Source organism: Pollicipes pollicipes, unplaced genomic scaffold (assembly GCF_011947565.3).
Source record: "Pollicipes pollicipes isolate AB1234 unplaced genomic scaffold, Ppol_2.1 Scaffold_7261;HRSCAF=8764_pilon_pilon_pilon, whole genome shotgun sequence".
In the NCBI taxonomy this organism is placed as follows: Eukaryota; Metazoa; Arthropoda; class Thecostraca; order Pollicipedomorpha; family Pollicipedidae; genus Pollicipes; species Pollicipes pollicipes.
This window is the reverse complement of record NW_023597054.1, coordinates 22,215,672-22,277,166: the sequence shown is the minus strand read 5'-3', so window position 1 is coordinate 22,277,166 and position 61,495 is coordinate 22,215,672. Positions and strand designations below refer to the sequence as shown.

Below are 61,495 nucleotides of genomic sequence, written 5' to 3'. Positions count from 1 at the left end.
AGGGCCATGGACATGCTCAAGTTCATCGCTCAAGGGCCAAGTCCGTGACTCAACGGGGCCTATGCTATGCCGATGCAGCACATCGACCCACGGCCATCGGCATCGGCTGAACTGAGGTTATCTCATTAGAAAGCACGTATCTCCGTAAACGGTCATTGTTTTCGTGCGCGTGGGAGCGCAGTATCAATGAATCGACCGCACGCCTACGTCGTGTTATCAGAGCAGATCTATTTATGTCAACAAAGATCAAGCGGGACATTAGAGCTGTCCCCAGCTTGGCGAAGGGAGCTCTGTCCTGCGCCTTGCACGGATGACACCATTTACAATACAGAGTGCACTGCACTCCAATCCAGCGCATTCCAGTTGGCAGCTGTGCCGATCATAGAGCAAACCACCCGGCCCCCTCACGTAGTGTTCTCCTGGGCAGGCGGGGTCACTCGGGACGGGAGTGCGGCGCACACGGCTGGTCAGCTCCGGCTCCCCCTCTCACCGGTGCGGCCGGGCGGGATGGGGGTGCGGCGCACACGGCTGGTCAGCTCTGGCTCCTCTTCCTACCGGTGCGACAGGGCGGGACGGGAGTGCGGCGCGTGGCTGGTCAGCCCCGGCTCCCCCTCCTACCGGTGCGGCCGGGCGGGACGGGACTGCGGCGCGTGGCTGGTCAGCCCCGGCTCCCCCTCCCACGGGTGCGGTCGGGCGGGATGGGGGTGGGGTGCACACGGCTGGTCAGCTCCGAACCCCCCTCCCACCGGTGCGGCTGGGTGGGACGGAGGTGCGGTGCAAACGGCTGGTTAGCTCCGGTTCCCCCTCTTACCGGTGCGGCTGGGCGGGACGGGGGTGCGGGGCGCGGCTGGTCAGGCCCGGCTCCCCTACCACCGGTGCGACCGGGCGGGACGGGAGTGCGGCGCGTGGCTGGTCAGCCCCGGCTCCCCCTCCCACCGGTGCGGCCGGGCGGGACGGGAGTGCGGCGCACACGGCTGGTCAGCTCCGGCTCCCCCTCTCACCGGTGTGGCCGGGCGGGACGGGAGTGCGGCGCACACGGCTGGTTAGCTCCGGTTCCCCCTCTCACCGGTGCGGCCGGGCGGGACGGGAGTCCAGCGCACACGGCTGGTTAGCTCCGGTTCTCCCTCTCACCGGTGCGGCCGGGCGGGACGGGAGTCCAGCGCACACGGCTGGTCAGCTCCGGTTCCCCCTTTCACCGGTGCGGCCGAGCGGAACGGGGGTGCGGCGCGTGGCTGGTCAGCTCCGGCTCCCCCTCTCACCGGTGTGGCCGGGCGGGACGGGAGTGCGGCGCACACGGCTGGTTAGCTCCGGCTCCCCCTCTCACCGGTGCGGCCGAGCGGGACGGGGGTGCGACGCGCGCGGCTGGGCCGCTGGGGTAGCACAGCTTCTCCCGGAGCGGGTGGCGAGCGCTGCCGGTCAGCTCCAGACCCGTGGCCAGCGCGCCGGCCGTCAGCCAGCAGAGCAGCACCACGCCCAGCGCCAGGCCGCCCGAGTGGTGCGTTAGGTAGTGCCAGTTCCACCGCTCCTTCCACAGGCGGTCCACGCTGCGGCGCACACAGCACCACTCGTCAGTTACACGTTTGCAGCCACAGACACAGCCCGCTCACTGTCAGGAATTGGGAGCATACCGGGCGGGCGGGTCAGCGGCTGTAGGATTTGAAAAGATGCACTTCACGTCAGCAGACAAGTGCACGTATAATTTGGTGTTAAACTGTGCGTGCATTCTGATGTCGACTGTGGTAGGTGCGGCGATTAACGTCCGGCCCCAGCGTGGATGCCGATACGGGCCAGTGCTTGTTTGCGAAGTGTTCTTGTCACTTTAACGAACGTTTGAATTTGTTCGGGATACCGACACCAATAAAAATACTAACCATCATGGCTTTCGGGGCGCAGCCAGAGCGTTGGCAACGGGGGCCACCAAGGTGAAAAAGGACCCCAAAGAGTTGCAGATGACCGATTTGTTACTGAGGGCATGTTTTCTTTGTCATTTTTTTGTTATCTTTTTACTTTCGCTGACTGCAACAGAGGCCAGAAGCTACAGCGAGATCAATTCCGTCTAAATTTTATCGGTGATTAACTGAAGAAACCACGTGTTCAAAGACCTCATGAAAATATTTGTCGGTGCTCTTCCTTTAGCAATCGTCCAATGAACCTATTCTAAAACAGTAGAACTAAGAGCCTTTGCCAGAATTCTGATCTAGCTTCTACAAAGATATTAGGGACCGCGCAAAAGTAGATTGTGGATAGAAATGGGCCAGCAACTTCTATTAACATGGCCAAGCCATGTTTGCCTGGAAATGCGCAGCATTCAGCCAGAATCGATAAGTGTTGCAATCTATGAGACGTTGTTTTGAACGTACGGGCCCGACTCGCAATTCTTAGCAAAAAACCTCGACTCTAGGCGTTGCAACCTCCATAAGCGGCGCAGCGTCGGCTACGCAGCTAGCACTAACTCATGGTCAGCGGGTGGACAAAAGGAATGACGGATTTGAATAAAGAGTCTTTGAGCGCTCGTTATTCAGATCACAAAAAGACCCTCCGGCTCCTCTCTGGGCCCCCCAGCACGGCTCCTGGCCGACCCAGGGCCATTAGCCGCCGCAGGACCCTGTTAGGCACTGTGGCCGCTGACCGATACAGGAGCCCCTCATTGTGTCAGGGATTGTGGGACCCGGCCTTGTTTCTGCGTGGGCAAGGGCCTCATGGGCTGAGGCATACACGGAGCCGACCGTTTGGCTCCGTGTCGTGGCTCAATATAATAAGGATAGAGGACCATAGTGAGAGAGCCCTGGGACAAGCCCTCTGGCTAACACTTTAGGCAACGACACTACGAGTGGGGCCGGGCCAGAGTCCAATAGGGCCCTTGATCCTTGGCCTCGAGGGGCCTTTCGGACCCCTGTTCAGACTCCCGCAAACAAGACTCCCGGCGACTTGAGCCACTTGTAGATGTTAGGCAACATGGCCCTTGACTAGCACCCGCACGGTTTCAGTTACCCCGGCTTATCCAATCGTGGGCCTGGCCCTGCTCATGTTTGGGAAATGGGCTTCAGGGCAGTCAGAGGCCCTGGGAGTCCATGACTGTCCTGTGATATGTAGCCTGACTAATATGTAGCCGACAGTTAAGTGTTGGTGGCCTCTGGTCGAGGTAGAGGTCCGCACTGTCCCAGGGGTCACCAATCGATCCAAGAGGCCCTATATTTGAAGTCACGACCTTGTGGGCAATGGGGGAGGGGGGGGGGGGGCATCCTTAATGTGATCTACGTCCAATCCTTTGGGACTTTCAGCCTTCCAGTCGTGTCCTTGATCTCTTGGTTCCGAGGGCCATTTGGCCTCTCTTCGGGTCTCCTCAAACAAAGCCCGGGACCGACTTGGGGCCACTATCCGACACATGGCTCCCCGCTTGGCACTGCGGGCTCCTGACCGACACAGGGATTCTAATAATTGTTTCAGGGACCTAGACCAATGCAATTCGTGGCCCCTGGTCTTGCTCCCGCTTGGGAAATGGGCCCCAGGGTTTAAAATGACAGGGACCCAACTTTTCGGTGTTCATGGTCTTTGGCCCACCGGGACTTCCGCAGTGTCTCAAGGGGTTTTCAAACGGCGCAAGAGGACTCCTGACTGATATTTCAGGTCACAAACCTATTGGCCGCATTCTTTATGGGATCTACAGCCAGTCGCGATTCTTTATGTGACTTACAGATACGGCCGTCCTTCGTGCCCTTGGACCCTCCAATCAGGCCCTTGATCTTCGGTCCCGGTGGACCCCGGGGTTCTCCGGGTCTCCTCGAACACCACCTCCGGATGACTCGGGCCCCTTATCAATACAGGGCCCCCTGTTAGACACCGTGGGGCCCTAACACACACTGGGGTCCCGATCAATGTAAATCGATGGCTCCGGCTTTGTCCCTGCCTGGGAAATGGACCCTCAGGCCCATGCCGGCGCGGAACCACCTGTACGTTACTGGTAGTGTCTGGCCGACATATAGACCCTTATTGATTCAGGAGGCCCTTGATCAGCGTTGGGCCCCCTGACTGGCATTGGAGTGACCGGTTCCACAGACCAGGGCCCCTGCTTTCGGGTCCTTAATCGCTGGTCTCGAGGGGCCGTTTGGGACTCTCGGACCCTAGGGAGGGGGCTCATGTTCCCTGTGACCGCCCCCCCCCCCCCCCCCACCACTTCCCCGCCCTGTCCGCGCCACTGATCACATTCGCGGGAAAGATCATCTGTTTTTCATCTCATTTTCATCTCGTTTAATTAACTATGCCAGTTCATGTGTATGCCTAACAGTCTCCTGGCGAACATGTAAGTTTGAATGCACCTTTGCCATCGCGTGAACACCTACGGTGACAAGCACGTGACTGATACTAATTTGCTTCCACGCTTCTTGTGATTTAGAGCATGGCACTGCAGCTTGCCATGTTAGTCAGTCATAAAACAAATTTAAAACAAGTGCCATAAAACAAATTTATAATTTATCCCCGTGGGTAAACATTTGCCTTCGGGCTAGGCAATAAAGTATCATGAAGACTGGAGTAAGGCTGGGATTATTTGCCGGGTATTTACGAAAGCCTCAATTTTTGTTTCCCTTATAGGCCTTTGCACTTTAAGTCCAAGCTATTCCAACATATACCGAAGCGGCCCCCATGTGAGGCGACAACGTACCACTAGTTTTCCAAGCACATAAGTTTCAAACAAATTGGTGGACAACGCCTATTTGTCAGAAGTACCTGGAACTTTTAAAACCAAATCTCAACAGAAATTTTCCAACCCTTTTCCTGTAACTGGACGCAAGTCACACCTCTCTCTCCCTCGCACTAAGCGTGCCATGTAGCTGAGAGGTTAACACTGATGATTCTTTGTCATGTCGTGGAGATGATGTTCACGGATATCCCAGATGGAGCCGCTGCCTTCGTCCATCAGTCAGTGCTGATAAGATCTCACACCATCAGGATAATGTACTGCGGAAGTGGCCGAGCAGTCGGCAAAAACCGGCGTCACCTGCAGCGCCGAATCGGCCTCTCGCGCTCCATTTCCGCCGGGGTGCCAGGCCATGACGGCCAGACTATGGCATCCGCTGAGCCTGTCCCGCCCTGCCGGAGACCTCCATATGATACGCCTGCCGTTCCTCACCCGATGGTCGGTACGGAGGACAAGCCGACGGGACCCATCCGATGGTCGGTACGGTGAGGACCAGCCGCCGGCACTCACCCGATGGTCGACACAGTGAGGACCAGCCGCCAGCACTCATCCGATGGTCGGTACGGTGAGGACCAGCCGCCAGCACTCATCCGATGGTCGGTACGGTGAGGACCAGCCGCCAGCACTCATCCGATGGTCGGTACGGTGAGGACCAGCCGCCAGCACTCACCCGATGGTAGGCACGACGAGGACCGCCGCCAGCACTCACCCGATGGTAGGCACAGTGAGGACCAGCCGCCAGCACTCACCCGATGGTCGGCACGGTGAGGACCAGCCGCCAGCACTCACCCGATGGTAGGCACAGTGAGGACCAGCCGCCAGCACTCACCCGATGGTCGGCACGGTGAGGACCAGCCGCCAGCACTCACCCGATGGTAGGCACAGTGAGGACCAGCCGCCAGCACTCACCCGATGGTAGGCACAGTGAGGACCAGCCGCCAGCACTCACCCGATGGTAGGCACAGTGAGGACCAGCCGCCAGCACTCACCCGATGGTAGGCACAGTGAGGACCAGCCGCCAGCACTCACCCGATGGTAGGCACAGTGAGGACCAGCCGCCAGCACTCACCCGATGGTAGGCACAGTGAGGACCAGCCGCCAGCACTCACCCGATGGTCGGCACAGTGAGGACCAGCCGTCAGCACTCACCCGATGGTCCGCACGACGAGGACCGCCGCCAGCACTCACCCGATGGTCAACAAAAATAGGACGAGAAGGAGTGCGAGCCAGTAGAGCAGCACGTAGAAGGCGGTGCACTCCTCGCGCCGGTAGTGTACGTCGCGCAGGATTTGAAAGGTAAGGAACGGGCAGACGACCAGCGCGAGAACTGTGTGCACCACCGCCAGGTTCACCATGTAGTAGCTGGAGAGAGAGGGGCGGCGGTAGAGTCAGATTGGGATCAGAACTCACCGAGCTGGAGGTGCGCGGGCGGCGTGCGGTGCGGACCTCCAGCCGATAGTACTATACTAGAGTTGACGTGTCACCGTCGCTTCAAATGGAATACATGGAAAAAGTGAGCATGCTGTGCATTTTTAGTAAAAGTGCCACACAGGTGAACTCTGATTTTGTATTTAGATGTGCGTTCAGAAGTTTGGCATGCATAGCTTACGACTTATGGTGTCCAAAATTAATGTGTTGCACGTAACTCTTCATATAAGCAACAAGGCACCAGGTAAAACGGAATTTTGGCCCATGCCTTTTCGCCATACAAGAGCGCCGGTCAGTCTTCATGGTGCCGTGCCATGACATACGACGGTTGATCCGTGCCAGGCGACTCTACCCTCGCTGGGCTGGCAGGCAGCCAATGAGCACCGTCTACTTAAACAGTGGCGCACTTAGAGGTTCAGAACACCGAGAGACTCAAGCCTAAATGGCCAACGTGATAATGTGGTGGCTACCTGGCATCCATATCACACATACGTAAGTGTAACTCAGAGCACCTACCTGATTGGGTTGTGCATCACTCGACGAATAACGACGGTGAGAAGGATCATTATGTTTCCAGCCACACCCAGTGTTAGCGTTATCATGGTGATGATCATGATGATAATTTTGTTAAGATTCCAGTAGATTTTATGGCTGTAGGGATTGTCTGATTTGAGTGACTGTTGTCCATTGTACATCATGGATTCCGAAAGAAACGGACCATATTGATGTTCTGTGCCGTTCAGCATGATCTTTAAGTAACATTAGCTGACCACCGACTTATTTCAGGGAAACAAGCAGAGAAAGCATCCGCTGGACTTCTGGGGAAAATATTCAGCTGCCGCGTATTTCATAATTGCTCAGGACATCCGATATCTTATGCAGTAATTCAATATTCTTGGGATATTGCTTCCGAGCTCAGCAGGTTTTCCCTCCGCGTACAGCAGCGACGCGGTTTGGACGAGATGCCTGCGGACGTATCAAGTCCAAAATGCGTATCCAACACACTGCGTGCCTGTTTTAGCAATCTAGACCACTGAATGTAACGACGAAAATGGATCATTTCACCTGGACGTAACTGGCGTCCTCTTCGCCATTGATTCCAAGATTATGTCAGATCACATAATAGTACCAGATAATGCACCTTACATCTGATGTTGTCAGCTGGAAATACATACCTCCAAGTGTTGAAATCTTTTTAGCGAACGTGCAAAGTCGTTCTGACATCTCTCAGTAACACGCTCTGTTGGCCTGCGATCTTGGCTACTCAATTTCAGTGTAATAAATGCCTGTCTGATCTAATCCGTACTCACTTCTGGCATAAACAGTGTTTGAAAGTTTGTGGCATTTTCAGGATGCTTCATACCGACATTAGCAGTAGCGTTTGCGTGGGTGCGCATGCCGATGCACTTGTCGCCTTTTAACGGCGATATCAAAATGTCGCTTCCTTGCGCATAGCCAGCTCAGGACATGACTGCCCCAAATCTGGATACAAACTTTGGGCCGCGGTTTGACGAGAGAAGGCCTAACACTTTACTGAGACAGCTTGCCACCTCCAATCAAAGAAAACGACCAAATTGTGACAACTTGTCAAGTAAGCTTTATTCTAACAGGACTCCCATTTTCTGGTCGGATTCCACCGCACTGCCCCGGCGAGCCTTACAGTAATTGCAATACAACCGCGCTACGAACAAGATGAGACTTATTGCTACTCTACCATCATCATCATATAAACGACAAACGTCATAGGTTTTAGCGAACAGTAAGCGAATGAACATCGATCACGTATCTCCGTCTGCGAAGTTCAAACATGCAGCAATGGCTGTTGTGCTGCACTTTTGCGCGGCCGACAGGATTTATCTATCGTTGCAAAGATGCATGCCAACATCGGAACGTTTCTTCGCACATTAAACACCAAAGCACGCACTGGATGGCCTCGTAGTCCTCACCTGATGTGCCGCATATACAATCTAACACGCTCAATCTAACGTCAATACAACAATACGTACAGAAACTCTCTATAAAGCTTACGAAGATAAAGCCCATTCTCAAGCGTTTCGCCTCAGCCCGCCGTTCCTTCCTCCTCCGTTGTGCAAATCGATGTACTAAAGGGGCCAGCTTCAGCGGAAAATGAAGGAGCTCGGGCGCAGGCCACATCACTCTCGTCACACCCATCCCGCATCAGATGAGTGCGGCGGTCGCCGCCGCGAGCCGAGAGCGCTGCCGTCGCGCGCGGGACGGACGCCAGCCCCCGCCGGCGGCCTCAGCTGCAGGCCTCCACCGAAGTGGAGCCGCGCGGGACGGACGCCAGCCCCCGCCGGCGGCCTCAGCTGCAGGCCTACACCGAAGTGGAGCCGCGCGGGACGGACGCCAGCCCCCGCCGGCCGCCTCAGCTGCAGGCCTACACCGAAGTGGAGCCGCGCGGGACGGACGCCAGCCCCCGCCGGCGGCCTCAGCTGCAGGCCTACACCGAAGTGGAGCCGCGCGGGACGGACGCCAGCCCCCGCCGGCGGCCTCAGCTGCAGGCCTACACCGAGGTGGAGCCGCGCGGGATGCCACCCGTCAGCTTGATGGTGTGGTGGCTGTCCGAGCCGGACACGCCGTTCGATGCGGAAGTCACGGCCACCAGGTCCTTGGCCGGCGTGGTGGTGATCTTGATTCGCTGCGGGCGGGGGGGGGGGGGGGGGGGGGGTAGGCGCTCCGTCAGGCTGCCGCTCGCGGAGCAGTGTGTGGGACTTGGAACCCACTGGGCTAGGTTCGGACCCTGTGCGGGAAGCTTGGTTGACCAGAGTTTGTGCGAGACAAGGGGCGCATGAACTCTGCAATTATGCATGCGTCGGTGAATGGCCCAAGCATCATTGTTATTGACGTGCTAAATAAGATCATTGGAGGAGTGCACTCAACACAGCAGTTACACAGACGTTGCGTGCATACAGCTATCAATAGGGAGTCCTTTGATAAAATAGGGTTCTAAGCCCGCTGTCCTTCCTCGCATATGTATGTCTAGGCAAAAGTAGCATCAAGGGCTCGCCATCGCGGTAGTGAGTAGTACTTCGCGCGTCTCTAAGATGGCAACTGTGACACTGCAATAAACTTTGCATGAATTGAAAACAGGAATAAATGTCTGCATCCGATGGAGAAAAATAACGCTCATGATGTTTTAGCTAACTATGAAGGGGCCGAAAAATATGATGTGATGCGCATAAAAGAGCAAAACTATTACACGTTGCGAAGTTTCATAAACGTACTTCCATGTGAGCGTTTTTGCTAAGTTGCAAGTGCATTTGCGAGGAGCATTATTCACATGGATAACACAATAGGAATGGCCTTATTCCTAGGAGAAACCAAGAGAATGGAGCTATAGATGCGTTGATATTTATTTAGGCAGCATGCCTTTATCCAAAATGAATAGCAGAATTGAATTCAAAATTGCCTGCCGATGATCCTTCTGGATTTTTCTGTTTTTTTTTTAAACAGCGAGCCACATTTTTCACACGGCACCAACATTCAGGGGATTAAACAAGGAACAATCGCCAGTCATTAATATGATGCAGTGTATATCTAAGTAAGGATTGGAGTACGCGAAAAATGCGTGTACATGCAAAAAATTTAAGTAAACAGGCGTCGCGTATCACGCTGTATTCGAACACACAAGCACGTTGAAGTGAACAGGCATCACACATCACGCATTAGTCAAACATGTGAGCGATTTCAATTCAACAGGCGTTAGGCATCGCGCATCACGCGTCAGGCATCACTTACGTATGCAAACAATTTTGAGCCAGCACACATTACACATCGATACACATATCACGTTTGCATAATCGGTCATGATGAGTCCTGTGCGTTAAGGTTTGATCGCCGAATTTTTATAAGAAAAGATTCACTTATTCTCCTGTCTGGGTGGTCCCGTGCTCTGTATATGACTGTGAGCTCCAAAAACTGCATATGCGGCAGTACAACAGTTTACACTTAAGTTCATAAACTACGTTTTTTGCGTGCAAACCCCTTGAAACACAGGCTTGCATAAATGACCTATTGCCACCCGGCACTTAATCTTCGAGATAAAAGATTTCACCGGACCTTTTAAAGTCAGGCCAGAGACTTAATCGGATGCTTTTAAGTCGCTGGTGAAATCTTCTGTCTCGAAGCCCGGGTGGCAATAGCTGTCACTTATGTAAGTCTGGGTTTCAAGAGGTTTGCGCGCAAAAAAACGTGGCTTATGAACTTAAGTGTAAACTGTGTGATAAACATGTGAGAGGAATGGTGTATGTTAGGGGGTTCGTGCGCCCTTTTCTTTCGAAATATAATGAACACCTGCGAGACGTCAAAAACAAAACATGAAATACTTCTTTCGGTGACCATTTTGTAGCAAAACACGTTCAGGCTGAAATCCAAGGAGGTCTGGACCCTTTGCCACCTTTAGAGCTCGAAGTCATCTACAAAGCACAGGATCCCGCTGACAAGAAAATAAGTGAATCAATTTTTATAAAAAGTCGGCGACGAAACCTTAACGTACAAGACTCATCATAGCCGATTATGCAAACGTGATATGTGCCTTGGTGTGTGATGTGCCCTAGCTTAAAATAGGATATAAGTGTAAGTGATGCCTGACGCGTGATACGCGATGCCTGATCACCTGAAATCTCTGACATGTATAATGGATATACGGTATGGAATGCCTGTTTACTTCAACTCGCTTGTAGGTTTGAATGAGGGGTGTTGCGGGATTTCTGGTTACTTGAATCCGTTTGCACGGGCACGTGTTTTTCTCGTACCCTAATCCTTATCTAGGTATGCACTGTATCGTGGCAATGGCTGGCAATTGCTCCTTATTTAATTCGTTAATGTTGGTGCCCTGTAAAAACAATGGCTCGTTGTTCAAACAACAGAACAAACAAAGAAAATAAAAATCGAGTAAGATCGTCGTTAAACAATTTTGAACCCATTTTTGTTGCTCGTTTCGACAAAGGCATGTTGCCGAAATATCAACGCATCTACATCTTTATTCTTCTGGTTTTCTCCGAGGAATAAGACCATTATTGCTGTCTTATCTGAGCATTTTTCAGACGCCACGAACATAGTCCACATCATTAACACATTAGCCCATGAAAACCCAACCAAGAAAGCGATAGTCCTCGCTCACGATGTTAACTTATCACAACATTTATCGTCACAATATGCGATTGGCCTTGAAGACTTCTTATAATCCAGCTGGTCATGGTGACGACTGCCGATGTCGGCCAGCTGACCTCGTATAGCGTGCCGGGGGTGGTGGCGATCTGGTAGAGCGCCATGCCGGGGATCATGCTGACGCTGCTCAGCGCCATCACCCAGCCGATGATGTTACACCACTCCGGGAAGGGGTAGCCCTTGTATTCCAATCGTTGGTGGTCGATCAATACGAATATGATCATCGCCTGGAAACGATTTCGGATGAGCTTTCACATAAGTTGTAGTGCCAGATGTGACATCACTTTTAATACCAGTCGTCAGGTCAATGGTGATGTCCAATGTGGTGCTCGAATAGGATTTCATACAGTATGATGAGCGTAATGTCATGTACAACAGCAAAGGCAATGTCATGCAGTGTGAGTTGTGACATCAGGCGTCTTTTCAAGGTTTTTCTAGTCAAGCCGTTTTGGTTCGCCACTTATTAATAGACTATCCGTGCCGAGCTGGGGATCTTTGCGATTCGGCAACACACAAAAGCCGAACATTGTTTTCCTTCAAACGGCATGACCATCATGCGCATATCAATTGAACTGGTCTCGGTGAAGGCTACGATGACGGAGACCGACTTCTATCTTGTTATATCTAGCACGGCAGGAACGCGAACAGCGGCGATTTGTTCGGTGACGACATGACGACGTGATCACGTGACAGTGATCATAGGTGGGAGCTCGCTGTCCGCCGAGCGGCGGCAGCCAAGCCGGCTTACCCCGATGAAGATGGGGCCAATGAACTTCCAACACATCTTCCAGTAGAGACCAGGTCGAAAGCCGATCATTTCGTTGATGTCGTTGACCAAACGGTCAACACCTGGACATGGAGGGGGAGCATGTTCAGGACGGCCGTCGGGCATTCAATGCCGGCAAGCATCGGGCGTGCGAAGGCTGACTGCAGGTTGCGGACGATGGCCGGACAAACGAGATAGGCGCGGTGAATTTGTCGCATGCCGTAGCGCGCTTGACATGCCATCGGTCGACGAGCATCGCATTGCAAGTTGTATGGTCGCCACTGATCCACGTCCGAATATTGTTCACATTAATGGGTAGATAATGGAGGTCATTCGCTCTGTTTGCTGATGACCTCCTTTATGCGCTGCCTTCCCGAAACCGCTAGACACGCTGTTCTTATCCATGCTTATGCCTGTGCACACAGCATCTCACTAGTAGCTTTAGCAAAAGGGTCGCTTGGAACGTCCATGGACCCCGCTTGTAAACAATGAATACCTAGCAGCATTATGAGTTTAAATAGGAACGCTACTATCCAGTGACATTTTCCTGTCGTACACTTTCTTATTCCAGCTCCAAAATGTAAAAGTCTACACTCACCGTATATATAGGAGACAGCGATAGCTTCACAGAATACAGCACAAAGAATGGAGAAACCGAACACATACTTCTCTAAGAGTTGGAAAACCAGAAATCCTCCCTGCGGACGAGAGGATAGCTTAGCTTGGTTATGCTACCTTCAATAGCACGAGCATGATGTCACAAAAGTACAAAACTGGTCTTTAATGACGACACATCAAGGAAACATTGCGATTTATACTATTCCATGATACTTTTGGATACCGTCCACATACCGGTGTGTGAGTTGATGCGTCACTAACAAATGTGCCCAATTATAATTGCCAGGTGCGTGAAGAACACTACTTATGACAATTTCACACATCCTAAACAACTATGCAGGTGCACAGATAGATCTTCCGCTCGCGTCGTTCGACACTGGCCGACGGTCATGCACACGAGGCCGGCGAACCTCTCGATAATGTACGTGATGGCTGCTCACTTTGACCTAACATAGCATCCTCGTAGTCAGGCATGCTCACGAGGCTGAACGACCCGGCACGGTCCGCGTCTCGGCTAAAGGGCTTCACGCTGTGGATCAATTTCGACGTAGCCGGGCACGGCAGAGCAATGCTGGCGCGGCCGCCCGGCTCGGCCGCCGTGTTATTGTATGAGAGAGGCGCCCCCTCCCCCCCCCCCGCTCCGACCGCCGAGGGGGAGGGGCGTCTGTACCTGAGTGCAGCAGATAAGGCCGATCAGGAAGTCGATCGTGAAGAGAATGGCGATGAAGATCTCCCGGTTGTTGTGGATGATGGGGAACTCGTCGCTGAGCCCGGTGATGACGGCCGTCGAGCCGCCGAACTGTCGGGCACAGGCGGCGGGCGGGTCAGCCTGCCCTGCCGATTGGCCGGCGGCGGCCGGGCGCGGGCGTCCCCTCCTCCTCCCCACCAGGCATCCAGACAGACACAGGCTGACCCACCGAACCCGACATCAGCCGGGGGGGGGGGGGGGGGCTGCAATCTGTGGAGCACAGGCAGACGGGTATGGACATCGGCCGAACGGGTCAGCAGACGCCGGGTAAAATCCCATCTGCGCTACAGCATGTCGGATGGCAACAGTTTTTTGGGCAAAGATCTGACGTAGGTAATTGCGACGCTTGCGGACTTCAGGCTGATAATTGATTAAAATTTATCAGCGGGGATGGTTGGAGGGCTTTCTCGAACGCCACACACGCCGAGTGAGGGGAGGCGAAACACCATCTGTGCTCATTGAGCGTCGGTGCGTCACTGTGAGCATCGTTTTGGACCATTTTAGAATAACACCGAAATTATGCATCTTTACTTGATTTTAAGTCGCAATTTTGCTTCTACCAATTCAGTTGAACTAGAAAGGGGCTGCCTTCCAAAAAATGGTGCAGCTTGAAGCTTCTTACCATTGTCATCATTAACGACAGATTTCTCGAAACATTCTAGCATTTCTTAGTTTAACACTATTTCTATGGAAGGAAGTTTACTTGTATTCTACGCCTAGTCAATTTCAACTTTTGAGATCTAAAAATGTACTAGGCCGATTGTATCGCTCTATTCTCGAAGTTTAACACCAGATCATGCTCTTCTATTTGAACGAGACGTTACATAAAATGTAGTTGGCAAAATAATGATATAGATTTAGCATTATTTCACATCATGCGACGCATGTAAGCCGTCAGTGGCGAATGCAGAATGCACTGCTACTGGGGTAAACGTAACTATAATTGATACTTTTTACGTCCCCCTGCTTAGATCACCTGGAGATGACTAAAATTGCTAAACGCAGTCAGACATGACAGTTAAAAAAAACAAGCCTGAAACGTCAGTTGTGAAGGACTCAGGCATGCTCCAAAGGGGCAGAAATACCAACTGTTACGTCTGGTAATTTCAATGCTAGTAAGAGCACCACTCCAGCCTGATGTATACCGCTGGGAAGATCGCGAAAACACATCGGTCAGCTACTTTCGCCAGTGGCGGATGTAGGAATGCCAAATACCAGGGTCGGTTTGGCCATTTCTTAGGTTCTCCGGTCAGAAGCTTTGTACCGGGGTGAACGAATGTTTACCATAATTTAATGCCTTGTGCCCCCTCTTGATTCCGCTCCTGTTGCGTTAGTGTATACCCATGACAACGTTGTGATGACGGACAGGTTATCGTATCATGGCTTTAGAGCAGCCGTAGAACTCAATATCGACTTGTCTGCCTACCATCACATTGTCTAACGCCGGCTGGAGGACAACCATCTTTAGTACGCTCTTTCCCGCCAGCGTCCATTGGGCTAACGTTAAATTTGCAGGAAGCTAATGGGCGCTCAGTCCTTCCTGGCCCCCTAGTGCCCACGCTCCTGACCACAGCGTAGTGTTTTTGCAGGATGCTAAGGAGGCCTGGTCCCTCCTGGTCCTCTGGTGCCCACGCTTCTGACCACGGCGCAATGTATTTGCAACTTGCGTTATACACGCAAACGAGCTCTGCATTCCTGTTTTTGTGCGTATGACGATGGTCCGGGAACAACCCTGCCCCGCAGGCTGACCTGCTTACGTCCGGTACCTAAATCGGACTTAGCTGGCTTCCCACGCTGCGTCTTGGCTGCGCTTTGCGGCGGCCCATTGGGAGCAGTAATAGCTGGAAACTGGCATTCGCCTTCTGACGAACGCCTGCTAAGAAACAGTTATTCCCGGCGTTGCATTCACTAACAGGCGCCCATTCACCAGCATGATAAAACTTCTGGGGCCCATCTGGTCAAGGCTGGAAATATCCAAACTTTTCAATGAGCGTCTCAGAGCCGCGTGCTCGGTGCTGAGCTTATAATTGCACGTGAATGGCTGATTGGAAAAAGGCTTATGCCACAACTTATGCAAAATGGGAAAAATGCATGTCATTCACTGAGCTAGATACGACATTATTCTTGAAGACATGCGGTGATGTTCACAAGTCATGTGACGTGACCAAGGTTTTGCTGAACTAGCACCACGTGCGTTTTTTCATAGCACTGCGTACATCGAAATCAGCGTGCGATCTGTACAGAATGGCAATCCCTAAGCAATTGGGTTATTTCCAATAATATAACGACCTTGCCGTCTCAAAGGGGGTCAATGTCCTACGATGATTTTACGCAGGCCATATGTCATGCTGCCATATTATGCAATGCTGTTGTATTATGCAATACGTTCAGTTCACACGCATAAGACTGGCTAACACATGAAAGGTAATGCATAGGCGTGAAACAGTTAAACAAGGCACCGTCCACCTCCTCAGACGTATGGGCGTGAAGCGGTTAAACAAGTCACCGTCCACTTCCTCAGACGTGTGGGCGTGAAGCGGTTAAACAAGACACCGTCCACTTCCTCAGACGTATGGGTGTGAAGCGGTAAAACAAGCCACCGTCCCACAAGTCCTCAGACTTATGGGCGGAAGCGGTTTAAACAAGCCACCGTCCGCTTCCTCCTCAGACTATGGGCGTGAAGCCGTTAACAAGACAAAACCGTCCACCTCCTCAACTATGGGCGTGAAGCGTGTAAAAGACACCGTTCAGACGTAGGGCGTGAGAGGCACCGTCCACCTCCTCAAAGTATGGGCGTTGAAGCGTGTTAAACAAGTCACCGTCCAATCATCAGACGTATGGGCGTGAAGCGGTAAACAGGCACCGTCCTCCTCACGTATGTGCGTGAAGGCTGTTAAACAAGTCCACCGTCCCTTCATCAGACTATGGCGTGAAGCGGTTACATCAAGCACCGTCCACTTTCCCAGACGTATGGGCGTGAAGTGGTTAAACAGTCACGTCCACTTCCTCGACGTTGGGCGTGAGCGTTAACAAGACACCGTCCACTTCCTCAGACGTATGGGCGTGAAGCGGTTAAACAAGTCACCGTCCACTTCCTCAGACGTATGGGCGTGAAGCGGTTAAACAAGGCACCGTCCACTTCCTCAGACGTATGGGCGTGAAGCGGTTAAACAAGGCACCGTCCACTTCCTCAGACGGCACGCCATGCGCTGGTTCCATTGTGTGGCTATAGTTTGCTCAAGGGCCGCATGACGCAGGCGGCTACTCCTTTCCGAGATCTCAATGGTGCGAGAGTAACTAGACTGCAGTCAGCTCTAGCTGTTACAATTGTTGCACATAGCATTGCTCGACTGCAAATCCGTGGTTAGGCCCCACCCGACGATGGTTCCCTGCTTGCGATGCTTTGGGACCTTAAACGGAGAACAGCTGCGATCTTTCTCAGCAAAAAGAGCTGCATTTTCGGAGAGTGATGCGTGTAACACTTCCTCCATCAGATTCAGTGTATGGTCTATATGTCTAGTCTATTCCAGTCTATATGTCTAGTCTAGTCTATATGTCTATATGTCTATATGTCTAATGGTCTAGGACTGGATAAGGGTCAACAAATCAACATAGGTCAAATTTTGTGTCGTTTCCTGAAGCACCACTGATGTTTTCGACAGAGCCTGTCGCTTGGAACTAATACCATTCGCACGCCTTGATATCCACAAGTTGCCATTTATGTTTTCGTGCTGTCGTGCAACAGCCATCACGGGCAGTTAACATGAGCAGCATCCTGCAAGGCCTCAAAAAGGCCTGTATGGGTTGGTAGTTGGACACAAAATATTTTTTAAAGAGAAAAACATGGGAAATGTTGCATCACCAGTTACAACAATATGTTGGTGCTCTCTTCATGTAATTTTGTTTGGGGCGGCCACAGCAGCATCCCCGTGAGCCGTTGAGGATGAAAATAGCACAAAAAAACGCGTGACTTGTGTTAGAGGCTCATATGCCTGATGTTGGTTTTCAAAGAAATACAACTAAAGCCAATTAGGCATGGTAGTGACGACAGTCGTTCACATTTACTTTATTCCCAAATCAATCCAGCAAGTGGCTTGCTGTTTGATTCGGTAAATTACAAAGGTGGTAAAAATTCATGCTAAAAGATGACAGCACGAAATTATTACCACATTATCAAACATCCCGTCGCTCACACAACTGCGTCAAAAACAAAACCATTAATCAACGTCTAAATCATCAAGACAAGTTACACGACAAGCAATCAGATTGCGCAATGGGGCCGTATATATCGCCTTTTCTGGTGCGAAGCTTCTGGTCGGTGTTAGAGGTGGTGATGGCCGGCAGCAGGCGGTCCCGGGAGGAGGCCGAGCGATACGAAAAAAACCTGCAGGCCACCGGCAGGCGAAGAGCTGGCGTATCAAGAGCTCCCACCGCTGCCGCCCGGGCGGCACGCTGGCATACAGCGGTGCGTGGAGTGAACAGGGACAGGATCGCCACAAGAGTTCGCAAGTCTCGTCACGGTGGGCGACGAGGTCAATAACACCGCGCCAGTCAGCGTTCGAACAGTCGCCACCATTGGATCTCGCCACGAGCATCGGTGACTATCCTGGCCCCAAAGTATATGACCCCTTGCACTCTCTTTAGGTGACGCTCAGCAGCCTCACCCCAGACCGAGAGGCAGTACAAAACATGAGGGACAACGTGGGACTGGATGAGAAGTCTTCGAACCTCAGGCGTAAGGTGGTGACGACATTTAGGCAAGCAAAAAGGGATGTACTTGGGCTCTTTGACAATATGGGATATGTGCATCTTCTAGGAAAGGGTACTTCCAATGGTGACCTACGGTGTCTTTACGGACGTCGAAAGGCTTAATTTTTGTCCCGTGATGTCAAGGTGAAAAGATGAGGCTTTCTTCAGGGATTGTGGAGTGCCGAGAGAAAGAGCTGGTCTTGGTAGGATTCATTTGGGGAGGGGGGGGGGTATATGTGAAAAAGGATTCATTTGAGTGAAAATTGCCGTCTTGAAACGTCCCGATGACTCAGGCGCCACGACGATGTTTGCGCATGATTATTCGATTTGATGTTGTCAATGATACCATCATGAATACGACTGGCTTCCCACGCGACCGGCAGTTTGCCTGCACAGCGTATGAGAAAGCGTCAACGATGTATTTAGGGAACAGGCAAAGAAAGCTAAACAAAAATGGCGTTCGTCCTGCGTGTCCTCGAGCACGATCGCTTCAGCCAGAAACGTGAACCATTCTCGGATAGGTCAATCGGTGACCTCTGGGCAGCTTTGGTATTGTCAGTAAGCTTGGAGGCGAAGAGATCCTATAATCGCATCTTATAATCGGAAATTCATCTCAGGGAACCCAAGAACAAAAAGAAATAATTTAGATCCTAAGCATGATATAGTTGGTAATTTGTGGTTATGGCTATGAAATGCGTGCTTAATACAGCAAAGTTGTCTTGTGGTGTGTGTGTATTTTTATGTTACTTAAACATAGAGTGTAGAGACACCGGAATTTGGTAATGAAACTATGGGTTACTAGACGCATTTGAGTCTTGAGTACATCTGCCAGTCTAAGAATGTAGCGCTTTTTTAATGCGACCTGCGAGCGATGCGGTGGGAATACGATTCCTTTCATTCTCACAGCTCTTTTCTCCAATACAATGAGTTTATTTAATTGGGAACTGTTATTGCTTCCCCGACTTAGCAGCAATAATTAGGGCGTGGTAAAACCCGAGTATTGTGTAGTAAATAAGCCGTTCCTTTATCTATAAATGAACGGCTTTTGCCTATCATTCCAGTGTTCGTACTGACGTGAGCACATATGTGTCAGATATGAAATGTTAATTTTCAAGTCACTCTTTTGCATTTCTAGCGGGTGTTTGAGGCAAAAAAGTGGGTGTTTCGTCAGTGTATAAAAACCAGGTCATTCTTGAAGTTATTTTGGGGAAGTTTATATAAAGTGAAACTAAATGGGGCCCTAAACTGATCCTTATGACGTACCCCTGTTAACGTTCCTGTAAAATCAACAGTCCCTGGTTTTAACGTGCTGTGTTCTTTCAGACAAATTAGAAGAGATGATCTGATGTCATCTATGGCGCGCCCCATATCTGTAGTTTTTACTGCAGAATGTCAATATCGACTGTGTTAACGGTTTTTTAAGCCGAGGAATAAGGCAACTGAAAGCTCACCGCTTTCTAATGCTTGAGACATTCTTGCTGTGGCATTAGAAGTAGCATGTATGTGCTTTCTTAAACCCAAATGGTTGTGAGCAAATAACGTACTTATCATCAAAAGAGAACTATGCTACCGTTCGCCAGAGCCGCTGTGCCAAGCTAGGTCACATGACGAAAGTTGACCAAGTCGGTGTGTCGAAACCGTCGTCAAATGTAACGCGTATAAAAGAAGATTCTTGACGTGTTATGAACATAATGCTATATGAGTTTATTATATTACCTCTATCACTACACGGACTGCAGACCGTTAACGACAATCATTTGCCGTGACCTCCTAAAAATGTCCGGGTATGTATGTAACTCGGAATCCGCGGTCAATTTTGCGTTGGAATGACCTTCTCGGACAGTCTGGGTGCGTGACACGAGCCATGCTACCAGTCCGGCAGCTATCTAGATCATACGCCATTAGGCTTGGCTTGCCTCAATGCTTGGCTTGCTTGGCTTGCCTCAATTAGGCTTGGCGTTGCACACGAGCCAACGTCGCGGCGCACCGCCCAAGCTGTCCATAATGTGGGCAGCACAAGGCCGCAGGGGCGCAGAAGCTTCCCTTGCAGATGTCCTACACCGTGTTTTGGGGAGAGGCATACGCTATGACCCGTTCCCCTTCATGGGTCACTTGCAGGACAATTTTTAGGAGTTGTCATAAGATGCATCCTTGCCCTCCGCTTCTGCGTCAGTGGTCGAATGTCGCCCGTCACCATTCGTCGTGCTGTGGCCGCGTAAAAGTCTTCCGTCAGATTGGGCTGTAAAAGTCTGTCGTCAAATCATGCCTTGAAAGTCTGCCGTCAGATCGCGCCGTTAAGGTCTGCCGTCAGATCGCGCCGTAAAAGTCTGTCGTCAAATCATGCTGTAAAAGTCTATCGTCAAATCAAGCCGTGAAAGTCTGCCGTCTGATCACGACGTAAAAGTCTGTCGTCAAATCATGTCGTAAAAGTCTGTCGTCAAATCATGCCGTGAAAGTCTGCCGTCAGATCACGCCGTGAAGGTCTGCCGTCAGATCACGTCGTGAAGGTCTGCCGTCAGATGGCGCCGTGAGGCCGCGCCGCAAGGTCATGCCGCAAGGTCATTAAGGTGACGATCTGCCGGCCACGCGGCGGCAGCGGGCCGTGGCGAGCTGTCGGCACCAGCAAGCCCATCTGCGGAGACCCATTAGCCTCACGCTGAGGGGTCATGATTGGCGGCGGCCGGCGGATGGTACCGGCGTCACGCAGCTCCGCCGGGATCGGCGGCTGGCATCACGGGTCGCCGGACGGGGCGCCAGGTCTACATCGCAGCAGCCGCCGCTCAGCCAAACGACCCTCGCGGGCGCATCCGAGGCGGTACCACCGAACGGTAACCCTTATGTTGGTGGCTTTGGAAATCTGGCCGCATTAATCGACACAATGTTCAGAAATATGCACCAGGCAGTATGATATAGAAACTGGTTTCAAAACGGGTTTGAAAACATTTGTGATATGCTAAGCATATTATCGTCCATCAAAGTGTACGCTACGCTAAATTTCCCGCATGCATGGAAGTTTTATAAAACGTGAAACGTTTTCTGATTCGATAAATCTTCAGACTTATTCTATGTCAATGATTGTCTCTTATACTGTATGACGATTGTGGTCCATTTTTTGTTATAATCCTGTCAAACCGGTGGTAGGCTACACCGTAGGGGTGTCACATTCTGAAATCAGTTGAGGGGGTTGAGCCGATAACATTGACCCAACGTGCTCCTAAAATTTACTTTCTTTCCGGGTTTCGGCCGCTCATTTTAGGCTCTCACTGAAACCTCTCAAATTTTTGGAACGATTCCAAGATAATTTGTCTACGCACGAATGACTCCCCAATTCAAGGCGATGGTACATTGAGAAATTTTAAAGTCGTTAATACGGTGTAATATGGTAAATATGGTGTGATTCACAGAAATACATCTTATTAAAGCAACACCATCAAAGAAAACATGTTTCGTTTCTTGTTCATCAAAGGTTGTTTGAGGCGAAAGCAGACCCTTTTGTGCCCAGAATGGCGTTGTCTGATGCGTACACATTAAAGGACTGTTTTGTGTACACTGCCAAGATAAACCTATATATATATATATATATATATATATATATATATATATATATATTAATACCAACACTTAAGCACTTGATAGGTGATATAAGGAAAGAAGTCTTTGAGCTCGGGATGTTTCTATAGTGTGAGTAGGAATTTTTATGTCAAAAGCAGTCGATCCTCGATGTGCTAGGAGGTGCTGTGCATATGGCGCTATCAAACAGGCACTGGTTCTATTGAGAAAACTCAGCGTTTCAAAGCTGTGGCCATGTCAGATTTCGTCGTGAAAATCAATCTACAAGCACACCAATGCTTCTCTCATTAGGGAGCACGCAGTATAAATGTGCGACTCCATTCCTCGACATCCACTTTGGACTAGAACCAGGTGAAAGACACGGTTAAACTGCTCTTTAAACCCATTGCCGCCCATGTCATACTTTATTACAACAAAGCACGCCTCATAGCTTCTGAGGAAACAGTCCTTACACCTCAAATGTCTAGGGGGTTTTGCGTCGGTATTCTCTGGTACCCAATCGTGTAACTATAGTCATTAAAAATTTATTTTCTTTTCTGTGAGAATGATTATCGAGAGCGACGGGTGAAGTCTGCCGCTTATGCTGCAAGCCATCGGTCCTCGACTTAACAGCACAGTACGTTAACGGAGAAGTCGTGATAAGTTGAAACGAACATCTTATGTCACGTGCAACTCCCGTTTATAAATGACAAGCTGTGCAGACCGGTCGCAGACCAGGTCGCAGACGCAGATCCGAATGGTTTGCGCGGCCTTAGGGTGGTGCGGACTGTTAGCCCTGGTTGGTTCGCTCGGTTGGTCGTTTGTCCATGCTGGCTCCATCAGCCCTTAACACCTCAGCTTGTTCATCCGCGAGGGAGGTCTGCTGACGTCAACTGTTCTGCTGGCGCATGTGGCAATCAGCAGAAAGGAAAATAGGGACGGAAGAACGTAGCATATGGGATTTCGTGTAATCTCTAACCAGGGGCATTTTATGTATGAGAAACAAAACGCAGCGTTCGTGACCATTTTCACGAACACCTCGAAGTCGCACGTTTACGGAAAGCACACATATCACTTGGTGAACGTATGGTAGCCTGGCATGAATAACAGAAGCATAACAAATACCAACATTTAAGTACAAGTTTTAGCAACGGCAAAATGCAACGCAAACTCTAGGATACTACAATTGTTGCACATACCTCATCTTTGTCTAATGCTGAACAGTCAAATATCGTCTTGGAACTTGGTTCGGACAACGTTGTTTAGGCTATGTAGGTTAAGCAATAGTTGTCTATTATTTGTGATGAGCGCCACCGCCGCAAACAAGTTTTTATCCTTGAACGCGTAACAGGTCATCGAAGCCTTTTGACTCGCCTGGGTTTTGGACAGCATAGTACCATGTATAGGTGGCAGGGACTAGGAGCCCGAATGATTGGAATGTTTGCGATGCACGTGCAAGTTCTTGAAGTGTGTATCTATCGAACCTCATGCTCGCACATCATAAAAGCCTAGGACTTAGAACCATCAAAGCCTTAAAACCGGAAGCCTTCTACTAAATAAAGATGCCCCATGCGGTGCCGTCTCTTTCGTACCCGATGCATGTCTTCCTCGTGTGAATCTGTCAGCATTTGAAGACTGCTCTGACATACGAAAGAGTAGCTTGACAAAGCATAATAGCGCCTTTCACACTAGCATTATTGGACGGGGACCAAACGTCGATGTTATTTGATTGATAATCGGAATGCGCGAGAACTGGAATAGATAGAAGCGATACGCATGCAACGGGCCTATCAAAGCAGCCGGTAATTTTACTGTGAAAGTATTTTGTTCCATCATCTTGTACTTATTCGTTACTTCACTTCATGGCACTAAATAAGTTGGTCAGATGTGACCAAATCCATCAGTGCGAAATAATGAACAGGTACATATTGACGGAAAACCCGCTTGTAAAGCAGAATTACGATCTATTTTGTTAGACCGGACGGCAAACGATTGGTGTCACCCCTGTTTATCCCAATTTCAGTGCATTTCATATTTCGTGCAAAATTACGTCTCTGTCAGCAGCCTCGGACAGTGTCCTACAAATGGAAAAGTGGAGAGGCTATTCAGGTCTTACAGGATTCTTTGTGGTTGAAAAAAGCGTGAAATTGACAAGAATGGGTTCAGGCACCTGCGCACCAACAGGGAACTCTTTGCATTAACCCAGCTCAGGTTTCCCTTCTCGCCCTCATGCATTGAAGGGGCTTAGAGCAGAATAAGGGGAGCCTCAAGTCAGCATCGGGCGGTTGGGGCGAGTGGGGGGGTGGGGGGGAGGAGGGGCTCGGACAGCACCGGAAGTACATAAAGTGACGTCCTGCCACACAAACAGGTATTCTGGTGATGCCACCACATACAGAACAGCTGTGGCAGCTTAAGCTGAGACGTACATACGAAATGACGATTCCATCTAGTTAACATGCAATTTTGCAACTGTCGTATGTCTGTCGATGCATTTCAATCGCTGGCGTAATTTCGCAAAAATGACGCATTGTTCCAAAAAATTTCGCCAACAAACGGGTTTCTCCTCGGAGTTGGCCCGCTTTCTTGCTGGGGCTTCTGTCCCCCCTCCAACGGGGGAGGGGGGACAGAAGCCCCACCGCCCCCAACTGAGTACGAAATCTTACTCCCGGTGTTGATGCCATAAAGGTCGTGTGCTGTAATTGCCACTCAGAAGTGTCACAGGATGCCAGCTCACTGGCCTAGAGAGGTGTCGACGGGGTGATAGAAGGAAACGGGGAGTGCTGTCTTAGTCGGCTCAGGCATTCAAAGTGAGTTCATTGCTTTCAGATGTCAAACGTCAGTAACATCTGTGACATAAAGGGCCAACCGGTTATTGGTTGCAGCAAAAGCAATGTAAGCATGCTTCAACAGTATGGATAATGTTGCGTGGGATTCATAAGCATGAGTGTAGCCGTGTCCCAGAGATGTGGAGCTTATCAGAGCCAGCAGCGCGTGGTCTCACCCTACGTGTCATTTAAATCTTCGCAAACCCCGGGGCATAGCAGGTGTGGAATACGCCAGCCTCACGATAAGTATTGGTGGATGATAAAATCCCATTTCAGCAGACGTGATAATGACGTGACTCGCCAAACCTCTTGGCCACAGCCACGTCGACAAGCGCCTGCGCACTGACCGAGCTGTCCAGGCCGAGGGTGAGCAGCATCATGAAGAAGAGGATGGCCCAGAGGGTGGCGCATGGCATGGTGGCGATGGCTTGCGGATACACGACGAACACCAGGCCGGGACCTGCCGGCGGCGGCGCGGGTCACTGGAACGCCGACCGCAGAACACCAGAGCGGGGGGCTGCGGGGACCGGAGCGGGGGGCTGCGGGCACCGGAGCAGGGGGCTGCGGGCACCGGAGCAGGGGCCGCGGGCACCGGAGCGGGGGGCTGCGGGCACCGGAGCAGAGGACTGCGGGCACCAGAGAGAGAGAGAGAGAGAGAGAGAGAGAGAGAGAGAGAGAGAGAGAGAGAGAGAGAGAGAGGAGAGAGAGAGAGAGAGAGAGAGAGAGACTGTGGGAATCCGGAGCATGGGCCTGGGAGCACCGGAGCGGGGGACATGGGGGCACCGGAGAAAGGAACTGGGGCCACCAGAGCGGGTGACCGGAACACCGGCGCATGCAGCATGAACACAGGCAAATGGAGCTGGTACAAGAGATAAACGGGGTATCGGCTGGGATGGATTTCATGCGACTGGGATACTGCAAGGATACAGATAACCAAGATGACAACTCAAAATCCAGGAGACCCGGGAGATCGGCAGAAATACTGAAATGGAACACCACTTGGCGCATGTCTTATTTAAGCATGTTGGCAATAAGTGAACGGAAAACATGCTAGGCGGAGGTGGCGTAGGTCTAGCTTGTGAATGAGCGTCCGACTCACAGTCTACAGAGTTGCCCTCTCCCAGTTTGTGGAGATGCCCCCTTCCAGTACATGGAGTCGTCCGTCTCCAATTCCCTGGAGTTGCCCCAACCAGTCTGTCAAGTCGTCCCTCCCAGTCTGCTGAGTCGCCCATCCCAGTCTGTTGAGTCGTTTCATTCCCAGTTTGTGCAGTCGTCTTCTTTACATTCTGTGTAGTTGTTCTTTGCAGTAGTCTCGGCTAATTTAGCATCATTCACCATTTCGTGAAAAACGAGATTGTTGTTTGCGTTCCCTTCCAATCCCCTCGGGGACCTGCAGTTAAGCTAAGTACGATACCAATAATATATAAGTACTAATAATATATAAGTAATAAATGAATAAGTACGATATTCAAGGCGTGCCAAAGGACAATATGACAATAATTTTTCATGCCGCACAGACAGAGGAGTGTAGAAACATTTCTTGTGACTGGGACGTCAAATGCCTCTTACTCACCTTCTTGTGCTACCTTGTCTATCGGTTTTCCAGAAATGTGGGACATGTATCCGAGGACAGAGAAGATGACAAATCCGGCCACGAAGGAGGTACCGCAGTTGATCAAGCTGGTGATGATGGCGTCCCTGAAATCGCGCATGACCATGCAGTGTGAGCAGGTGTGCGTCACGACAGGCTTACGCCGCACTACTTGCTCAAAGCACCTGGTAAGAATGAAGGATGTACGTAACAGTAGTTTCGGTGGCTTGAAAGTGTGATTACGCAGCGCCGTTTTCGATGGTTGGTGCAAGACGGCAATTTGAAGATGTATTCTGATACTTTTTTGTCACATATGTCTTCAGCCTAAATGCTATTCCAGTGTACAAAATCAGCAAACTTATATGCATACGGGTAATTCAAGATCTTTGCACAACATGCTAAATTCATACCTCTAGATTGTGAAGGGTTCCATTCCTAGTAAAAGTGCACGCACGGCATTAGATTTTCACCGTGGCGTTGCCGCGTTACGAGCAGTGAGTCCATATCGCCATACACAGCCCCAGGCCTGCTGATGGTGGTTACCCGAGGCACGCGGCGCCGGCAGGGCCTCATGCTATTGCCGTTACGGACTGTCGTAGCGTTAGATTGGCCGCATTCAAATTCACGTCAGATGTCCTTGACATGCACTGACTTCTGATGCCGATAAAATTGGTCCCGAGTCGTCCTGATTGCCTGCCTGCGTGAGGTCTGACGGTGACCATTGGGTCGCGATCAAATGAGAGCAACGGAAGCTGATTTTGTAACTGGACGCCAGCTTTCCACTCCATTTTTTGAAGTATCGGCAACCACCCATGTACCTATGACCAGGAGTGCCTGTCCTGTCCATTCTTCGCGAAGGAAATGAATACGAGCATTCGAAATTTGAAGCTAGGAGGCTGCGTCACTCCCTCCTAAGCAGTGAAAAATAAGCTGATAAATCGACGAAATGCACACATAGAAAATATATTTAAGCGCTAGACGAAGCCCGCCGCGCAGTAGGATGTTGCCAAATGCCGTAAGTAATGATTATCATTTTGATATCTGGCGTATGTTGAAAGACCGACGACATAAATGAAGAGCTCAATACCAAAAATGATGACTGTAAGTCTATCTAGAGTTATACCCAAGTAAGCCCGCACGTTAAATGTAATGTTTGGTTCATCAAAGCTGCATGTTCTCGCAGGAAACAAAGAGGGTGTATTCTAGTCAATTTCGTGCAAGTATTGTTTCTTGCTTTCCTTAAGTTTTGTCTCGCTAAACTAATGAGCTCATTACGGAACGAACCAAGACAGTCAGATGCTACAATGCGTGGGCACGAAACGCGTAAAAGTGTGCAATAATGCGTAAGAAAGCTTGGTGATGTAACTAATTCTGCCTTACTTATAGACGTTGTTGTGGAACTTGTTGTATGACGCAAAAGCGAGGAGGACCCCAAAGCCTGGTCCAAGGGAGAAAAATATTTGCGTCGCTGCATCCACCCACACCTGAAAGAAGGATAAGTGTCTTGGTAAGTTTGAAACAAAAACCTGTTGAATGACCACTGTTGATCAATTTCATGCGATTTGTGTAAGTAGAATCAGGAATGTTGCGTTGTTACCATTCCCGTACTTGAAGGAGTGCAGTCATTTATAGCCAAAAGCGTGGTAAAGTGATAGTAGAATCTGATGGCATAGTTTTCCGCCATCTGATTCTTGTTGCCGAACTAAACAGAAATGCAAGACGCACAGTGCAATCCTATTATGCTATCTGATTGATGTCATAACGATATGCTGACAATATGGCAGGAGCGGGTGCTGCGACATGTGTCGATCTTGAACAAAGCACGTGACATAACTGGCTGATGTCAGGAGTGGCACTGCTGCTATATCTAGTTCTTGAAAATTAAGGCCTTCCACCTATGATTCAGTGCGCAAGGAGACGTCTAGTCCCACGACTTTTTAGATTTGGGCGTAACGTTTAACATACTTTTGATCATCTGTACGTTTACGTTCCTTTTAGTCAGAGCGGTAGGACGAATGTCGGACCTGGTTTTACCCGGCGCACGAGCGACAGACGAACATCGAACCCAGCTTCGGCCGGTGCGCACGAGCGACAGCCAAGTGCAGCCATATGTCCATGCCAGGAAGTTCGCCGGGAAATACGTCGCGTGGCTGCACGGCGCACTGGCGAGACCACAATGGGCATGCGATTTTGAGCGGGCATGTAATGTATGGGTGTCACAAATCACACCTTCTGAATACGGTCATTTAAATCCGGCCAGAGGCGAGGCGGCGGGATTTACCGTTCACGCCTAATGGATATCCGGTGTTTTCCGGTCGAGTTTAAGGGGCCCCGGTTCGGTCGCCGCTCTGCCGCTCTAATTTATGAAGACCCCATGCGGCCGTCGGTCGCGACGCCGGCTCGACCGCGAGGCGTGCCGGAGTCGATGTGAGATCAAAGACGCGCCGACGCCCATGTCATTAGCCTCGTCGAGCGCCGGGCTCGGCTAATAAAAACTGGCCGACGACCGAAAATCGGATGGCTGCAGGCTGGCAGGCGAGCTGGAGCGGAGCGGACGGCGGCTGTGGGGAGGTGTTGCTCGACGGCCGCTCACGCTGGTCTTGGTGAGCTTGGTGAAGTCGGGGTACAGGTAGTACTGGATGCCGTCGAGCGCGCCGGGCAGGGTGACGCCACGCACCAGGAGGATGCTGAGCACCACGTACGGGAACAGGGCCGTGAACCACACCACCTGCCAGCGACGCAGGGTCAAAGGTCAGCGCACGGTCGCCAGCGAGGCCCGACCCCGCTGTCAGGCGCGGCGAGAAATCGGTCACAAGGTCAAACGAACGCCGCACATGTTACGCAACCACTGGTGTGGCTGTGCGCGACCATATCTCATTCCACGGCAGATTGTGGGAATCACAGGCTGCTGGTGATACCAGGACATCCGACAATCCATCATTGGTAAACCAATTCTGCTTCCGCAGACAACTAGTGTTCTACGGTTGTAGCTAGATGCACGGGGAAAATACTATGTATGCTCTCGTTTGGGCGAAATTTGTGAACATTGTGAGTTTTAGGTCGTCGGTCCGTTACAACGCTTTGTCTTCAGATATTAGATGCACCGAACATGCCTTACATGTTTTGGTTATTTTAAAAATAAGTTGCGACCGTTGAGCATATGGATACCCGCCGAGATTGATTTCAATCATGCCGACTTTAGTAACCCTCCGCATCACAACCGCACTATTCTTCCACCTGACTTTCAGCGACTCGGACCGTGCAAGTCACACCACGCTTTTCACTACGTGTAGTTATTCACACCAAGACAGCTTGTACAGCAGCAGGGTCCCTACCTTCCCAGATGTCGCTATCCCTTTCCAAAGTGAAAAGTAGCAGATGAGGTACACAGCCAGCAGACATAGCGCCAGATCCCACTTGACTTCTCCCAAGTCTGTAATCCCGTTGCTCTTGTCGATTTCCAGCACGTTGTACCTAAGAAAGTTAGTACACATCAAACTCTTAGGAATCCCACACATTGTTCCGAACGGCGCTTAGACATCCCAGTCAGGAAACGCCATACAAAAGCTGCTGTCTAACCACCATATAATCCTTTTGAGCGCATGGTGATAGATTACTGTTGTGTATTTCGCAGTGAATCACCGTTACTTTTGCTTAAAAACACCTTCTATATTACTTAAAAAATAGTCATGCTTCCATTTCCTTCCCGAATCATTGGTGAAACTGAGGCAGCTTCATCAACTGGACTGGTCCGGTCTATTACACGGTATCAGCCGTATCAGCGACGCTGGCTGGCACGGTCAGAACGTCAATGAGGAAACAGAGCCGGACCCGAACCTCACTCACATCCAATATTCTTCAGCCGGCGAGGTCTGATTCATCTCCAGAACAGTCAAGTTGACGTTTTCATTTCTTGCAAGCATCGAAGAGTAGTTTGAGTATTTCTCCCCGACCTTAAAACACATGTCATATGTTGATTGCAAGTACTCTTAGCTTGAATAATGAATGAAGCATGCAGGTTCAAAGCTCATCAGTTTAGCATTCTTAAATGTACGTGGGCGTTCTAGTGTTGAATAACTCGCATAGTTTCATTTCGACTCCCTTTATCTCAAGCTGCAAATTAAGGACATTCTGCACTGTGCATATATTCTCAATTGCACAGTTAGTTGAAAAAGTCGAAATATAAGCGTGTGACTTTCTGAATTACTTAAGCAGTTTTCACTTCTTTCATGCGTCGCCCTCACCTCCACGCAGTTTTCCGTGTTCCATGTGTTATTGCAGTTGGTCCAAGGAAGCTCATACGCAAATGACGAAAAGAAATAGCGCAGCGACCATGCAAGTATCACGTTGTAAAATAGGTCTACGTAAGATGCAATAAGAACGACAGCGTAGCCGACCCCTGAAACAGATCAACTGAGTAAATATCTGACAAATGCACTGTATTATGACGTATCAATATCCCGTAAGACTGAGAGGCAACGGAGATCACAGCGAACCCAACAACACACAGCGGTCGACCTGTAAACTGTGGGTCTGCATACACAGGGAATGACCGGCCTGAACACTGAGGGTCTCCGTAGACGGAGATCGGCCACGCGGCCGTGGGTCTCCCGAGGCGGTGATTGACCAGAAGGCTGTGGGTCTCCATAGACGGAGATCGGCCACGCGGCTGTTGGACTCCAGAGGCGGTGATTGACCGGAAGGCCGTGGGTCTCCAGAGGCGGTGATTGGCCAGACGGCTGTTGGTCTTCAGAGGCGGTGATTGGCCAGACGGCTGTGGGTCCCCAGAGGCGGTGATTGGCCAGACGGATGTGGGTCTCTAGAGGCGGTGATTGGCCAGACGGCTGTGGGTCTCCAGAGGCGGTGATTGGCCAGACGGATGTGTGTCTTCAGAGGCGGTGATTGACCAGAAGGCTGTGGATCTCCAGAGGCGGTGATTGGCCAGGCGGCTGTGGGTCTCCAGAGACGGTGCTTGACCAGAAGGCTGTGGGTCTCCAGATGCGGCGATTGGCCAGACGGCTGTGGGTCTCCAGATGTGGTGATTGGCCAGACGGCTGTGGGTCTCCAGAGGCGGTGATTAGTCAAACGGCTGTGAGTCTCCAGAGGCGATGATTGGCCAGACGGCTGTTGGTCTCCAGACGCGATGATTGGTCAGACGGCTGTGGGTCTCCAGGGGCGGTGATTGGCCAGACGGCTGTTGGTCTCCAGAGGCGGCAATTGGCCGGACGGCTGTGGGTCTCCAGAGGAGGTGATTGGCCATACGGCTGTGGGTCTCCAGAGACGGTGATTGGCCAGACGGTTGTGGGTCCCCAGAGGCGGTGATTGGCCAGACGGCTGTTGGTCTCCAGAGGCTGGCTGGCAGTGGAGCTGGCTGGCGGTCAGCTCCACGCCGCGTGTAATTTGATTGGCAGGTAATGCTCCAGATGAAGGATGTAATCACATTGTCGATATTTAATCTGAGAGGCGGCCGTCCAGCTCGATGGATCCGACAGACAGACCAAGTGGTCGAGAGGGATGCCGACAAATGAGGTCGACCGCCGGCTGCGCGCCAGCGACGCTTGCCGCCCCGCCGGCGATTGGGTGACCTGCCCCGAGGCATTCCACCGGCCACTTGGTGAACTCGGGGTCAACGGAAATTTGAAAAAAAGAATGATGACAACGTCACCTGGTGCTCCTTGAAACTCGATTGTCAGTCGTTAAGATTTACGTAAATATACGCCACGGACACTGGAATCCAGCATTGGTTGTAAGGTCTCATGAGCTAGGATTTCATGTCTGAAATCAACTTTATGAATGCACGGGTTGATAATTCTGAGCACAGGATAGCCATTTGATGGCACGAATGCTGAAGCATCAGCCGCGTCGAGTTTGGCAATGCGAGAAGAGTGAGTGGCACTTTGATCGCCTCACCTTTGAAGAGGGGCACCAGGTTGCCCCAGCAGGTGATTGCCCCCTTACGATTGAACTGGCCAATGCAGAGTTCCATGAAGAAAAGTGGAATCCCGCCCAGCACCAGCATGATGGAGTAGGGCACCAGGAACGCCCCTGCCGGCGGACACAGGACTGTCGTCAGACCTCAGCAGCCAGCCGACTTACACTGGCACAGCCACTGAAGCACGCACACACGCACGCCGACGCCGGACAAGACGACAATCAGTATACAGAGGGTGCCGGTTCGTCTTGTTCGCTGAAGCAGCGCATGCTTACGGATGAATAACACCTTTTCCTATTCCAAAGGTGAAGCGTCCAGTTGGGTCCGTCCACCGTTTGTTGCTAGACTACTTGGCCCGTTGTGCTTGCTATCACGGCACCACAAGCTTGCATGTGTAAATACGTTTTAGACGGTTTTTTATGTAGCAGAAGGGGAAAAAGTCTTGCTGCGTCCGCCTACGCACAAATCCCTCTGAGGACGCGCATTTGGTAACACGCTGGTGCCAACGACCTTGACGTAATCCGTAATCTCTTTTCTAATAATTCACAGTCGCGCTCTAATTTATTTTCACATTGATTAACCACTGATGGCATTTGGGATTCTTGCAAAGGGTGCCTTCAGGCACGTCGCACCTGAATACGCCATTGACACATTACCCCCTAGGACTATCCTCGGGGGCATGACCTGGTTGCCCCTCGCGCCTGGATAGTCCTTGACGATTTACCGTGCCAGAACCAAAAACTGGCGAAACGCATTATGGCATAACGAATGCACGCATGGTAAAAGCTAAAAATTACATTTGAACCAGAAGACAACGACCAAAGGCTAGTGCTGCTAAGCTTAACGTGTGTTTTCGGTAAGCTTAAACTCTTAAAGCCATTAATGTGGGCATGACTGAGCGCAGAATGCAGGCCCGAGTTCAAGATGCATAGAATAACACTTACCGCGGCCTAGCACATTATTACAAGTTAGGGGTAAGACAAGCAGCGTAAATTCGGAACCTCCAGGACGTTTTTTTGTACTACAGTTTATAATGTAATCAGTAAGTTACATTGGCTTTTGCTCCGCATATCACATGTTAAATTGAACTCAACAATAGCACCATGAATTTCAGCCAGCTGACCAATTTGGTTGGCGCCGTGGCGATCCGCAAACTGCTGCCAGTCATCCTAATCCCTGCGTCATTTTTCGTCTCGCCCCGGGGGATGAAGCCGCTGCCCCGCCGACCGGCCTCGCCGCCTCGCGCTGTCCGCGGCCGCCAAATGTCCCCAGGCGCCAAGTCACGCCCTGGGTCCATTGACTGTGTCCGACGGCCGGGTCATTAGTGAACAATCTGCCTCTCCGTGGTGACATTCAGCGCAAATCAAGCGCGAGAATTCGAGCAGCGGGCGAGCTCAAGCGTCCAATGGGACGACTTTCGCAAAAATCATTGGGACTGAGCGGTGCGCTTTATAGTGCCCCTAAACTGTCGCTGTTGAAATTGAAAGGTATCGCTGAAAGGCAGATTGAGAAGTCCTTAAGGCTTCTATCCGTGCTTTACGCGGAATGACGTGTCTGATGACAGTTGCACTGAGGTAAAGTCAAGACGACAATAACCGTCGAGCACCCCGTAGCCTTAAATTGGTTGCTGAAATCAGTCGGCTGTCAAATAATGACTTTGCAAGCAAACAGAGGTGGATGGCTCATAACATAGCAAACTTCCGATCCGCTCCACTGTAGCATGGTTGAAGACACATTAAATGGTTTTTAAGAAATGAAATCTAGTTGCATGTCTCCATTTCATGTGTCCATTAAACTGGTGGTGGTTGCCGGAATTGCAGGCGTCCCTATCCCGACAAAGAGATGCGTGAGACAGGATAAAAAGCCCAGCCGGCTTAAGCCAAGCCCACTCAAACGCTGAAAGGCCAAGCGTGTCAGCCGGGCTGAACTGCAAAATGTCAGCGAGGACAACCTCTGCGCGTGCGCCAGTTTCCACGCACTAGTCGCATGAACTTCATCCCGGAAGGCATTGAAGGGCAATCGTTATAGATACGTAATACATATACGCCATCCTCGCTAATCAAAAAGCACCGAGAACTGAAAACTAATTTGAACTGAGAACTAATTTGCAAGCTGAACTGAGCTGGCCAGCAGGGCTGAGGTGCGTCGGAAAGCCTGATTGAGCCATTGCGTCCACTTACAGGTTCAGCTTTTGTCGGAGGGTCGCATCTGACGCTTTTGAAATCAGCCCGACGTCGATTGCAGGGGACTTCGCCAACTCTGCTGCTTGATGGCTCAGGGTCTAATCATACTGGCAGTCTCAGGGTCTAATCATAGGGACAGTCTCTGGGTTTAATCGTAGGGGCAGTCTCAGGGTCTAATTAATCATAGGGGCAATCTCAGGGTCTAATCATAGGGGTAGAGTATTCCAAACGGCAATCAATAGCCTATGACTTTGTTACCTACAACACGTCAAGTTGGACTCTAAAACATGACTGAAAACGTCACACGGAACGGTAGGTTGCGAAAAGCCATGAGAACCCTCAAGTTATTTGTACATTATTGAACCCTGTCGCACCCATAATATTGGTACCATAAGGCTTAAATCGGAATCGAACGAAATGCTCGATATCGGTTAGAAACATGCTGTCACAATAGGAGAAATTGGGCGTCTAAATCCAGTCAGGTCACAGTTAGGTTAGGCACCTAATGGTTTTTGTTTCTTCTGGGTCATTTGCCATGTTGAGGCCCTATCAGTCGTTATTGGCTCGGAAAATGTGTTCAAGGCGGCAGGAAGTATGCGATTTTGGTAGTTAAAAGTTGAACTCACATGACTTTTATCGGTGATCTGTGTGACCTCAAATTACATATTTGACCGTAACTAGCGAAAAATAAAAGCAATCGAACTGCTAAATGAAACCAATCCAAACCCCACAGAATACTTAAACACGCTTCCTGCATGGCAGACAACCGTGCGTTTCATGTCTGTGATTTGATCTGAATTTGAATTAAAAAGTGTGGGAAGGGTCATTACAAAGGTACAGGTATAGGCTGTGGCTAGAACGAGGCTGCGCTCCGGAGCGGATCCAGGATTTTGTAAAGGGGAGGGTCACGCAGCATTGTGGCACCCAGCACCAAGTATCATGACAGCTATGACATTTTGCCGCTACACCTCGTGATTTTCCGATAAGATAGAAAGTTGCATGAAGGCATTTAAGTACACCTAACAGTTAACACATGATTAGAACAAAAACTGACGACTTAAAACTACAGAAATAGATTCAGGCCGTAGAAATAAGCGATCGTTGCTAAATGTATCACAGAGTGGATTTGTACGCATCCCAAGCCCACAACACGAACATGTGGAGATGCAGTTTCAAAAAACAACTTTTCACGGCCGACGAGCCGGGTCGGATAACAACCCTTGAAGTTATTTGATCGATCTTTGGCTAGCAGCCGGCCAGCCGAGTGCAAAGTTTATGGATCTGAATGAGTGCTTATTATTTTGCGGTGCGAAATCGACGGAAAATTGATTTCGCAGGTTGCCGACCTTACAGTAAATGGCCCAAAGCAAAAGCAGAAACTTTTACAGAATATGGTGCGAATATTGTGATGTGGGTGGTGGCAACCAAAGGCGGCAAAGCCAGTGCAATTTTGAAGCTTTCTTGCTTTATATTTCCGTGCCAGTAAAACATAGTTTTGATGCACTGTCAGGCGTTGAACAGTTATTTATGTCTCGTTACATTGGAATGAACGAAATATTTTGCCGTACGTATAGATTATAGTGAAGGAGTAAATAGACCATAATAAGGAGAAAATATGTAAAAATTCGAGCTGTGTGAACAAAACGGGCGGAAGTAAAGTGAATATCATACATAAGCCACATATAAAAATGAAACGTATGAATTAACGCCGCTCAAAATTGTCCTAGAAATTTGTGTGCAAAAAATTATCAGAACATATACGGCTGCTGCTATTTGCACCTATTCCCCAACTGTTGGAACGGACGTTCCAGTTCCCAAGTGTATATGAGTCATTGCGTGACTTATACGAGGCATCGCTGGTCATCACTAACTCTCCGAACCAGATCCAACACACACGCCAATCGCTTAATGAACGTGGCTACGGCCGAACGGCTGGAACGCTGTCTAGCTACCTTTTCACCAGATGCTGCAGCGGGATGCAGCCCGGAAGCGAGCAACGCGTTATCTGTAGCATTGTCGGTGGCAAGGAACCGTCGCTGACGAAGCCTCTAGATGAGCTGGTAGGCCAGGCGAAAGAGCTGGTCACTTGTATCAGGAGAAAGACCTCCCACAAGATATGGACAGGAGACTCTGGTGGGTCCACGAGACTGCGGTGTTACAGGGGTGTGCGACGGCTCCTTTGCCTACGACCTGTTACCGAACATGAAATAAGATGTTCTAGGCATTGATGAACGCCAGTGGCGCTTGTGGTCACCATGACATGGCGATTCATGTGCCAAGGTCGCCTTTCAGTTCTTATGCTAGCGTTGCTGTTCATTATCAAAAGCAGTTTTGCCTCTGAGATGCTGTTATTGATATTTCCATTGATACTGAAATAGTGTTGCTCATACTACAATTGATACTAGCATAATGATAGTGTTGCTCTTTTGGGACACCGTTAATGGCACTGCCATTCATACTGGAATAAGAATGCTGACTGGAAGTTAGATACATCACCTGTGTGGTTGATTGTGAGATCTGACCACATTAGGAAACTTCCAACCAATCTCACGCATCCCCACAGTATCTTTGCTAAAATAAAAGCCGGCGTGCGAGTGGCTTTCAACGCATTTTGCATCAAATGTCCAACTATCTCGGGCCAGCACAGACTTTTCTTTGATTCAATTAAGTGATCCTGCAATGTTAAGAATTATGTTATTATCCATGGCGTATTTCTGCCTTGGATGTTGGTCATGCAGCTCAGATGTCTCTATGTAGTTTATATGTAAAAGACATTTGGCTGGCTGTCACCACTTGCTGCTGGGAGCACAGAAACTCCACGTCATACGACCATGCCTATTCGATTACTCTCAGCGGCATTCACAATACATCAAAGGCTAAAACCTGACCAGCGGGGATCGCCCCGAATACAATGTATACCGGGATTCCTCTATGGATCCATGGATCTTGCACAGCGCATTCCAAAATGAACGTCATCGTCACGCTGGTGCCGTACAACTTATGAAGCGCGCGGATGACAGTCAAGTATTAGTAGCAAGTGACCCACGGAATAATGGCGAACTTTCGAAAGTCAAATGGAATGTTACTCACAATATTGATAGATATTGAAGCAAGCATCAGATATTATGAAACATGCTCACTCGTAATTATTGGTATATTTTTAAGTAGAACAGACTGGTTTAGATAACACGATCTCCCCGTTAAGTAAATGTGCTCCCCAATGCGTCATTGTTTGATCACATCATCGTTCCTTGCTCAACATTGGTGGAAAGACAATTGACGGCCGAGTTATCTGGAAATAGTGCTCGCGAACTCCAGATCTGAACGACTCACCAACTAGATTTTGCTTAGCCCTGATCCCCGCATGGCTAATGGAATGCCAGAATTTAAATGAAGTTATTATGGCTTCATAGAGATGCCTGGGTGACCTTGAAATAGTTACCTTGAAATAGTCCGTACATCTTCGCAGGCGTTGAGCTCAGAAACTGGAGGAGTTTAAGCTTTAAGAAGGGCAGAGCTGTGAACTGCGCAGAATGATCTTCAAGATAGGTATTTCAGTTCGAAATCCTATACAAATGTGGGACACTCCCTTCAAGAAGGAAGCTCCTGAATAACTGCGCAAGTGGTTCGCATGCAACGGGATGTAGGGAATCCATCAAAGACCCAAATTATAACGAGCACCTACTACTTACTACTAACCGGAACACGCCAGCGCATAAGAAGCAAATTCCGGGGAAGGCCCGTTTAAGTAATCCACTCACCGCCGCAGTGAATAAGTTGCAATAGCCTGGGGAATTTTTTTGTGTTGTTCTTAAAAATAACCTTTGGTCTTGGACATCACAACTGATCGCGATTGTGCGAAGTTACACAGTGATTCTACTGGTTGTTTCATTGGAAACGTGAGCTTTAAAAGGCTGTACCTTTGTAATCATCAAACCTATTGAATGGGTGGATTTCTGTGATCAGAGCTCACGATGAGCTCTGCCTGTCATGTGAGCCCTGACCCTACTTTCCGAAATCCCTGAACCCTACCGTCCGAAAGCCCTGACCCTAACCATCGCGCAACCCAGGTCAGGAGCAGGATTTGGTGGCGAAATTTTAACGTGTCATAATGCTCCGCACGGTCCGTTAAGCTCTTGCACAGCCAAGCATGGGGCCACAGCGTGCTGATACTTGCACCAATTTAAAACATGAACTAACGCATGCGTCAAGTTATCAATATGACGGTGCCTTATGAAATAATTGCTTACTCTAAGCTGATGAGACACAGTGTATGCACTACACAGCAAGAACTAGATGTTACAACAAAGCCCTTAATGCCATAAAAAACAGCTAACAACGGGAATCGCCAGGGACTGCTAGCGTTGCTCGTCCGTGAAGCGAGGAAGATGTCGTTACTAAATGCACCGGTGGCGAGCTGCAGAAGTAAATATAAATGTAATAGAGTGGGGAGTGGAATGCCCCAGCGTGAATGATGCAGCTTCTTCTGCCTTTGTACCCTCTGGAGAACACCCGCAGGGAGGTTCTGCGAGCTGTGCTGATGTGCTTATGCTAGCAGTAAGGTCGTTCAGATCGACTAGCAGAAAGTAATATTGTTCATGGTCCTCCTCTGGTTTCCAACCATGTCAATTCAAAACAATAAATTCAATGCCACCATCAATGACGTCTCGACCCAACGGTCTGTAGTGATCTAGTGATCTAGTGATCAGGGTCGTAGCATTCAGTGTTTATCTATTTTGTAAGAAAACAAACTTTAGGCACTTACCGCACTTTGTGTCTCATTCGTCCCGCATTTTTATGAATAAACCTACCAGTGTTGTCAGAATGTACGCAATCATGACGAATTAGGCGTGACATAGAGTATTAGGTGCCAGCAAATATATATTGTAAATCGTCTACAAATGAACCGATAGTGCAAAAGTGGCAGGCACCAAGTTTGCGGATGCTCCCGAATCCCTTCGTGATGTGATCCCGTAAGCATCCGATGGCATGACATGTCACATGTGAATGACCACCCGAAAACATTGTGTCCAGGCCAACCAAGGGAGCTGCTCAAAGGCCACTAAGTTTCATCTGCTCATCAAGGGGGTATTATCCCTTTTCAGCCCGCCATGCCCCGGGATTTCGTGAGCGACAGACGAGCCTTTATGCCGTGAACAGCCCTTACACCGGGCTGTTGTCGGCGGCGGGCGGCTGTTTTTCCCGGGCCGGTCCGACTCTTGGAGGCGGGCGCGCGCCGGCTTGTGATGGGCCGTGGTGAGGCGAGGGACGCGCGCCAGACGCGGCGCGCATGCCGGCGGCGGAAGGGCGCCGGCGCCGCTGTCTCCGGCTGTCAACAGCGGGCCGCTATCGGCGCGGATCAGCGCCGGCCCCGGACCGTCCAGCCGTCAGCAGCTAAATGCGGTGCCTGGTGCCGGCGCGGTGCGTGGTGGAGGCGTCATTGGCCCCGCCCACCACAGACTGACGGCCCGTGCCAGCCACGGTCGGCCCCTTTCAGACACTGACGGCCCCTTCTATACATTGTTAGACCACGCCATACATTTCGGCCCTTTTCAGACACTTGTCGGCCCATTTCAGCGTGTGGCATGGGTCCGACATTGTCTAATGAGGTCACCAGTGTCTGAATAGTGCTGGGCATCTGAGCCTATTCTGACGGTGTCCACTCCCTTTTCGAAAAGCTGAGGTCTTTACGGCTGTTGATCGCAACGTCATGCAGCTCTCAGGAACAGACAACGCAGTTCTTTAAACATTGAGCAGCATGAGCCTGGAAGAGTTTACTTGCGGGCTGTTTGATCAAGGCGATCTTCCTGCAACATTGCGATTGGAACAGAATACTGCCGGCACCATTCGATTAACATGGGAAATATAAAATTTATGTCTTGCGAAAAAGGTCATAAAACTGATGGAAACCGAGCCCGGATATCGACGGCGGGACCTTGCAGCAACACAAACCAACACCACACAGCGCTGGAGGAAGAGGGCAACCATGTTGACCAAAGCGCGCGGGGGGGGGGGGGTCTTCGCGCACAGCCGGTCACGGCGCTCGACGCAGACCATCCATTTCTTTTAGGGCGTTGTCAGGGGCTGATGTCAGATCTCGGCAGCCAGAACAGATCAAGGTCAGTTGCACAGTACAGGTGAATGCGCTGTCCAAAAATCACTTATCCATCCCAGCACCGTCTGTGCGACCCATAGATTCGCCAGCAATCCACCGGAGAGTGGTCTTTGTCACTTTTCCGAAGCCAGTTTCAAATACAGACATATTGTGGCTTACACGGAGAGTGGCAGGGCCGTGAGAACGACACAGACGTGACCGCACTTCACTGTAATTACTCTTCGTTAAAGGCATTTGCGATACTTTAGACCGCCGTCTTTAAAACTGTCACACGCTCTCGTCTTTTCCCGTCCATTCGTCCCACGCCACCTGAAGCGTCTTACAATTGTAAAGTACAATCTCACACTCTATTATGTCAGCTGTTGCGTGTATTTACGGAGAGCATTAGCATGCAGATAAGTCAGCGCTTGCAGCCATATGCCTCGTAGAATTGTCAGGAGAATGGAGAGACAGATGTATTGATATTTCGGCTACATACCTTAATCGAAACGGATATCAAGAGAAATTTCAAAATTACATGCCGATCCCAGTTTGTTTTTCTTTCTTTTTTTAAATGGCGAGCCACAGTTTTTACAGGTCACCAACATTCATGGGAGCAAACAGGGAGCAACCACCAGCCTTTACTACGATGCAGTATAATGGTTGGCAATTACGACTAATAACTAAAATACGCGAACAAATCCGCGCACATGTGCGTGAACAAACGGCTTCAAGTAAACAGGCATCACGCATCACACATCACTTATGCATGCAAACGATTTCACTTAAACAGGTATTGTGTACCACACGTTAGGCATTACTCATACATGTCAACGATTTTAAGCCAGCACACATCACACATCACGGCACTAATCGCAGTAGCATAATCGGCCATGATGAACCCGGCACGTTAACATCTGGTCGCAGACCGCTTATAATAATGAATTCACTTACTTTCCACTTGTCGTGTCGTGGACTTTCCACTTCCACATCACAAAGTCGTGGCGAATATCCATTGCGCAATAGCAAAGTCCTTATTTTGTTTATGATCTTTCTTTTACACTATTTGATGAATCGCTTGGAGCCCTATGGACCACATTACGGGTCACATTGTGCTAAGTGGAACTTGGATGCGCAGATACGCAGTGTGGAGATGTACCAGAGTTGGTTGACTTCAAAGAGCTCCGTTTCTAAAAGTTGTGCAGTTATTTCTGCATTGTAGCGTCACCAGTGTATCCAAATAAGGGGCCGCCTTTCCGTCCCTCATATGGTCCATTGTAACGGCTAAATTGGGATGCCGGTTGTTCATGAACTTTACAAAATTTTCAAGGGCACGCTGTCCATGCGTCCATGCTTCAGCATAATCATCGATGTATCTAGCTAAGAAAGTTTGTTTTTGTGGGCTGGCAGCCAGGGCCTGTGTGTCATTGGGCCTTTACGGCGTACTCACCTGCTGAAGCTATATGGCGTCGCATGCCTCTCACCCTAGCAGGAAAGGCGGGCACCGCGGGGAATCGAACCCCATACCTCCTGTTTCCCAGACGAGTAGTGCTTAACGCTGACGCATTAACCACTACGCCACCGGCCATGGGTTTTGCTTCAAATTGGTCTAAAGTATTATCACCAAAGATTACTTGTGTTTCGCATATTTTAATTATCAGTTGGATATACATTCTACCGAAGGAATGGCTGGCAGCTGCTCGTTGTTTAATCCCCCGAATGTCGGGGCCGTCCAAAACTGTGGCTCACCGATTCAGAAAAAAACCTGAAAAACCGAGTAGGATCGGCAGGCGGTTTTAAATTTATTACTGATGTTGGTTTTACTAAAAGTGTGCAGCTGAAGCATTCATGCATCTACCTCTCCATCCTCCTGGTTGTTCTAATGGGAATTGGGCTATTAGTACTGTCTTACCCTGCACAATCTTTGTTAATTACAATTTCTCATGAGCTTCTGTGAGGGCTTTAGTGCTCGTCCGAAAAAGTTATTAATCCCATCCCTATAGAGGGCCCCAGTAGTCTTGCCGTTCAGGAATTCTTGCCTCAGTTTCTAAGCTGGTTGAGACAGAGTCTTACAACTGGATTACCTTTCTAGCCGTCCTTTTGGATAACCTGTGCGTCCAACATGATAGGATCCCTAGCGCAGTCGACGTCATCTCCGTAGGATTGTTTATGGAGGCATGTGCCTGGAATGGCATGCATTTTCGTGAGCAGTGCGAATGTGAGTAATACCGCAATGTAAGTGGGCGAAATAAATGCAGAATGGATCGAGCCTTTAGAGGAAGGGTAGGAATGGGGTTTCTAAGAGTATAGTAGACGTGTTAGTCGTGCCTCGGAAGTGAGCAGGGGTGACAAGCCCTCGAGGAGTCGTCATGAACGTCATGATGGTCCCGAACTAGACATTAGGCAACTAGACATTTAAAGTTAGGGTTACAACGTATTCCATCGATCCAAGGTCGATGGAATAACACCGATGACGGTCAAACCGAGGTCAAGACCAAGCTGCTCTTTTGTGTTGTAGAAATTGCTTTGGTAAGTGGTTTTTGACGCTCATTCCGATGTTTTGATCACAGAGACACCACTAGACATGTTATTAGACTTCATTAACCCTAAAAGAGGTCACCGACCTAAAATAACACCGATAAGCCTTTTGTTATTGAGTGCATACCGTCTGGTCACAGCCTTGTTTTTGATTCCACCCCTAAACCATTTCCAAAAGCTTGAGCATGCGTACATTTTACACTCTTGCTAGTGTCCAGAAATGCTGCCAACTAGAGAGGAAGATTTGTAGAACGCTAGGCTCCGAATTCTATGGTGTGTGGGTTCAAATTTGGTTTTTAAAGTTGAGATTCGTAGAGACTGAGATATATTTGAATATATTAGAACTGTTCAATCAACACTGCCAACAATTACTGTCGCAGAATTGCCACTTTCTAAACCGATCTCATTGTTGTTGTTTTTCAATTGTGCCCAATACTTCTGCTCATGGTACATTAGTTCAGCTCAAGCGTAATCATGCCAGTGTGGCGACCAATTCATGTCGGATGAACAGGTGGCGAGCCCAAGAGAAAGGCTCCACAACAACTGACGACCCGCCCTGCCCGTGGCTGGAGGCTCGCAGCTCCCGCGGTAGGGATGGCAGGCAGCAGCGGAAGCTGATCACTGATGCAAAGGAACAAGTAGGTCTCAACTTGAGGCCTGAATAAGGCATCTAGGTCCTTATTCATATAATTAGGTCACGGGATGGTCACACTAGGATTGGACGTGAACATAACACGTAACTTTACGTCAGTCTTGTAGATTGCGACAGAAATACCTGTTTGCATTATGTATGTAAGGTAAGTACAACATGAACATAATATGTATGCTAACGTGGTAAACATTGACGATCTTAATTATCTCGTAGTGGTCTTATGTCGTTACTTATTGAAAAGGTAACTCTCAGGTCAAGTGCTTTAACCCGCGCCCAAGCTAAATGGCCTTCAGAGTTCACTTTGCGTTGTTTTTTCAAGGATTACGCAAAAGCGAATGACTGCAGGTCGTTGAAGCTTTCAGTACCTGTTCGTGCATCTTTTGTGCGTGCTTTGTAACAAGAACGGAACAAAGGTGACTGCAGGTCATTGGTCTGGGATGGGCAAAGCGACTTGTGTTCCACAGTATTTCAGATGCCGTCATTTTTCGTGTTCATTCGGTGGGCACCAAACGTAGGCCAGGGTAAAGATTCATCAGTTGCTATAATCAAACTATCTGATAATTTTTACATGTTTTGGTCATTGGCCAGTGATCACTGCCACTTGGGGTTTCAGATTTCATAGAGTGTATTAAAAACGCTTTGGGACGAAATTATCTAGAGGCCTGTAATTTCCGTCAGGTTAAAGGTCACCGTGATATTTCCTTTCGATTTTCTAAGAAGCGAGCTGTTGTTTCCTATGAACTCAGATTGTCACGGTGTCAGAAATACCCGTCAGCACTTTAGACGCCACTCGATTACCCCAAATACAATGGCTGGACCTGACCGGACCTTATTTGACCTGACATTTTGTTAATTGTCTGCAAAAAGACTTTGAAACAAGATACATGTGCTGCTTTGGTTTAGGAAAGACAGCAGTAATAGCTTTGTTACTTACAGAAAAACCAGGAGAGTGGAGAGATAGGCCTGGTTTTGGTGGCCTCTGCATAGATTGACCTGGTTTTTCTTCGAGGAGTAAGGCTATTACTACTGTCTTATCAATTTGCATAGTGTTCCTCGCAAATGCACTTAACAACCAACGTAATTTCTGTGGTTTACATTTAAACCAATATGCAAACCATTATAACATCTCCCTTGGCGATTCGATGCCAACTCACGTCAGGGCAGCGAATAGCACAGGGTCTGCTTTTATGCCGACTATTTCCTTGCCTCAACCATGTGCAGATTTTTTAACCGATTAATTCACACACGCTGTTATCAATCGCTAATATTCAACCCTGGCGCAATGATTCTCACTGACCTGACTTGTTTTGACCTGATATGCAGTTAAATGGGTTTATTATATCGCAAAGGTCATTTGATTGGCGCACGTTTGTGAAAGCTCTCACGGGGCCGAGGCCGTTTATATTGTTTTTATCATTATGAGCAATTCAGAGGGAATCTGAGTTGAAGTCGGACACATCTAAACACCCTCATGTGGAGAGAGTTATTCTTGTCCATGCTACATGCGTGCGCGCCATATTGAATAGCTCGCCACATACCGCAGTACGCGGCTCTCATCTAATTTATGTCCGCATGTGTTCTGGCAGCATAAATCAAGACCATAGCGGAGCTTCAGCACAAGCCTGGAACGAGCCAGAAGATCCCGGGCAACGTCTGGTCTTACCGATGCCGGTACATGGACCGGCGCCATCGCAGGCAGCTCGTCCCTGGCCTCACTGGAGCCAGTGTGGTCGCCGATCCCATGAGACGCAGCGCAGCAGCCCGTCTCACGAGAGCCAATGCAACAGCCTATCCCACCATCCATTCACGAGTCTATCTGAATTAATGTTAAAAGCTTCCTGGATTTGGAAGAGCTGCCCTCCCCCAGCTACTCTCCCAGTCTGCTGTCCCTGGTTTGTAGCCAATCTGCAATCATCTGAGTTGAACCAATGCAATAGCAGATGCAATCAAGAAACGAACCAAACTATAAGGAAACCAAACTATAAGTCCAGCCTCCTCCTCCCCACGCATACCAATTTCCCGATGCACCATTTTGCTAAATTAAAGATGTTTCCAATGCGACCTCGAACCATTGGTGTGTGTGTGGGGGGGGGGGGGGGTGGAGGGGAGGGGTATTTCATTCTGGCAGCACAGTACCTCGTCTTTACTTTGCGTCACTCAATGACGAGATTTGATCGTTAGGTATTGCTTTGTCCCTCAAACCCTGATGCCGGATTGGGGGAGCTCAACCAAGGATGAGCCTCGCTCTTTGGCCCCAACTTTTCATTTTTACAATATCGACGGCGTCCGATAAAAATCCGAGAATGAAAAATCGGTATGCTGCAATGGTGACGCCATTCAGTTGGGAGTCTTCTTCCCTTCCAGTTGGGAGTCCCTTCCAACTCGCAGCTTAGGGCCATTCCTTCCCAACTTGGACTCTAGCCCCCCCCCCCCCCCCAACTTGGGCACCAGACCCACCCCAGTTTGGGCTCCAGCCCAACTTTGAGGAAAGTGCGCCAAATCCAGGGAAAAACCCCATTTGTTGGCGTATTATCGGGCAGGCAGACATACTTCCACCGCCCAGCCCCCCAATCCAACTCATTTTGCTAAACTACGGCCCTCGCGTGGTGCACACTCACCGAGCTCCGAGACCCTCCTTTAAGGAAATACTGGTTGCGCCCCTGTTCAGAGGTCATGTAAAATGATGTATACGAGAACTTTTAACCATGAAAGGGAAGAAAGGGTACCCACCACCATCTCCCATTGACATCGACCCCGTCTGCACTGCGTGGAACCCGTCTGAGCTGCTCTCAGATTGATCCATCGCTAAATGGAGACTGCATTCAGTTGCAAAACTGGCAATAAAGGTTGGAGTTCCATCTGTTGCCAATTTTCCATCAAATTACCAATAGAGTCCATCAGAACCCCAGAGCATATTTATAATCTGAATGATAGTAAAAAGGACGATATTAGCGTGCACCAAGTGTAATGACTATTAGGTCAGACAGTACTGTTAATCTAATTCATCCTAGGAAAACCGTGAGAACTGGGAGAAAGGCGCATTTATATTTCAGTTACCTTCATAAAAAGCCGATGTGATATGTGGATTCCAAAAGTGACAAGTCTTGTTTTGCATGCCTATTACATCCTCTCCTGACATTCTTTGAAACGAACGCACATTGTGGGACCATAATTTGGTGTCGAAAGTTAGCATGTACGATTACTGTTATTTAGTGCAATTGCAATATTCCGCCGGTGAACCGCCATCAGTTCCTTTGAAGTGAACTAACGTTATTACAAGTGTGCGGGACAGACAGAGGTATCCCTAAGCTGTGGTAAGTAACTGTGCTTTAGTCATACAAACATCACGCAGATTGTAAGAAACATGCCCCCATGGGTTTGCAGAAGTACAGAAGCATGTGAGTTTTCAAGTTAATTATGTGCAACAGGGTGCAGCAGTGCCTGGTTTGTTGTCCTTACTTGTTCCATTCAGTGCTAGAGGCGTGACAATTTATTCTAATGGGTATATTGCTGATTCACCATTGGTGATATGTACGCAGAGGGATCACGGCCCACGGCTGTTTCGTAATTGGGCACACTATACAAGCGGCCGTTAGTGATTACTGTCATGTGCCATTATCAAACATGCATTAAAAAAACAAGGTCTCAGTCTGGGTGACATTCTTGTCATATTCACCTCACCATCGGGAAAGGATAGCTGATTGCATAAACTCGTTTCGCCGGGAATTTTGCGGCTCTGATTTTCGAGCAAATATGTTACAAAAAAGATCCTTTTACGCTGATCGTACAAAACACTTGCTACATTTGGCCATATCTGCAAGACAGCGCAAAAACTGGCGCACTTATGTGTATGTTGGCGATGCAAAGCATTTTACTCAAGGCAAGACATGGGCGCGGCAATCAAGTTTCACGCGCTGCTCAGAAAGTCCATCACCGAATCTTTCAAAATGCTATCGCAGATCCTCGGACTAGGGTGTTTGGTATGTGAAACAGTCCGGAAGTGGTGCGTGTTTCAACACGAAAATATTTCGAGCACCGTACTGGACGTCCAATCTTCACAACCACACCCGAGAAGACTAAGAAAGAAGAAACCTTAGCAACAGATACACGCGAACGACAGCAAGGCGAGTGGAAAACGAGCTGAACATAGGGAACACAACAGCTCACCATACCATCAGAAATTTCAGTGGAGTGGATGCCACGCCTCCTGGCCAGACTTATGTCCGACTCAATTTGGTTTTTGGGTCAGCTCAGGACTGGCTCACAAATTTCGGGGTGCGTTTCAGGTCATAACCCATAGCCGTTCCGAATGTTCAGTTCAGGCTCACTACTTGCATTGCATCATTCATTTCAGTTTTCAGATTCAAACATCTAATTTAGCTCTGGCTGGTTGAAATACATACACACACACATATATATATATATATATATATATATATATATATATATATATATATATATAAATGGATACTTCCAGGAAGAAAACACTATATTGTTGATCTCGAACTAAAATGTGTTATATATATATATATATATATATATATATATATATGTATATACATATATGTACATCATCATGGCATGAAACATACATATAAAAACCATAGAACCAAATTCATAGTTTGAGCCTGCCAAATGCAGTGCAGCAAACAATGCCTTTCCTTTGACCTATCACCAACCAGCTCTCTCAAACTTCAGCTCTAGCCCAGCCTATCCTACCTGGCACCTACGACCCAGACCCATTGGTTACATAGCATGCTATGCAGAAGTGAATATGCAGAGCAAAAACAGGACCACTTTGGAGCGCGTGGCAAATATGGTAGCCAATGGTGAGATCAAAGAGCTCGCGAAATGAGGCAGAAGTACGCGGAGATCGAGAGTAGCTGAGTAGATTGAGAAATGTCTTTAAGTTCTAGTGCAATAATCAGCGTCCTCCTCGAGCGCTTACTTTTCGCGGTATTGATCGATGCAGCAAAATTATATAACAACCTATGGATTTACAATTTTCCGCGTCATACACTATCCGGCACTGGCCATACCGTCGGCGATGGCATGCCAGGAATGCAACATTGGATTGCAGCTCTTGCAACAGTGGTTGGGTACCACAAGTTACACAAATATTCTAAACTTTCTTTACTCTAGTTATAAGTATGACGAATTATAATTACATCTCTTACAAATATGCCAAACAAAAATTCACTTCACTCCACCTTCCGTCTCCCGATCAGCAAGGAACTGGACAACTGAACTAGAGATGGGCTTACGTGGCCGCCGACCGTCGTTCCCACCAGGATACCTGAAACTCATCTCATCAGATCGCCCTATGGTGAGTTGTGAGTCAGAACAGGTTTCCGCGTTGCAAAGAGATAAGAGTACTGTGCGCTACTGTTCCCGCATTCCAAAATAACTACATTTGGAGATAAAATTCGTTGACTGTTACGTGGTTATAGGCATTGATGCGGGAGGACACACTCCGCGACATACGCATAAGATGCGAGACGACCTTGCCACTACTGCTCTTTATTTCATATAGCCTCAGCAATGGCATGCTTACAGCAGTTCAAGTAGTAGTGAATGAGTGGTCATGTATTGATTAATTGCTCGTTGTGACAACTGACAAAGAAAAACATGACTAGCCCTTCGATTTTATAGGTAGACGACAGTCGTTCACTGATTGTGGCATAAGATGCAGGGATCTAGTATATCTGTGCCAAGTGATATCCTCTGGCTCCTGGCCAAAATTTGGAGACCTTAAGTTCAGAATCAACGATGTTGTGCTCGTTGCTTAGGAATTACAGTCACAAACTTTGTGCTGACATTGCAAAAAGCTTTATAACTAATGATGCAGGGTACTCAATTGAATGCATTGAGACGATATCTCAAGTTATTTAGGGCATGCTGTGTCTCCTCATGTAACCACTTTCAGTTCAGCCATATGACACTCTGACACAATGTTGTTAATAATAATTGGCTAACGACTCAGCCAACGAAATTTACGAAGAATGTGATTCAGCTCATGATCCAAAAGGGGATTTTCCTCAGTGCGCCGACTCAGCTCAAGACTCGCCCTAAGATGATTGACTCATGGGTCGATTCATGCTTCTGCTCGATTCAAACACAACTCTGCCCCTGACAGAGAAACAGAGCCAGTGTCGCGACGCAGCTGTATCCAAACATCTGGCTCGTGCACACGGGGAGGGAAATGACGGTCTCCTCGGGCCCACCGCGTGTGACGGAGCCTGGGTCCATTCGCAGTGACCGGCCCTGAACAGAGAAGCAGAGTTCGGAATGGCGAGGGCCGGAATCGCCACGTCCAGGGAGTCTAAGTCCATCGCAGGAACTCTGAATGGCACGCACATAACGTTCTTCGATCTCGATGGCGTAATCCTTGCTCAACCCGTCCTGAAGGGCCACACCAACACAGGGGACCTGACATCCTGTTACTGGAGAAGATGCGGCGCCCGATCAAGGATAAACGTGCCAAACTCCATGAGAGATGTGTCATTCTGCTGCGGTGCAACGCAATGCCTCACTGGAAGCGGAAGGTCTGTGGGGTGCCGGACGTCTGGCGGTGGGAAGTGCTTGCCACTCAGCGTGCTCACCTGACCTGTCTTCAACTGACAAGTCAAGTCAGTCAGAGTCAAGTCAGTAAGACAAGTCAGTCAAGTCAGTCCTTCTCCCCGCAAGTTGAGAGTCTCATTGCCCCCTGCCCTCTTCAAAGGAGAGCCGAGTCGAGGATAGCCTGGTCGCCAGCAGAAAGAAGAGCCGTGACGCACACAGACCTCCCCGGAGCGCGTGACAAACATGGGGGCCAATAATGAGAACAAGGGGCCCATGAAAATGTGGCAGTGGAAAATCAATGGAGATCGAGCTGCGTAGAGTGAGAAACATCTTTAATTTTTGATGCAATATTCAGTGCCCTCCTGAGGCGCTTAGTTTCCGCGATATAAGCCAATTTAGTGAAATTATGTTGCGACCTATGCATCTACAATTCCCGCACGATGGATATTCTCTGTAGTTCAGTAGCATTGGTTCTGAACCCATTCGCAAATAAGTTGACACGCACATCAGTACAGTTCTATTGGTCTTATCCATCGCTGATAAATGGACAGCACGTGAAAAATAAAGGCATGTTGATATTTTAATCATAAGCCGTTGACGATGCAGTACTACAAAGGGACAAGCGTTGAATTCCAACTTGCCTGCACCTTTTATTTTACGTTATTGCGCGTAAGACTGTAACGAAGCATTATTATAAGTAGCATCGTACCAAGTATTCACTACATTTCTATTCATCCTAACAGAGTGCTAAGAGCATTCTGCTGAGCTGCTGAGCTACTGCACCTGATCCCTATTGTGCTAACTTGCATGCCCAGTTGGAATTCCTCGCTCGTCCAATCGTGATTTTCGACATGTGACAATGCAGTGATGCAGGCGTTCATCATCGAGGAGCAAGGCAGACATTACTATACTTCTGGATATGAAATGCTCGTCACGGCTGCACTGAACAACTTACGTTCCCACGCTTTTCAAAGAAAACTGTTCATTCATTCATTTACCTCGGTATCACGTAATTCTTGAAGTAAAACAAGCTTTTCCATTTGTAAGAGTCCCCATAGTCCCATGAAACGTAAGAGACCGTGCGCGTAGGCAGAGATGTTATTCATGGCAGAATTTTTGTCAAAGAATATCAAAAGTAAACGTACAGCTGCGATATGCACTGGTAAATTTGCACTGAGCTGATTGTCACCAAAAAAAGAGACAAACAATTTATCGGACCGACTCACCCGTAGGCGTCACAAGAAATTCATCTTCTCGCATCGCTCAAAAACGAATCCTGTCTCCGGAGTTTGGCCGGCTGCAGTACCTCCTTTAAACGGAGTGTTCGACATTTGTATGGGGTTTGAACTGAAATGGCTATCTTGAAGATCATTTGGTGCAATGCATAGCCCTCCTCTTCTTAAGACCTACACCCCTCTAGTTTATGAGCTACACCTCCGCGAAGAATACACTGAATAATATTTCATACAGACTATTTCAAGGTTACCCAGGCATCCATGACATCATAATATCGCCATTCAAATCCTGCCGTTCCATTGGTCATACGGCTATTAGGGCCAGACAAAAATGCATCGTCGAGTCGTTCATATCGGATGCTTGTGAGCACTTTTTTAGATATAACGGCCGTAAATTGGCTCTCAATCAGCATTGTGCAAGGCACGATGATGCCGTCAAACAATGGCATATTGAGGGGCATATTTGCTAAATAGAGACACTGTGTTGTCTAGTGCAGTCTTTTCCACTTAAAATTATACCAACAGTTATAAGTGCCCCCATTTTAACATACATGATGCTTGCTTCAATATCTTCAGAAGTGGAACGTTCCTTTTAAAGTAAAGCAGGGAAGCTTATACGTTGTTTTTACCATTTGGAAAGCAGACAGAGGACATTTATTAAGTTCCATATTTTCATAAGCACGTTCATACAAAACAGATAGCTATGTTTGCCGGCTCGGAAGTTTACCACTTAAGTGAAGTTTCTCCTCCGGCAAAAAGATCACGGAGCAGTAAACAAGACTAACTGGCTGAACGAAACGATACGCCCGCAACATCAGACCATCTGGTAAACATGTGACTCTGGTGCCGAACCGGCAGCGTGAAAACTTATTGAAATGCCCTTTTCTAATGCACAAACAACTCATTCAGCTATTGGGATGCTCTCTAGGCGTTCAAGGAAAACATGCCTTTCACGAAGGGGGGCAATTTTGTACCATGTCCACCTATCGGGTTACATCAGGCAGACATATCCAAATGTGCCTAACTTGTGCAAATGTTTGTGCAAATGTGCCTAATTTTAATATCCATTCTTGGTGCGCCGTTCTGCCATCCGCATCCCATTGGTATTCACTAAAGACTGACGATTTTACTTGAGATTAGAGCGCTTTGACAACGCCGTATTCTATAACACTTGATAAAGAGTAAAGCGTACATTTGATGCAGAACATCTCAAACGATCATGACTAAACGCGAGTAAGGAAACACTTTGTGTAGCAACGTATGTCAACAGCGGCACAGACTGCATACGGCTAGGGCTGTGGCTACGCCCTGATCTTGAAAGACGTGAATGACGACGCATGTCGAAAGTCGCATAACAAAACTTAAAGACCTCAGCATGGAACGGATTTTGCTCTCCCACGCCTTCGTCCATTTCACCACGGCACGTCGACCCGATCCGCCGGATCATGTATTGCTCTGTGACGACGGCCCGGTCATCCCGACCATTAACGCTCCATCTGTGACCGTCTGACCCACTGAGCCCCATCTACGACCGTTCCACCGGCTGAGCCCATGTGCGACCTCCGACCCACTGAACCCTATCTGCGACCGTCCGACCCACTGAGCCCATCTTCGGCTTCCGACCCATAGAACCCCATCTGCGACCGTCCGACCCACTGAGCCCCGCGGCATTCCCTTTATGTACGCCCTGTTCTTTACGTCCTGTTTCCATTTCCCCCGGATAAACCGACCTCCTGATCCCATCACTACCCCATCCTTGTGACATACGAGCGTCCATCTCCTGGACGCTCATGCACCCCGGAACCGCTCGCCCTCCCCGCCCAGACGGTCTGCCGCGTTCCGCGGTCGTCGGCGGCACCTACCTCCTCCGTTCTTGTAGCAGAGGTACGGGAAGCGCCACACGTTGGCCAGGTCGACGGCGAACCCGATGACCGAGAGCAGGAAGTCGACCTTCTTGCCCCATGTCTCTCGGCCGTCGTCGCCGGCGGCGGCCGGCACCACCGAGTGGCGCCCCATGGGGGACCCGCTCAGTGGCGCGGGCCGGGGGTCGCCGCCGCCGCCGCCGCCGCCATCCCGCCGACGGCCGCTCGCTGTCGACGACCGACGCCAACTGAGACGGTCGCGACGCACTGCGCCGCGGCACGGGGGCCGGCCAGCGGGGGCCGCTGGCCGGCCCCCGTGCCGCGGCAGCGGGGTCGGCTCCAGAACGTGATGGCCGCAGAGGGGGTGAGCGCCGGCCAGCGCGGGGCCGGAGGCTGTTTTCCGCCTTCAAAAAACACTTAGGGACTCAAGCTTGACTTGCGCTCAGGTTGGCGTGACTGAACTGACTAACTGAACTGACAATATCCGGCGGTAGTAGCGGATCTACCGGCTATCTGGACACCGGCCAGTGTTAGGAGGCAGGGCTCTTCCAATTGGATGGTCTGCGAATCAACAGTATGACATTGATTCCCCGTGAAACTCTGAAGTCACGTGGATTTAGAAACAATCTTGCGGAATTTCATGCCCCGACATCGTTTCAACAGCAGCAAGTTGGCATCGATGTGCTGGCAGGAGGTAGTTTGGAGTTTGCTTAATATAGCTCCACCCGCCTTTTCATTTAAATGGCAAATTTAACTTTGCAATGAGAGGTGTGTTTAGCCACCCACCCCATAGCAATTTATCGTGGTCCCGGCTGGGCGGATTTTAATAACAGTGCAGCCCGACTTAGACTCTGCCAAGACCCATTCCCCTGGCTGAAACGGATTAAGCTGCGCCTCTGCTCAGGCAGAGCTCAGCTTGTACTCAGCAGGGCGTCTAGTGCGCCTATTACCGTGAATACCGCTGCAGTATGCGAGTGGGATTCCACAGAGCTCGTGCAGGCTCCCGCCAGTGTCTGCCCACAGCTGTGTTCGTACGGCTGTGCTGTGTGCCAGTGACTGCCACACAGTTGTGCTCGCACAGCTGTACTGTGCGCCAGTGTCTGCCACACAGTTATGTTCGTAAAGCTGTGCTGTGCGCCAGTCTCTGCTACACAGTTGTGTTCGTGTGGCTGTGCTGCGCGCCGGTGTTTGCCACACAATTGTGTTCGTACGGCTGTGCTGTACGCCAGTGTCTGCCCACAGTTGAGTTTGCGCGACTGTGCTGTGCGCCAGTGTCTGCCCACAGTTATGTTCGTACGGCTGTGCTGTGCGCCAGTGTCTAACACACAGTTGTGTTCGCACAACTGTGCTGTGCACCAGTGTCTGCCACACAGTTGCGTTCGCACGGCTGTGCTGTGCGCCAGTGTCTGCTCACGGCTGTGTTCGTACAGACGTGCTGTGCGCCGGTGTCTGCCCACAGTTGTGTTCGTGCGGCTGTGCTGTACGCCAGTGTCTGCCCACAGTTGTGTTCGTACGGCTGTGCTGTGCGTCAGTGTCTGCCACACAGTTGCGTTCGCACGGCTGCGCTGTGTTGCCAGTGTCTGTCCCACGGTTGCCTTCGTACGGCTTTGCTATGGGTCGTGTGATAGTCGTCACGCGTAGACATTTGACGAGGTGGACTGGGAAGCGAAGCCAAGCGGCATAAGCTGTTCAAACATCCAGACGGGATGACTGCACCTTTGTGAGGGCATCCGTTGCCAATGCAGAAATACATGCGGCAATACCAGGTAAGCTCATGCATCATAGGCATTTGATGCATGCACCCAAAATATTGGGTTTTACATCACCCACTGCATATAACTGCTTTAAGGAACAACTCTTAATTTTCTTTTGTAAAAATGGGATATAGATTCATTTGCCACGTTCCTTTAAGTTATCATTTCTGTGCATGCACAACAGTTGGGATATTCTGCCACAGATGAAGCGAAACCGGCCGAGGCCTTAACAAATGAGGTTTCAGATTTGTATTATTCCGTTTCTTACGGCCACCAGGTGGTGTGATTTTTTTTTCTGAAATGTTTAGGTTTTAGTCATCGATCGATTCCTTGTGCTTCCAATCACCACGGTTAGGTGACCCGGAGTAGTTCAAGAGCGCAGCGGACTAGGTCGGGAGCGCAGCGGAGTAGGTCGGGAGCGCAGCAGACAAGGTCGGGAGCGCAGCGGACTAGGTCGGGAGCGGCAATGTTTCTATGGTCTCTCGGGAGTGCGGAGTCAGCAGAGCGTCGGCCGACCCGGCCGGGAAAATATGTAAGCTACCTAGGTGACTTTCATGGGCGATTCCAGGTTCGCCTTACTGGCAAGTGTAGTAATGCGATAAAATTCGTTTCATAGCATGTTTTTCCTTAGTGCCCAACTAAAATGTTCATGTGCTCTTCCGTAGAAGTTGTCCAGAAAAATTGGTTGCCTTAAACTCCCCTTAGTCCCACTCTCCGACCCAGCCTGGGCCTACTTCCCCCCCTACGCGCCTGCTCTGGCCACCGTCGCCTGATAGTGGCCAGATCGTAAGCTACCTGGGCGGGTCACGTTTTCGATTGATCTCCGAGGAAATTGAAAAGGTAGCTCCAATAATTCGATCGACTACAGATGAAGCGAAGAAAACTTTGAGTGTATCTTACGGTATCTCGTTGCGAAAGCTGGCGAAAGCAGCGGTTATGAAACAAAGGGATTGATGTTTGTATGCGTTGTTAGGTATGATTTGGTTTGCGGCGCAATTGCAAGTGATCGTGTGGTACATATTTTAAAAATAATATCATCTTAAAGTTCAATTCAAAATTAATTTCGAATTGATCAGTGCCTGCTGCGCTGATACTGCTGTCAGGCTGTCGGTCACAAAAAGAAGATGGTGGCTGGCTACTTATGTAGTACGCACCTTCCTTGGTGCTTAAATAGCAGTTGGATGGTGTTCAAAAGCGAAGTTTCTGTTGAAATTAGGAGGACATTTCTGAAACCTCAGCTTAGCAGAGGACTTGCAGTTTTCTAGGATTTGCTATTGAGACCTTGTATGGTGTCCCGGGGAAGCGTCCCGGAGAACCCCCTAGTTTACCTGGCGCTTACTTACACCCTTTAAGCATGCACTTCGTGCCCCAGACATAACGCACGGAAATAATTATTCAGGTGGGGATTCAAACTCTACACATGCAGCAGCGCACCCGCGTACTCCGAACTCGCCAACTCAGCAACAGCTGGTTTACGAGATGAAATATTTTGGGGTTTATTTAATAGCCCGGGAGGTAAATACTCAACAATAAGCGTAATACGACAACATTTGATGTAAAAAACTTAATATTTTGGTGTATTGGCACAGTATTTGTCACATAAAATTGAGCTTCATCTGACAAATTAAGTACAAAGTCGTCTTCATGGTTCACTCAACGCGAGGAAAAATGCGTCTTTAACCTTGACAACGAATCATGGCCGTTGCCTAGCACTATCAGCATATTTTATAGTTGCCTACAATATCACAATTAAAACTTTTCAAGATTGAGCTTTTGGAAGGACAATTGCTCAAAATTTTTGGTAAAAAGTTATATGTGGCTTCAATTAAGCTGGAAGTTTCTTTGCTATAACTGATTAATCTAGTCATGCGTTTAGTCCAGCAAGAGCTAAAAAACAGACCAAATAAGCTACCTACCAAAGGGGTAGTTCAAACAAGCTGTGCGTTGTGAACGGGGCCAATCACTGTTTTTATAGTGGCGTGGAGCTCTCTTGAATAAGTCGGAAACCGATGTTGCCCTTTGCGATTTGAAGGCCTTGTGGAAGCACAGCGTTTAGAAGTACCTAAATTTGTCGGAGAATCGTGGGATACTGGCTGGCTACAGTCATCGGCTGGTTGAACATAAACACTTTCACTGAACACGAAATGCGATTAGCGCAAAACATATGACAAAGATATTATGCTTGCAGCGGCGCAGGCAGGGGGACAGGGGGGGGGGGTTACGTGGCCCCCTTAGGTTCCGAGGGGATTGAAGGGTCCCTCGGGACGGACGATTAATTGCCCGATTTGAGGTACCGGATTTGAGGGGCCCGGGGGGCCTGCCGGAGGTCGTATTCGGGGTTCCGGCCCGCAGGTCCGGGCACTTAAGTGTCAGCCGGGGAGACCCGCGCGCTGATCGGGCCCCCTAAGTCGATAAGGGCAATATGTTGGTCAGGCGCCACCAGTAACGGATGGTACGCTGCGTGTCGGCATGGGCCTGAGGGCCCACTCTCCAATCCCCGACAAAGCCGGGGGCCTCGATTTGCATTGGTCGTGGCACCTTTATCTGTTGGGGCCCACAGAGCCTGACATGGGTCCTGTGTTGGCAACGAGCCCCAAGTCGTCTAAAGGCAATGTTCGATGAGACCCGAAATGGCGCTCGGGGGCCCACCGAAACCGACAACTCAGGGCTCGATTGGAGGGCATAAGGGTCCAAAGGGTCGGCTGTAGTTGACATAAAGGATCACAGTCTGTAGGGCCGTGCCCCGAAATATCAACCAGAGGACTCTTGCGCCGATTGATGACCCACTGAGACAATGCTGGTGTCTATGTCGGTCAGAGACCACTAACACCGAACAGTTGGCTCGTTGTCGGTCTGAACACTGGGAGCCCATTTCCCAAGCAGGAGCGAGGCTGGGACCCACGATTTGCCACAGTCAGGGTCCCTGCAAATTTGTCGGGACCCCTGTGTTGGTCATGGCTTTACAGTGCATAACAGGGGTCATGTGTCGGCAAGTGGTCCCGAGTCGGTCACGGGCTTTGTTTGAGGAGGCCGGAAGAGGGGCCGAAGGGCCCGCTGAGGTCGAAGAATAAGGGCCTGATTGAAAGATCGAAGGGCCTGAAGAACTGGCCGCATGTCACATTATGGACGTCCCCTCCCCCTCCCGTAGAGCGTGACCCCAGGTGTCAGCCAGAGGGCCTCTTGCATCGATTGCGGCCCCCTAAGACAGTGCCTTCCTCCATTTAGGTCAGAGGTCACCGACGCCGAACAGTCAGCTACGTGTCGGCCTGAGCTCTGGGGACCCATTGGCCAAGCAGGGACAAATCCGGACCCACGACTTCAACCCGTCAGTTCCCCTGCAACAATGCAGGGCTCCTTTGTCGGTCAGAGGCCCACAGTGCCTAACAAGGTGTCCTGTGTCAACAACGGACCTCAAATCGGCCAGGGGCATTTGCTGAACAGGGACGGGGACGGGACCCCGAATGCCAGAGAGTCGGGCCCTCGGACAATGAAAGGAACCATGATTACTTATGACGAGTGTTCATATTGAGACAATGAAAGGGTGCTGTGCCAATCAGGACCCCCAGTACCGAATGGTAAACCCTCCAGTCTATTTTCAGCGTGGACCTATTGGGCCTATTGAGCCGGACTGCTTGTTGCGTTCCTGACGCTTCCTCTTCTCAAGGGGGACCCTGCCCGGAAAAGGTGGGGGGGGGGGGGGCTTGTAAGGGGTGTCATTACTGCTAATTAGAGTGGGCCGATATAAGTTCCCAAAAAATGAAAAAGGTCATCCCATGTCTGCATGAGAACGTTCATTTTTTTGTGGATGAATCGTCTAGTGAAACAAATCACACCAATTCTTAAATTGTCCTGTTCAAAGATGAGGCTGGACGTATCTTTGTTTGCAGCTTTGAGTTTGTCTTGTGGACAGATTGCAGTTACAGCACCACGAAAGATAACGATTCTACCTTTACTCTTTCAGTTCAACCACTAGTTTTCGGTATCACTTATCCGTGGTATAAAGGCTAATCTGCTATTATTATCAATCTAAAACTCGCACGGGTGAAACATACACCCAAGCTACCTCCTCCATGTACAGATTGATGTCCTCAAGTGCTTGAAGGCACTGGTTTTAGATGTGTCGTCATTTTCGCCCGCCTACTGGCTACCGCCTAGTGTTATCCGCGGAGCCAACGCTGCGCAGCCTATGTAGACTGCAACTTTTGGCGTCGAGGTTTTTATTGCTAAGATTTATGAGCTCCATGTCTAAAACTACGCTACATGATCTTTATGGCTGATTGACTTTGTCTGAATGCTAAAAAATTCCAGGTAAACATGGGTGGGAATTGTTAATGCTCATTTTTGAGCCATTTTGATCTGCAATCTACGTTCGCGGGGACCTCAACATCTTTGTAGAACCTACGTCAAATTTCTGACATGGCTTCTGAGTTCTATCGGTTTAGAAAGAGCGCACCCAATCACTGCAAAATGAAGAGCCCCTTAATCCATGCATTCGCTCACTCTAAAGTTCTTCAAGTATATTGAGTTCACTTCTAAAACGTAATTTATATCGCGGCAGCTTCTGGCTTTTGTTTCAGTCATACGAGGCAAAAATGATGACGGTACAACGAAAACCTTGCCATCATTAACAAATGGGCGATACCCAGCCTTTTTGCGTGGGCGGAAGCGAGGCTTTCACCATCAAAGGACCCTTTGTTAATCCTGTCCCCCCTTGTCAAGGCTCTGGATGCACCTCTGTATGCTTGCCTTTTGTATTAAAGGCAGGGGGAGATCCAGAGGGGGGTGGGGAGCACGGGGTCCTGCCGCGCCTTGGCCCGAAGAGCCCCATAGGCTTTGAAGGAGCTCATAGCTGGCCGAACAGACGCGGTTTTTTAACAGAGAACGCAACAAACTTTGACGTCTTCGGGTTTTCAGGCAGCCAAGAGCATTCGCAAGCGAAAGTGACGGGGAAATGTTAAGGCTCATTACGCTGTCCAGAGGCCTTACGTCGTTTTCGGGGGCCTCTATATCCGCTTGCGGAGTCAGTCTGCTCGTTAAGGGGCCTTTTACGTTGCCCCTGATTTCTTTGCATTTGCTTGCAGGGTCCTGCGCTTTTGCTAAATCCCCTCCTGCTAGCGTGCTGGGGTGCTCTTGTTAATCAGGGGCCTCCCACGGGTCCTTCCCAGTCGCCCGAAAGGCTCTATACGCTATATATAGCCGGAGGCCCCATACGTTAACATGCCGGGTTATTATTGGTTGCTCAGCGCCCTCGACGTTGTTCTCGGTTAACCTACCGACACACTCGCGATATGCTCTTGGTCTGGATTTTTCGGGGCTCTCCACACTAGGTCTTCGGTACTTCTCTTTCGAATGGAGGGCCCCTCGCTCTTGCCGGGGGTCTTATCTGGTAACCTGCTTTGGTGCACTCGAACGTTCACGGGCCCTCTGTATTGTAAAGTAGGTGTTTCTTACTTGAATGTAATGAATTGTAAAAATCGGAACTTTCACCTCAGCAGTTGCCGATGGCGTAAACCAAATTGTGCTGAACAAGAAAATTACGAATTGAATAAAATTAGTAACTTAATGGGAGGACAGACCTGGGATGGAATTGTGTGCTGATGGATGGAACCTGGCCGCTGCTGACACACATGTGCCAAACGTCAAAGGTGGAAACTGGCAACACATTTCACCAATCCGGTGCTTTAAATCAATTTTGCACCGTATTCCTCGATGCGACTACAGCTTGTGCAATAAACTTGTCTTTTACTCAACCCATATGATCGACAGTAATCGACTGTGAGGAAATTGAAGGAAGATTCGGTCTGGAATGCAATCCCCGCAATCTAAACCAAACTGCAATGGGAAGATAAATGCATGCTACCGCTACCCCACTTGAGCTCTGTGACGAGTGCACCCCGAGATATGTTATCCTATTTCAATCAACGCACAAGTAGGGGCGAAACTGGGCCCATTTCTCGGCAATACTGGATTTGAAACATATCGAATGCTGTATTCTCTTGATGCCACAAATAAGGTAGCAAACTCGACATTACACCCTCAGACGAACTCCAGCAATCAACAGTTAGGGTGACGGTGAAAATACTTTCGCGACAATAATCTCGAAAGCAGAACACAGGCGGATTGGACCAAGTGACGGAAGTGCGCCGACGGGTCGCCCAAATAACGCTGAACAATGCATCCAGAAATGAACTTGACCTATCAATACTCTATATTCTGGAACATATGCGCAAATTTGCGTTGGTTATATACCTACCTGAATTCTCCATCGTATGCTGTGCACTTTTATCAGACAGGACAAATCATGTCGTTAAAGCTCAGGCAATCGGAACAGCTAACCCCTTGAAGTCAGTTGTGTGTCGCGCTAAACGGCCTTCCCGCAATGGATGAGGACTCGTAGCAGGCATCAAGTGGACGCGTGGACCGAGCATTGCTAACACCAAACATAGCAAGAACAAGACCGCACGCCCAGGGCTACGACTACCTGGACATGAGTGCCAAATGACAGCATTGCTCACAAACAATTT

At 49.5% G+C, this 61,495-nt stretch overlaps 2 protein-coding genes across 3 annotated transcripts; both read right to left on the bottom strand.

Annotated features, from left to right (window-relative positions):
- Positions 1-807: 807 nt before the first annotated feature.
- Positions 808-7,256, bottom strand: LOC119111186 (alpha-1A adrenergic receptor). The gene is made up of 4 exons (XM_037235009.1): positions 6,641-7,256; positions 5,885-6,058; positions 1,325-1,544; positions 808-819 (listed from the first exon to the last, which is right to left on the bottom strand). The coding sequence occupies exons 1-4, from the start codon at positions 6,868-6,870 to the stop codon at positions 808-810; spliced, it is 636 nt and encodes a 211-aa protein (XP_037090904.1). The 5' UTR covers positions 6,871-7,256.
- Positions 7,257-7,710: 454 nt separating this feature from the next.
- Positions 7,711-53,399, bottom strand: DAT (Sodium-dependent dopamine transporter). 2 transcript variants are annotated; one of them, XM_037237147.1, is made up of 15 exons: positions 53,218-53,399; positions 32,071-32,205; positions 30,405-30,559; positions 30,007-30,113; positions 29,496-29,634; positions 28,754-28,888; positions 27,541-27,644; positions 26,143-26,267; positions 24,917-25,029; positions 13,369-13,497; positions 12,679-12,778; positions 12,063-12,163; positions 11,374-11,541; positions 8,647-8,783; positions 7,711-8,583 (listed from the first exon to the last, which is right to left on the bottom strand). In XM_037237147.1, exons 1-14 carry the CDS (start codon positions 53,369-53,371, stop codon positions 8,649-8,651), a joined length of 1,800 nt encoding a protein of 599 aa, XP_037093042.1. In that variant the 5' UTR covers positions 53,372-53,399; the 3' UTR covers positions 7,711-8,583; positions 8,647-8,648. The 2 variants fall into 2 exon arrangements, with proteins under 2 accessions (XP_037093042.1, XP_037093041.1); XM_037237146.1 differs by having other exon boundaries at positions 7,711-8,783.
- Positions 53,400-61,495: the final 8,096 nt, after the last annotated feature.

Coding starts and splice junctions, on each gene's coding strand:
- LOC119111186 (XM_037235009.1), bottom strand. CDS start 6,870: ATGCTGAACGGCACAGAACATCAATATGGTCCGTTTCTTTCGGAATCC. Junction 6,059..6,640: donor GTGATGCACAACCCAATCAG/GTAGGTGCTCTG, acceptor CTCTCTCTCCAG/CTACTACATGGTGAACCTGG. Junction 1,545..5,884: donor CTATTTTTGTTGACCATCGG/GTGAGTGCTGGC, acceptor TGTGCGCCGCAG/CGTGGACCGCCTGTGGAAGG.
- DAT (XM_037237146.1), bottom strand. CDS start 53,371: ATGGGGCGCCACTCGGTGGTGCCGGCCGCCGCCGGCGACGACGGCCGA. Junction 32,206..53,217: donor CTGCTACAAGAACGGAGGAG/GTAGGTGCCGCC, acceptor GTCCGCCGGCAG/GGGCGTTCCTGGTGCCCTAC. Junction 27,645..28,753: donor CCAAGCTCACCAAGACCAGC/GTGAGCGGCCGT, acceptor TCCTTCTTTCAG/GTGTGGGTGGATGCAGCGAC.